The sequence below is a fragment of the Ornithodoros turicata genome, chromosome 1 (genome assembly GCF_037126465.1).
Source record: "Ornithodoros turicata isolate Travis chromosome 1, ASM3712646v1, whole genome shotgun sequence".
Classification (NCBI taxonomy): Eukaryota; Metazoa; Arthropoda; class Arachnida; order Ixodida; family Argasidae; genus Ornithodoros; species Ornithodoros turicata.
Window position 1 is genome coordinate 128,936,235 of NC_088201.1, and position 72,089 is coordinate 129,008,323.

At 47.5% G+C, this 72,089-nt stretch overlaps 1 protein-coding gene and 1 long non-coding RNA gene across 2 annotated transcripts; both read right to left on the reverse strand.

Moving 5' to 3' along the window:
* Positions 1–18,985: 18,985 nt before the first annotated feature.
* On the reverse strand, positions 18,986–58,766 carry LOC135385297 (venom metalloproteinase antarease-like TserMP_B). Its single transcript, XM_064614528.1, has 6 exons — positions 58,643–58,766; positions 52,622–52,674; positions 42,689–42,800; positions 31,625–31,765; positions 21,673–21,805; positions 18,986–19,069 (listed from the first exon to the last, which is right to left on the reverse strand). The coding sequence occupies exons 2-6, from the start codon at positions 52,665–52,667 to the stop codon at positions 18,986–18,988; spliced, it is 516 nt and encodes a 171-aa protein (XP_064470598.1). The 5' UTR covers positions 52,668–52,674; positions 58,643–58,766.
* LOC135368887 (uncharacterized) lies at positions 47,993–48,532 on the reverse strand. The gene is made up of 3 exons (XR_010414890.1): positions 48,325–48,532; positions 48,213–48,263; positions 47,993–48,126 (listed from the first exon to the last, which is right to left on the reverse strand). It is a non-coding gene; the product is annotated as an uncharacterized LOC135368887 (long non-coding RNA).
* Positions 58,767–72,089: the final 13,323 nt, after the last annotated feature.

Sequence of the window (72,089 nt, forward strand, 5' to 3'; positions counted from 1 at the left end):
CCACTCCGTCGGCTCTGTTACAGGTGCAATTACATTGCGTTGCACCAAATCATCTAAGTGACTCTTGAGTTCGTCCCGTAATGCCGCTGGGACTGTGCGTGGCTGTTGTATTACCCCATGAGCACCTGGCTTGAGCTTCATGTGATACTTTACACCTTTGATTTCTCCTAGTCCATAAAAGGTATCTTTGAACTCTATCCATGCAGTGGACAGCTTTTGAGAAGTCGCCACGCGTTTGATGAGATCCAGTCTTTCTGCTGTTGTGCCGCTTATGGTGGTAGGTACTTCCTTTTTCACGACGTAGAATGGTATGTACTTCTGTCCTGTTTCCATCATGTACAACAGGTAGCCGGATTTTACAAGGCCAAAGAACGATCCTATTTTTGTGTTATGTAGTTCCGGCTTCCGGGTCGTGGTGCTTGCAAGTTGTTTTGCACATATGACGGAACAGTTCGCTCCTGTGTGGACCCTGCATTCCACGGTACGTCCTGAAACATTGACCTGCGCTGTCCAGAATTCTTCATCAGTGCCGCAACTGCGGCTGCTGCAAACCAACTTGTCGTCGTCGGTATCGCAATCTGATGTATTTCTTTCTATCTCATGAACATACTTCCGTGACTTGTGTATGCCGTTCTTTTGTTTAAGAGAAACACGGCATGCACGAGCAAAATGTCTTCTTTTGCCGCAGTTTTTGCACTTAGAACCTCTTGCAGGACATTGACCGCTCGTGTGCTGCGCATATCCACGCTACTGATGGCATGCGTCTGACTGTAGGCCACGAACAACAGCTGGTGCTGCTCCAGCAAGGATTTCCTTGAACTGTCGCTCCCCGCGTTCCTTTGTGCGGCACTTTTGAATTACTTGTTCAGGGGTTGGGTCCCCGTTAATGTGCCGCTGCTGTAGACGCTTATTATTCATTCCAAGAATGATCCGACTGCGTAACATGCGGTTATGCAAGCTGTCGAAGTCTCACTGATTTGCAAGTGTACGCAAGCCCGTAAGCAGTCGTCGAAGCGTTCGCCTTCCCTTCTGTAGCTGACGTTGATGGCAGGCTTACAATGTTTGTCGAACTGTTCAGCTATCTTTTCTAAGCGTAACTTGTCTGTCGGGCTGTCGAAGTTGAAAGTCTTGTAGACACGTCTTGCGTCTTCACCAATCGTAACAAGAAAGGTGGCTGATTCAACCTCAGTGTCTTGCGTCCTCAGACTCATTGCCGTTGAAAACAACTTGAATTATTCGCAACATGTTTTCCAAGAGAGCTCCAAGTCACCAGACATATCAAGCGGTTTAGGCGGTGGGAGAGGACTTGCGAGGACTCCTCCTGGTATGGGAGCTGCCACGTTCGATCGTTGCGTCGTGTCCACTGGCTGCGCCATGTTGATCTGTAGGCCTACCTTCTGATGGCGGCTTTACTTGTGTGCTTTACTGGAGAATGCTTTCAGTCGCAGTCCTGGAACCTTGTTGGCCTCGATACCGTTTCTGACACCATGTAGACTACGACGACTTGGGACCTTGAAGTGTGAGGACCTATATTAAGAACAACCCGTACAACGTCTTGTAGCAAGCTGTCCAACAACCAGAATGCCCGACACGCAGCACGTGATCTCGCGCCCTCTGTCACCTTCCTCGTTGTTACGACAACCAGGTTACAGATTGATGTTTGCTGGATTCAGTCAACTGTTTCACAATACTTCCCCGTAGTTAACGCATTGTGGGTTACCACCAGACCTGTCAAAATTACTTTTCCAAGCTAATTGAATTACGATTACAATTACATGTTCATAAAAGTAATTAAATTACAGTTACAATTACTCACTTTCTATTGTAACTCAATTACGATTACAATTACTGAGAAAAGTAATTGCATTACACTGAATTAGATTCACAAAGTTGACTGCAACGGGCAGACGACGTGCAAACTGCAAGGTTTGATGTACACATTTAGTGCACATGTCCTGAAAGATGGTGGTTGTTGTGCTTGTGGTAGAAAAACAAGTTAGAGAAGTCTTACACAAGGACAAATCTCTTGCCATGTTATAGAAACACCGAACATCACAGTCAAAAGGCTTTCTTTCTTCAGGTATGTGAACAAAGTGCAGATCATGAGTGCAGCTTGTAACGTCCATTGCCTTTCAAGAGTAAGGTATTCTCAAAGTTCTTGTCTCTAACGCTCGCCACGTGTCCTTGTCATAACGAAACCACCAACCGAAAACAGACGCTCCACTGGTGCACTGCTGGGCAGCCCAACATTGTACTTCATGAACACCTCGAGCGCACAAGGAAGATCTTTCAAGCACTCTAACGACTCTGAGGTGCGGGTCGATACCCACAATTCGTACTCCTTTTCCCATGGCGCAAGAGTTTTTCTCCTTCCACATTCAAATATAAAAAAAAAATCTGTACCGAAAAATGTACCAATCTGAATCGAGTCTTTCGGTAATCACTGTGAAAAAAAAAACGGTGTGGAACTGACCCAAACTTTAAACATTGGGCCTTCCCAGATAGCGTTCAAAGTAACTCCGAAAGTAATTCGAAATGCGTTACGCGTTACTTGTAAAAGTAACAATTACAATTACATAAAACTTAATGTAATTTCGGAAGTAACTAATTACTAGGAAAGTAATTAATTAATTACAGTAATTCAATTACTTGTAATTAATTACTTTACACGTCTGGTTACCACTGATGCTTGTAAATCCCAAGTACTACATAGGCTGTAGAGGCGATCCGAAGTTTCTCCGAAGTAGCTCTGACTCCTCAAATTATTGTAAACCTTTCGAAACACAAGAGAAAAGCGAAAGCGTGTCGTGAAACGCTCAGGTTCAGTTACGGGATGAGCCCACCGATGAAAACCACAACTGCTGACTTTACTGTTCGTAATGACCGTCAGCCGCGACAACCTGGCCCTGTGAACTCGGTGTCAATTCCAATGCCAACGATGAAATGTCGAGCGCTGTCCGATAACAAGACTGTCTGAGAGCGAGCCTTGCTCAGGTTACACTCGCGGGTGCTGAACAGAATCCTGTTCGCGGAACCTCAGGACAAGGTTCGCCGAATCCCTGGGTTCCGCGGAACACCGGCTCAGAAACACTGATTTAGAGGGTCAGTTTTGATCAACTTTTATTATTTTATTTTATTGTATTAAGTCTTGGTAAACTGTTAACTGATACATAATAGTTCCATATAGCTAATGGTGAAATATTCATGCGCTGTACTTCGAAGCTCCATGGGACACATCTCTCCTACGAGGTTAAGACGTCTTGCAGTTTTCGCCTACAAGTTCGTCCAAAGCTCCTCCAGGATGTTTAGGCTTGACTAGATCATCCTCTTTGCCGCATATGCCATTAATGCAAACCTGGAGACAACACAAAATTCAAGTTCCGGGTTATCTTTTCTGGGATCAATGAAGATGAACTAAAATCTGGGTCGGCATAGCACACCCAAGCAGCACAATGTACTGAAAGTCGAGTGCAATAGGTGTGGGAGAGTAGGTAGAAGGCCTTGAACAGACTCGTGAAACTAAAGAGCATTGATAAGACACATACCGTCGACCTCTATCGCACTCGACTTTCAGTACATTGTGCTGCTTGGGATTCGACCACTTCAGTCGTGTGCTTACAAGAACATGACAGCCTAGCAATATTTTGATGCGCGCAGAATGCGCGCAGCTTCCAAAATACATTTGTAAACAGAACACACTATTTCCTGCTTTCGCTCATCCTGCCGTAGTACGCTCGCACATTCTTGAGAGAGAGATGGTTAGTTGATATCAAATCGCAGGCGTGGACCTTCGATACAAATGTACTCTCCCATACTCATTAACAGGCAGGCACACGGACGTACTAAACACCATGAGCGACGACATCCAGAATACTTTCTTGTACACAACCGTCGCTCAATGAAGACACCTTAGACGCCGCTAACACTTAGACGCCCGCACTTAGTAATCAGTAGAGCACGAATAAATATGCACTAAAACTCGTGAAATATGCATGTAAGTATGCACGAAAATGTTCAAAATGTGTACTATAAACAATGTGAATTGAATATATGCGACATTGTTCTTTGTTGTAAGTATGAAAACAATAAAAATAATACATACTTGAGAAAAAAGCATTCTATAAAGGATAGCACGATAGAATAAAGCTGCCTTGTTCCAGTTCAACAAAAGCAGAAAAAAGACCTACAACATGAGGCAAGAAGTATCTAAGTGAGCACTTCGATTTCGGCAGTGCCCCACAGCGCAAAATAAAATCAGACGTCGCAGAAGAAAGTGACGAAAGCGAAGTGCGCGTGCATCGAACAGAATCCGCCGCTGTAACAAAAGATCTCGAATTTTTCTGGGTATGGCGTGCTTGGCACTGCCTTGATTCTGAATCTTCGTATCTTGCGCCGTGGAGCATCCCGGTTTTTAGCTGAAGGCCCTGCCCCTCCGATATATAAAAACATTAAATTCTGACCGAGATTGACGTGAAAGAGGACCAAGTGCTCCACTCAAAGCAGCAAAACCTTACAGGAATGAAAAAGGACGACGCTCTGGCACGCGACCATCCGAGAATACAGCAAAAGATGCACCATGCACGCATTTTGAATCTATATATGTCACACTGTGCAAAACATGCATTTCTATGCACCATATATAACCTTTCTAACCTGTCCCAAATCAAGACCAAAAGCGTTTATTCATCGTATACGAAACAATATCGAGAAAAAGAAAGAAGAAATGGTATGAAGATCTGCGCTCTAATAATCAGGTTAGCCAGCAATCACTGCTGGACGCTGCCTAGAGAGAGTCTTACCTTACCCGGACACCAATAACGTCAGAATACGAGTCCCAGTTCTGATCTGTGCAACGTAGTAAACGTGAAATACCGTACGAGTGGCCGCGTGTCCACTTATACTACATGGCTGCAATTCGAAATATTTGTTTGATAAAAAACAAGTGTGCCTTTACGGAAGAAATCCTCTCTTATAACATTTACAAAGTCTACATGTACATTTTTTCCTTAAAGGAGAAAAAAAAATCGTGAGCGCATTTACATCCCGTCTGTAAGGTACCATATCACCTTTTGAAGGAAATTCGCCTTCTACTGTTAGTTCTGCCGCGAGTACTCACACCCGCCCACGTGCACCCGCCTCTTGGAAGCAGCTTCGTCGTCGTTACTGATTGCCTGACTCCTGGCACTGAACAAGGAGCACAATCAGGCATGCTCCATCCAGGACACAAAGAGGTATTATTGCTTAGGGCCTGTATCTCATATTCAGGTACATGCAGTAAAAACGTCTATTAATCCAGTGAAAAAAAGACTTTGTGTGTACAGCTATGCTTTTTTATTTTTTACTTTCTGTTGCGAGAGAAATGCGCGCGAGATCGTAACAAATGGTTTCTAATGACTTTTGGTGATGGTGGTACTGCTGAATGAGCTTGCCGTTGTCGACCGCACAGAGGTGCGCTATGTCACGTCTAACACGTAGGGGGAACGTACGTCCCGGGGCCGACTTCTAAGGGAACTGTGCCGACATATGTCTAACAGCGTCTGATGAAAACCCAGCAAATTCCAGGGACTGTTACGTCGCGTTCGGATGTGCTCTGAGCCAATAGCTATGGGCAGCTGGGCAGTAGGATCCATAGCAAACAGTGGGAGAACAATGATGATTATGGCACCGCACAAGCGGATGCTAAAATGCGTTGATGATGAGTTTTTTCGTTTAAAAATAAATACGCCACCGGTTTTGTAACATGTTATAGTAGATGATCTCTTCGTGAAATAGTGCGATTTTCCACACCCTAGGCGACTTCAGGTATGTTAAAACAACCAGAAATGACAACAAATCTGTTACGAAGCAGCAACTGTGAGTGTTAAGTTGGTACAACTTCGCAGAACAGCAGAACACGAAATCCGTCCAAAGGGTGATAATGGTACCTTACAGACGGGATGCAAGTGTGCTGACGAACCTTTTCTCTCGTGTATGAACAAATCCATCTACAGATTTTCGAAATGGTAAAGGAGAGGGTCTCTTTTCAAAGGAGGGACACATAGATGTCACTTTTTATTTCCTAGACGACCTCACCTAACGAATGAGCTGCAAGCGCTGTATAATAAAGAAAAATACACCTGTACATTTTCAATGTGTTATAGGGAGGGTCTGTCCTCCAAATGGCACGACTTCCTTGACTTCCCAGACGACCTCAGGTATGTGAAAATGCTATCTGAAAAGTGTCATTTTTGACGAATGATCGATATTCTCGATTGCTTAGTTTAGCAATGAACACAGGTCAGCTTCGAATTTTTACGTAGAGCGAACCTCGGTACAGTAGTTTATGAGTGTAAATAATCTCGGGCTCCTGCGAGAAGGCTAACTTTTCAAAAAAATTATCGTAAAGCTGGCCCAAAATGCGCTCCGTTCTTGAGCTCTTATGACGTCACCAGATTTCTTCTCGTTCCATATGCTCTTTGGGAAGCTAGATGGACCCTTCCTCTCTAACAGCAGGCAAAGAAAGCGCAGACATGCTGTCTGTGTGTGTCAGAGGGGACAAAGGGGAGCGGACAACACTTTTTCATGTTTGTGCCAAGTTCGAGGCACCCCTAATCAAGAAAACAAAATCTTGAGAAAAAAAATATGTCCTACATACATACCCCTAAGGAAACGCACACATTTTCTCTTTTTTTTTTAGCGAAATCTAAGAGGGTCGAGCTACACCTCTAGCTGGTTTTGGCTGGGATGGCCTTGCTACGTCAAAATTGCACGGACACTTGTGGCGCTATTTGTTGAAATTTATATTGTGAAGCATCTCTGGTTCCATGCTTAGTCGTGCAACGACAGGCGTGACACAATGTTAATATATATGTTGAGAAGGACCGGCAGATGAAGCGAGACAACTTTTAGTGACGATAAATTCACTTATAATGTCACATCAAACACACACAAAAAGAACAAAAGATCCTCGCGCGGCATTGCTGTTGTGTTGTGAGGACCATCGGCGCCTAAGAAAGTCACTCCCGCCACCCCGCGAGTGCTCCATTTGGCTGCATGGAAAGTGTTTGGAAGTCCGCGCTAAAGAGCTGCATTACGAAGCGGTTCTCTACAAGCGACAACAAACGCTCTGCGTCCGGCTATTCGAGTCCCCTCGGAGTCGACGCCGCCTCAAAAAAAAAAAAAAAAAAAAAAAAAAACCTTATGTGTGAGTTTACCTTACGACCCGCTGCAGAAACTACAGCAGTAACATCAGTAACAGCCCAGCAATTCGACAAGTGCTTGTACTTTTGGGGACACGGTTAGCTAAAATCTCCTGTCAGCGCCTCGTCCTCCCATGTTACCTTTGTTGAGCTTGAAAGTGTTTTGCCAATAGTGCATTTGAAGGAGGACTATGTGCTGCACGTGTTTATTACTCGAAAGAAATAGTCTTGCAACACCTGGAGATTTGAGGTACGATAAACCGCGGAGTGCTGATTTTAGACAGCCGTGTCCCCTACAGTCACTTGACAGTACCATGCGTCCTCAAGGCGCGAACCTCACGGATATAGTGTGCCGCCTCTCACTAATTATGACCGGTGATTCAATACCGTACCCACAAGAAAACATTGGCAGCATATGGCCACCGTGCACTAACTGGAGGGCGCTGCGCTCGTTTGATCGACAGCGACACCCGTGGTGATTTCGTGCGTAACTGTCTGGTGCTGACGCAGTATCGGCGCCTTCGCGTATGTAGCTTTGGCGCGTAGGGGTGGTGTCCCGAATTTTATATGTCGGCTTTGGGGCTTTGGCCTCACTAACCCGTGATACTGCTTGTGTGGAAGTGGTTTGTAGAAAGGGCATCTGCTCTGGAATACAAAACACGTAAAATGTATGCGAAGGGGAAGCTTTTTGCACGTGGAACATTATGCACAATGTGTGTAGCACAGACAAGCGTGTAGTATTTACGTTAAGTTAAGTGCATATTTATTTGGAAGGGACTACCAATTATTGACTACAAATCGGGGGTCAGCTATGTCCAGCATCTGCGCTATGAGGATGGAAATCTCGCACTGTAGAATTCACATGAATAATACAGTCAACAACAAATTGGAATATACATTATGAAGACTGCGGAAAAAAAAGTTTTTTCGTTTCTTTCTCATGCATAATTCGTTAACGTGACGATGCACTCTGAAGTTTTCTTAGTCAACTTGTTCCCAATCTTGCATCATTCTACACATATCTCACACAGATGTTGCTCAAGGCGGGGGCGCCCTTTTGGCCCTTTGTGCCTGCATTTGAGACACGGTAATCTTAATAAAAATCAATCAGTCAATCAATATTGTTTCAGAATAAAGATAAGTGATGTTTTGTTTGAAAACCGATATGTATTGATAAAAATAACGTTTTATTAGTGCCAAAGAATGGCCGTAGCGGCCTTCGTATAGGCGTATACAGCATGAGACACATTGTCGCAAACTGCAACATAGAAGCAGCCAGCAATATCATGCAAAAGAAAAGCACGACATAAACTATGATCAAAAGTAAAACAAAAATCGAAAATAATTAAGAAGAAACAGATATTTGCTGATTACTTTTCTTTCTTTTTATTGTGGACGAATAAGAGGGAGCAGAGAACCAAAGAACCACTTGTAAACCGAGATCGCAAGATTTGGCAAAGATAATAAGATCATAGGGACAGAATGCACCTGCATAAAATGATGACGGGTTGCGAAACGCAGCTCGGAGGGGACAAATACTTCCCATAATATTATATTTCCCATAAACATTTCCCTGTGGTCGCATGCACGCCGTATATTAAAGGGAGATCAGGCTTCCAAAAGCCAGCCTGTGCCGACACGCCGCAGAATTAGGGTCCCAGTAAAAGGGATAAATACTGTCTGATACATAGCAGACCTTGTGTTAAGGCAAGCTCCACTATATTCATTGGTCATTCATTTGTATATTTCGCAGTTGTTTCACGCAATGTGCTGTGCTATAAATCCGCATCGTGATGCTCAACTGGTCACTGACAAATAGAGGGTGTCCCAGAATTATTGAATTATAAAATTCAAGTTTTTTTATTATACCGGGTGTTTCACAAAAATCCCCCGGCTGAATAATTCGTGAACAGGTGGCGCCATCGAAGAAGTTTCTTTTTGGTAAAGATCCTTGCGACATCGGGATATGGGACATGTGAGATAGCGTGCTCTTATCATGAATGATGACGAATGCGCCGCGAGCGCTGTGAAGTAGTGGGTACACGCTTAACAATTAATTACACTACATAGCACGCTCCTAGCCAACCATCATCTCGAATGACAACGTTCTCGCCCAATTTGTTGAAAACGGGTTGCGGAGCCTGTAGAGAAGGAGAAGGAACACAAAAGCGTCTCCTGCGGTCTTGCGGCTGCTCCTTATCTTCCGTCACTCCCGTGTGTCAACTAGGCGGATGAACACGAAATTGACAGCCGGGTTGCTGATCCAAAGAGCACATTGGTGCACTGCTCCGCGCAAAAAATATGTAAACCACTAAACCGGAAAAATCACTAAGTGTCGACGCCGTTCTTTTCTTGCAATATGTTTTGCTGAAGGTCCCGATGCCTACAACACAGGTTCGGTAAGCGTGCGAAGTAAAATTTAAAGGTTAGGATGTTTATTTAATTAGTGAGCGTATGCAAATGAGCCGCTCACTACTCTGTTTATGGGCGATGTCCAAAGGACTTTTACTAAAAAGTAATTTCTTTGATGGCGCCACCTGTTCAAGAATTATTCAGCCGCGGGACTTTGGTGAAACACTCTGTATAATAATAAAAACTACCCCACTTGGAGTCATGCGATCAACGGCATGTGTTCTTTCTAGGTCTTTACCACCTCCTGATGTGATTGTCGTGTAACGTAAGTTTAATTATGTAAATTTTTGCGAACTGAAGTAGGAAATTTGCCAAGTAAAGGTCCCCTTTTTACCCCAACAATGTGAAGGGCGTGTCTAATTTACTCAAATTAATGATAATTGACAGGAATATTCAGGAGCTATCCCGTCAGAAAAAATAGCCGGACATCATGCTGTACGGAGCTGGCGCGCGACAAATTTTTCAGGGCAGTCGTTGTCAGTCTGACAAAAGGAGGGTGGAAACCCAGCCCACCCTGACATCGCGGAAAGAGATAACACAGTCAAGGCTTATCCCGTCCGACTTTCGCTGGGAACACTTTCCCTCTCCCAATTTCAGGGAACAATAGGAACTGTTACTTTTTCAACTATCACTCCGTGGGCTGGGTTTCGAACCTCCTTTCGTCGGACTCAGAGCGATTGCGCTCTAAAAGTCATCGCGCGTTATGGTTCTGTACTCCGAAAAGCATGATGTTCGGCTACTTTTTCCGATGGGATAGCTCTTGAATATCACCGTCAATTATCATGACTTAGAGTAAATTCGGCACGCTCTTCACGTTGGTGGGGTAATAAAGTAACCTGTACTTGGCAAATTTCCGAGTTCAGTTCGCAAATATTTACATAATTAAACTTACGATACATGACATTCACATCAGGAGATGGCAAAAAACTAATAAGAACAAATGCTGACCGCATGTTTCTAGGTGGCGTAGTTTTTATTATAATTCAATTACATGTTTTCTGGGACACCCTGTATACTAAATGAACGAAATTAGTTAGAAACAACGGATTGAGCAGGAAGTTGGATCGATTGCCGTGAAAGCGCTCTCTCAAATACGTGACCGGCGGGTCGATACAGCGAGAAGACGAAAACTTTACGGCAAGTTGCCTCTCTTTCACACTAACTTAGTTGTCATGGCAGATTACCACATAGAATGACCTCACTCCTTTTCTCTAGAACATCACTCCCCCAACATAGAATTAGTTTTCATTTCATTTCATCTGCTCCTTTGACTTTTTATGCAGGTAACTTCAAATAAACCACTCTTTTCGAACGGCGAAACTAGCACAGCACTGCTAGACGCTGCTGGCTGGTACCAGGGCATTATGCCGCGTTTCCCCTCGAGGTGCCGCTGCCGTCGACAGAAAACTCTAGCGCACGGTGCCCATACGTGGAATTCCGCTGACATTTTTCATGCGTAGACTGGCATGACGCTGCTTGGTCGTCTTTCCATGATAACCTCTGGCTATAATAATAATAATAATAATGAAATTTCATGAGCTGCGTTAGTTGCTTATTTCCCTTGAAAGCCCGTTATTTCCTTCGTATCTGTTTCACCCATCCCTCCCCTCCGTAATTCGGAATGACAACTGTCGCAACTTATCTCGCGAGCTTTCCCAGTCAGAAAAAAGGGGACTTGAAGAATGAATCTTTGGACTTGAATGGCAATCCAGAAGAGGAATGTCAACGGTTGAACGGCAATGTCAACGGTCAATGTGGAACGGCAATCCAGGAATGTCAAAAGAAGTTGGATAAGTCTGGTAAGTTTAAATGGGTGATCTAAATAGTGAAGCTCATAATGTTCTTTCGTCTCTTCAGAAGTTGTGCAGGAAGAGAATTAATGCTTCTGTCACATACTGTTCTCTTGTGCGGCTTGCCTCTGGTCCGTGGACGGAGAAGGACGAATGACTGGCTGATCGGCATGGTTCTTATGCAAAAAACGCCATGGATGCGAGCGGAAATGTCCAGTGTGCCTGGAAGTGTCCTAAGCAGAACAACAATATCTCCGAGACAGTCATGACGTACTCAATAAACGTTAAAAACTATATCCCGTGTTTTTGTGTCCCAACTATTGCCGAGAGTCATCCAGGCCCAAAGCGAAAGCATCCTGGATGAATAAGCAAATTGGTGGGTTGAGAACTAGCCCACAAATTAGCTAAATTGACCGACGAATCATTGTATATGAACTAGCAGGAATTACGAACCAATAAGCAGTTCAACGCGTGTGACTGAGTAATCAATGAGTAGGAATCACCAATGAGTGTATCAGCATGTATGAGAGGTTGCCAATAGGATCCTGAGCCAATCACTAAGCTTAGAAATGAATAGAAGTGACCACCCCCCCGCACCAATAGACAGGTGAGCAATTTGGGAGCCCATGAGCAAACTTAGAAATGAATAGAAAATACCATTTTGGTGTCTATGAGTGAGTGACCTGACGTAGTAGCAATGAAGGGTAGCCAATCGCATAGAAATTGGATGGATCACTATGAAAGAGTGGAGCCTGGATCGATCAATCAGCGTGAAGAGGCTGGAGCTGTGAGCAACCAAGCAGAGGACTTCGAAGTGGCTTGACCCGGATGGCAATTGGCTGGTTAGAAATTAGAACTGGATTAGAAAAAGGATGTCGTTGTGCGCAACGGCACTATACTGCTCCCACGCAAACTTTGTTCTGCGTGTATTTTGTATAGCGGCCTCCTCACAGTTACATTCACTTATTACAAGAGGTGCCACTGGCACAGAAGCCCAAATGGATTCCCCGTAGATGCTCACTTTCGTTATTTCGACTTCAGCACGTATCGGTTCGACTGGCCTCGGTGACTCAGTTGGTACCCTGTTCGCATACGAGCTCCACGTTGACGGGTTCAAACCTGGCCGAGGACGCCAGTAAATTGGAGGAAGGTACAAGTTCCTTTGACAGGCCGTCTTCCGAACAATCCCGTCGGCTGCATGTTGAGAATTTAGCGTACGCTAAAGAACCCCAGGTACTCAAATCAATCCACAGACTGACCACCGTGGCGTCGCTCTGATCGCAGTTGCCTGGTGACGTATAGCATTATTATGGTTATTATATTGGTTCGTTCGCTACGCAGCAATGACGCTTCATCAGGAAGACGATTGAATTATTCTCATTCAGAAGCTCATACACGCGTCTTGTATAGGGACGTGTTTCTTGAGCACTTAGTACCAGGTGAGTTGTTTTCGATTCTATGGAAGCGTGTCGGAAAGGAGGGCATAACACCAGGACGACGAAAGACAAACAACCATGGTTCTGGACGACAGCGGTTGCCTTTGGACTTCATCCTGTGTCATCTTTTTCACAGGACTTTATTCTTTGTGGCTCTAGCCGTGACGATGTACTGTGGACAACAACGACGAGATAATATCTATATCGCCTTGCCGTGTGTTATAAATATAGTATTTTGACACACCACCTCCCGTGGCGTAGTGGTTAGGATGATCGCCTTCCACGCCGAGGCTGGGGGCGACACTGTTTCAAATCCTGTCACCGGCTGTGCTGACTGAGGTTTTCCCTGGGTTTTCTGAAGACTTTCCAGGATAATGTCGGCACAGTTCCCCATGAAGTCGGCCCAGGACGAATACTAATCCTGCTGTCTTCTCTCAATGCGTCCACGTATATACGCCGCTCATAGCCATAGCTGCTTCGCGGCGCTAACACGGAATCTTAAAAAAGTATTTTAACCGGGAACAGCATCACCTACCCTATGCCAATGTGTATAGTTTAAAAGAAAATACGGTTGTTTACGTAAGACATGACACATGACATGAGAGATAATGCGAGGAATGGAACGTTACATGTCCTTTGGCAGCATCGCATATGGATCCATCTAGAGCACTTGTAGCGAAACATTCCAATAGAAGGCCGTTCCAAAGAGTTCTGCAGCACCTCATGTTGCAGCGTGATCCCTCGCCGACAGTCTGCAATGAATGTTTCAGTGGTTAATATTTACCCTATAAAAGCATACGCGCATGTGGTCCCCTTGAACGGACGCTCGTATAGGGAAACCTACCTATAAAACAGATATCACTATATTCGGCAACGCATACGACATACTTGGCTATTTTTTGTGTGTCCCAAAAATGCTTAGATATTAAATGATCGACTTTTAAAAATGAGCCGTGCCACCGCAGCTACAGATGCTCCGGCAGCGTGATGTCACCCTGTAAGCGGAAGAGCGAGAGGGCAACGCTCAGGGGAGAAAAAAACCGTCCGGGCGCCCCGTGAGTAGTTGTGCAATATATCGATATATACAAGGTGTCCCTGCTAAATGCGAACACATTTTTAGAAAATCTGTATATTTCACTTTTTCTGATATGAAATCAATTGCAGTATAGCATATGCTGTAGGGCACTCTTTAGGAGGGCATTAGCAAACTCGGAAGGCAATGTCTTACTTAACTTTCAATAATTACGTTTTTAACTATATAAGGAGGGGGGATATGTTTATTAAAGATAAAGTTGTCCAAATGAGAACATCTGGACCCTTTGGTCACCTGATACCGGAGCCATTTTTATAACAAAAATCCGTTCAACAACCCATCCGCAAAAAAAAAAAGAAAAAGAAAAAAAAAATCGAAGGAACACCATTTTTCTTTATTTTGTTCATTCCGCATCTTTGAAGACGCATCTTTTCTAGACCCCCAATGTGACAGGGTGAAAGCGCACACTATCGCCTCTTGCGTCCAGGAAAAAGGTTAAAAGAAAACAGATAGCGCAACTCAAGTTAAGGGATGTTCGGATAGAGTCACCCGATACATTTGTTTTTGTTTTGTTCCCGCACCCAATCAGCACAATGTACTGACACTCAAGTGCAATAGGTGGTCGTTATGTGTCTTATCAATGTTCTTTAGCTTCATAATTCTCTTCAAGGTCTTTCACCTACCCGTCCACCCCTATTGCACTCGACTTTCAGTACATTGTGCTGCTTGGGCAAGTTAGTTTGTTTGTTTACTAAAAGAAAATTACTGTATACAAAGCTTAGGGATGGAATTATGGGTGTCAGTAGCACATGGTAGTTAAAGTTAAAGCTCATCTTTGACGCATAAAGCGGCATTTGCTCCTTCACCCTCTCACATTAGGGTGAAAAACGGGCGCGTCTCAGAAGACGCGCAATAAAAAAAAAATAAAGAAAAATGGTGTTCCTTCACGAATTTTGTGCGGACGATCCACGGAACGGATTTTTGTTCTGAAAACGGTTGCGATAGTAGGTGACCGAAAGGAACAGATGTTCTCTTTCGGTGTAGCTTTGTAGCTCTTGTAACAGATGTAGCTTTTATAATTAAAAAGTTAATTATGGAAAGTTAACTAAGACATTGTCTTATGTGTTTGCTAATACCCTCCTAAGGAGTGCCCTTCAGCATATGCTACATTGCAATTGATTTCATATCAGAAAAAGTGATATAAATTAGGGTACAGGATCTAACACGTTTTTTTTTTTCGATTTTCGTTTAAAACGTTTCCGTATAAACGCTTTATACGCCGTTTAGATTCACGTATAGTCTGGAAAACGTTTCGTTATGAAACGTTTAAACGTTTTGTTAATGCGAAACGTTTAAGCGTTTTGTCAAGGAGAAGCGTTTAAACGTCTTGTTAATACGAAACGCAACACCTTTCGAAACGGATAGCTATTTAACCAACTTCTTATGTTTATTAATGGGAAAGATGGACGCGCCGGTTCAGAGACAGAAGTTGTCCCCGTTATGCCTGGCGCGTCCATGGTTCCCATCAGCTATTACCAACTACGCCACTGTCTTATAAGTAGCCTATTACTTCAGTTCATATTCGACTTTTAAGCAACACTATTTGTGATCATTTTCGTCGTACGTTTCATTATGAACCGACTTGTTTCACTACAGTTTGAAACATATCGAGCTCGAAATGGCGGTGGTGACGTTTGAATCTTTTGGGTACTTTATACTAAGAATTCCGTATTTATCTTCTTTGAGTGAGTAGTATTTTGGTGAAAAGACCAACGCGGAAGATTGTGACTTTGAGCAACTACTTTAGCCTGAAGCATGTAACCTGCTCTTTCCTACTGGTTCCCACTATTGCACTCTAAAACCAGAACATTTGCAAATTATGCGTTAAGAACCAATCACTGTCCCCAATAATATCATTCTTGAACCAGAGTGGGAAAAAAGGGATGACTATGACTTTTGTGGCATCGTGCACTGACGCGAATTCCCACAAAGAGCCGTACACCTCCCGTTTTGTACAAATTGGGATGCACAAAAGAATAACACCCAGAATTGTAATTCTGCCGGACGATGTCGATGAGATAAAGCTCGGTTTTTGAAGTGTCAGCGATGAGTGAGCCATGAGTGCAAGCGGAGCGTTGTTCGGTGTACAGTGCTGGACAAAAGTTTACGGAACACGCTCCGGCGCATTCCTTCCTCAGAGTGACACGCTAGCAGCGAATGGTACCGTGCCGACTTACAAACAGGTGACTGGCTTACCTAGGCACATGTCTGTAAGTCCGTGCGGTCCCATTCCCAGCTAGCGTATCAGTCTGAGAAAGGAATGCACCGGCGCTTGTTCCGTAAACTTTTGTCCAGCACTGTACACTGCGAACGGGATCGTGGCAACGCTTTATTAACCACAAAGAAAGGGAATAAAATGTGTCCTCCACTGTGACTGTTGTTTATTAAACATAAGACGATGGCAATTGAGCGGAACAAAGTAAAATGCCACTTTAACGATACCGTGCACTGTCATTCAAGGAAAGTAAGCTGTATTGTTTAGAGGAGGAATTAAAAATAAATAAAAAAATTGCAGTTCACTTCTTCCTTATAATAATATCACCCTTGTGGTCATCGTAACATATACAAATAACCATAACGGACCGTGTTTAACGCACATGTGATCTATCGCTTATAGTAACGAAACAAGAAGAGAAAGGGAACATTTACGTATGTATTCGTACCGTGAGAACTTTTATGTAAAAGAAAAACGATTAAACGTTTCATATGAAAACGTTTATATACGTATACGTGCCGCTGCACGTTTATACAAAGGAAAACGTTTAAACGTATCCTGGGAAAACGTTTACATACGTATACGTGCTTTTGGACGCATATCTAACAGAACACGTTTAAGAAAACGTTTAATTTGTGAAACGTGTTACAAAACGCGTTTCTTCAGAAAACGTTTAAACGTTTAATAAAGAGCTGTAATGTAAATATATATAAAAATATGCTCAGACTTTGCTTGGACACCCTGTATATATAAACACACGTAGACCTGACGAAGGTCCGCCTTCGTCGTCTCGCCTGCAATGTCGTTCGCACGGCTGAAGAACCATTTTATCCGAAAGAACATTTTATGGCGCATTACACGTAATTCTAAGTTAAAAATGGCACAAATTGCAGAAACAATCATAGAGCACACATTTTTATAGAAAGGAAGGGTTGTTTTTCCGTTCTCTAGACGCGGTAATTGATCTGGAGAACGAAAAAAACAACTTACTTTGGCCTTGGTGGGAATGGATGGTCGAGTTAGGCCCATGATGTCTGTAAATGCATGCTTTGCACGTCATGGCATGTTTTTAACAGAAGTGCATGCTCGCTGTACTTGCGGAAATTGTAGTTTTCGAAGAACTGAACTTAAGGTACAGTTCTCTTCCCCACATGTCGATCCTGTTTTCACTACCTGGGTCAAGGTGGTGTTTTGTTGCCAAACTGGCTTCTCCACTTCATGGGGTACGTTTACCGTCAAGCCATGGCAAGTGCTGACGATTCCAATTTAGGGACCATTACGGATGTTCAGTTTGCGGTTGCGCATCTTCCTTCATGCGAGGAAGCCCGGGTGGGCAGTAATAGTAATGATTTCTACCATAATAATTATCACTGTAATACTTGGAAGGTCTTGTATAACATTCATTTCGTAAATGTGTTTGCCTGCATACTACAGTGGAACTGCATGTGTTTGTGTTGTGTGTCAGAAAGATGAAAGTATTAAACACATAATAATATAACTTCGCCACTCTAGCACTTTATCGGACGCATACAGCCACCACTGATGCACCTTATGGATACTTTTCTCGCTTCTGAAATGCGTCGCCTTGGCCTTACAACGACGCCTTCTGTGGAACGACTTCAAAGCACTACCATTGCTCATGTTAGCATCATATGTTGCTTAGCTCTTTCCTTACCACCGCCAGATATCGCCATTTTTCTGTGGATTGACAAATATATTTTTGTAGCTTACAGTATTCGTTCGAAATATGTTGCTATATAGCAAATAGTAGCTGAATGAACGACCTATCAAATGACGTAAGTTTTATAAACAATACTATCTATGTATTTCCAAAATCAATTTCAGGATGCAAAAAAAAATCGCTGCAAGCAGACGATACTTGTGTGTCTTGAATAAAAATATCTTATTCAAGATATTTTTATTCAAGACACACACAAAGATCTTGAATAAGAAACGCGGTGCCGCGAAAAAAAAAGTAAAATATCCTCACTTCCTCTTTCGCGTAGAACCAACCTCATAAGCAGAGCGTCGAACCGAACCGGAACGAAAACCGGAATTAACCACAGTTTTAGCTGGAACTGAACCGTAATTACTAGCGCCATCTTGGAGCTGAGCCCAAACGGAACCCAGATAAAAACTTCGGTTCCGGTTTGGGATACCGGTTCGATGGGGTTGGTGTGTGTTCGGGGTGACGTGGGGGTTGAGCGGTCTACCTGCCTAGAGTGGCGGCACGCGGAGAAGGGACGCAAGGAGGTCCTGTTGGTCGAAGAACAGAAATAAATGCATAACAACGTAACTAATTGATCTCGTATCACTTTTGATGACCTCTCGCCCCTTCTCCCAATCGAAATTGCTTGGTCCCTGGCCCAAACTAGTCGAGCAACGATCAGCGCTCAAAGCTATTTTGACATTTCTGGACACCATCGGACTTCGATCGTTATTGCGAAGTAATTTTATTCCCCACATCCCCACCAGCACTCAGGTAGAGTATATGGCGATGAACCTCAAAATAAAGTTGTTGTTTTCAGCATATTAGGACCTCGAACCGGTTCCGAACCGATTTGCAGCCTCTGAACCGGTTAATCTAACCGATATATGAACTCCGGAACTCCGACCTCCGCAGCTCCGAAGCTGCACCGGAACCGAACTTATATGGCCGAACCCGAACCCGAAACAGCCCCCTACCTGTTTCCCCTGTTGCTCCCTGAAAGGTCCCATTTGACATAATTGCCTCCGTGTGGGGCACTCTGAAGGACGAAATGGACAATTTCATAAACTTCGGCTCTAGATATCACTTGATGCAAAAAGGACATTAAAAATGTCCTAAGCCGATTTTGAAGTATGTAGGCCTGAAATTAGAATCACTCAGTTTGAGCCCCCTGCCTCTTTTCCCTGTTGCTCCCTGAGAGGGTGCGTTTGATAAAATCGCCTCCGAGTGGGGCACTCTGAAGGACCAAATGGAGAATTTCATAAACATCGGCACTTGATATCACTTGACAGAAAAAGGATATGAAAAATGTACTAGGCCGGTGTTGTAATATCTGTATCTGAAATAAAGATCACTGAATTTGAGCCCCGTGTTTTTTTCCCCTGTTGCTCCGTGAGAGGGCGCGTTTGATAAAATCGCCTACAAGTGGGGCACTCTGAAGGATCCATTCGACAATTTCATGAACCTCGGGCCTTGATATCGTTTGATACAAAAAGGATATGAACAATGTCCTAAGCCGATTTTGAAATATGTGTATCTGATGTAAAGACCACTCAGTTTCAGCGCCGTGCCTCTTTGCCCTGTTGCTACCTCAGAGGGCGCGTTTGATAAAATCACCTCCGAGTGGGGCACTCTGAAGGACCAAACGGACAGTTTCATAAACTTCGGCGCTTGATATCATTTGATACAAAAACGATATAAAATGTCCTAAGCCGATTTTGTAATATCTGTATGTGAAATAAAGATCACTCAGTTTGAACCCCCTGCCGCTTTCCCCTGTTGCTTCCGAGAGGTCGCATTTGTCAAAACCGCCTCCGAGTGGGGCACTCTGAAGGACCAAATATACAATTTCATAAACTTCGGCGCTTGATATCAGTTGATGTCAAAACGATATTAAAAATCTCCTAAGCCGATTTTGTAATATGTATGTCCGAAATTAGAATCACTCAGTTTGAGTCCCGTATCTCCTTCTCTTGTAGCACCTTGAGAGGTCGCGTTTGACAAAATCGCCTGCGAGACACACACTCTGTTTAGCAAGATGGACAATTTAATCAAATAGAAATTTGAAACGGTACCATTCTGATATCAAGCATTCAATGTGAGGAAATTATCTATTGTGCGGACCTTTCGGGGGTCCGGAAAAAGAATTGTACATCGCTCTTTCGGACTCCCCCATAACAAGTGTAGCGTCTCTGCGGGTGCGTATTAAGGTAAGACTGGGACTTTGAACGTGGAGCGCCTAGGAGAGGTGTGGTACTCAGGTCTCATCATTGGGGGCCCTGAGTACATCACTGTTAACACTCACAAAGCGTGATGCTGTTGGTATGTGGTGTGGAGGGAGGTTGACTCATAAGATAAGATTTGAGTTCCATTGTCGAAAAATCACAGTCTAAACAGCGGCCCTGTGCAGAAATCGACGAAATCCCTTTAGGCGCAATGCATTAAAATTCTTATGCAATAGATTTATATCCTGTTAACGCCTTTCATGCTTCCAACGGCTCTTATACATGGTGTTCTTCCGTGCTATACGATGCCATCTTAAAATTTTTAGTCTGTTTCGCTGTTAACCGCTATAAACGCAAGTTGCCATTCTTTTCACAGCCTTCAAGGCCGCTTTCTCGCATAGCACCTCAGCGTAGCAGTGGAGCGCGGCAGCGGGCGATGACCGCAAGTACTGTGACCGCCGTTGCTAATGTCATTCCTTTCATCAAGTAAAGTCGTTACTGTGACATTACATTGTCCCACAAGTATTGTTGAAGCCGTGCATTATAGGCATCAGTCAACCGAATATATGCGTCAAATCCGTGCACGCGAATTTAAACACATAGGGCTAAAGTGTCTACAGACTTATTGCAGTGCGGAAGCAGTTGTTCAGTACAAGTGAAAAACCGCCAACTACTTGTAATAGCGTATAGGCTCTTTTTTATTGTTGTTCACTCTCCTTTGATCGAAAAGCGCAAAAGGAGAAAAATGGTGATGACATCATCATGACATCATCAGGGCACATGTTGGCCTGTTCCGAAGTATACCCCGGGCTTGCTGGAAAAAAAATTCGTTTTTTTTTGTTAACTGTTGGCTTTAGACAGTGTAAGAAGATTAAATCTAAATAATCAGAAAATTCGTCCATCCCTCTGTCAAAATGTAATGACAATGCATTACTCATTACATGTTTCCAAAATGTAACGCGCTACCGATACACATTACCTAGATGTAATGCATAATGTTGGAATGCGTTACATCTTTGCTGTATAGCATATGAGGAATGCTTACAGATAAGTTATTTTATGTGTTCCGAAATACATAACACTATGTCGGCAAATAATGAGGCACTGACTGCAGAGCAAGTGAAATTGCAGTTTAGCCGCAATGAACGCTCCACAGCCACAATTTGCAGTGAGCATACTGCTACAACGAAAAAATATGAAAGTGATCACAGCGCATGCGTTCAAACGGGTGACTAATAAACCAAGCAACACAATGTACTGAAAGTCGAGTGCTATAGGGGTGGATGGCATGTGTGTTATCAGTGTTCCGTAGTTTCAAGAGTTTGTTCAAGGTCTTCCACCTACCCGTCCACCCCTATTGCACTCGACTTTCAGTACATTGTGCTGCTTTGGGAGGACTAGAAATCCAGTCATTTTTATTTCGGCGCTGCTCTTTCGCCCGCGTTCTCAGTGACTGAGGTGTTGTACCCTTGGTGTGCTATCTTGTAGTCTGATCTATTCATTTGATATGGATTATGTAGAACGATTGCACTTCATTGTTTACCCCGTTGCGGAAGTCTGTTCAAGTATTTGGTTACAGATGCTACAAGGTATAGTGTACGCACGTAATGCTCACCAAGCGGGCGAATGTCATTTTCTTATTGACCATGTTGCAGTACTTGTCCAAATTGATATTTTTACCGGGAAGTCCTTCCGGAGTCTTGTATACAGGGGTGGCCATCGCTGCCACACAACTTTTATCTGCAGATCTGCAATATGCAAGACATAGTGTACAGGTGCTGGAAATCAAAAGAGGGCTTTTGTGAGCGGAATACAACTATAGTCAAATCAAATCGAATCAAATTCAAGGAACTGTATGCGGTTCCTTGAATTTCATTTGATGTTTGAACGCAGGAACAAAGATGGAACGAAATGAACAACAGAGTCTGATTCTTCTCTACTTCGTTATCGATGTTTACCTCTGAAACTACACAAATGCATATTTTAGAACAAGTACACGCATTGTAGGCGAGCTGTATTAGGTCAGTTCTTGGTTATTTCTCTGAGTCTGGAGAGATAGGCAAAAGGGGAAGACACGAAGGGTCGAGGATAGAGTTTGAACGGCATAATGGATGACACATATAAATTGATGGTTATGAAATGGACGATTCACCGCTGCTCTGACGCTAAACTGCCCGGTTGCTATTGGGGAAGGATGTCGGCATGATGATGGAGAGTGTCCCCTAAAAGTCTATCACTATGCTCGCAAATGTACAGAAACTCTGCAAGGCTTGCAATGGTCGAGGGGCTGGTGGGAGGGATTTGGCCACGGTCCAAGAATCTTGGCAAGATCAGGCGTTGGTACGTGCCGCGTAAACGACGCTTCATAAAGGGCGTTGTTGATGATGTAACCTGCTCTCAAGTATCATGGTGTTGATGTCACCGCGCACACAATAGGTGGAGGTGCAGGTCAGATAAGGCATAACCGATGTGAAATTTGAAGTCAGGTAGAAAAGTCACGTTCAGAATTATGCGGTAGAAGGTTGTAAACGGACAGGGCATTCGACGAGGAAGGACGAGAGACAATGTATAGTCGATAGTTGAGAGCACGGAATGGGACCAGCTCGCGCGGCTCAGCGGTTATTGTGCTCCCCATGTCAAGTCGAGACTGGGAGGCAACCTGGTCCAAATCCCTGTGCCGGCTGTGCGGTCTGAGGATTTTCTTCAGACACTTTCAAACATATGTCGCCACAGGTCCCTTAGAAATCTGCCCAGGACGCACGTTCCCCAAGGCGACAGTCGTTACGTTGCCCACCTCCGTGAGGCCGACAACAGCGAGCCTTTCCACCATCACCACCACCACCACCGCAGGGAATCGGAGACACTGTGTGTCCATTGGGCTTGCATTCTTGGGACAAGGAGGGCGGAAATAAAACAGGTGCAGCTACCTGAAACGAATATTATTGGGGCAAAAGTTAGGAGTTATAAAAGTTAGGAGGAGAGGAACAGCTAATTCAAGATTTATCCTCTAGAAATGCAATCCAGTAGAAGTTTATAGCTGAGCGGGCACCCTGGTGGGGAGGTTTTTACGAACGCCTCATAACATCCGTTAAGTCTGCACTTTGCAAGACCTTGTCAAGGAAAATACTTCAATTCGGAGAAATACAAACTTTACTGGCCGAAGTTGAGGCAATGATAAATTCCAGACCTCTCACATTCGTTTACAACGAAGGCAGGGAACCCATACCACTGACTCCTTCTTCTATGATAATGGGACGACGATTAACGGCCCCTTTGTCATCTCACATGGTCGTGCCCTCCACAGACCTATTAGAAGATGCTGAACAGTCCATCAATCTGCTGAATACCACATGGAGGAAGCAAAACGAACATCTTGCGGAAGTCTGGCAGAGGTGGCACAAAGAGTACCTCACCGAGCTAAGATCAGCATACCACTCTAAGGGCTTGCAAGCTTCCGACGTAAACGTCGGGGACGCCGTGCTCATCAAGGATCCCGACAGAACTAGACTGCAGTGGCAGATGGGGGTCGTAGAGGAAACATTTCCTAGTTCAGACGGTAAAGTTTGAGTCTGTGTTTTGCGCACTGCCAATCGTACAACAATACGCAGACCAGTACAGCACCTGTGCAAGATCGAGTCTGCTGAAGTTCAGCAGTCATACGATCAACCAACTCCTGGGCGGCAACTTGTTGAATCTATACATGAAGAGGACAACGATCTTCACCTGCCTCCCACGCACGCGCTTTAACCTCATTTGTTCCTTTTGCACTCGTTCCAATAAACCCATCGTCGACCCGTCTCTCTGTCTAGTCTTCCACAAGTGTCTGAGCGAAGGCAGTACCTACATAGGTAGTTCTGATTTTCGCAACGCACATAAGGGGCAGGAAAATGCGGCAGGGTTCAACGTGGCTATGAACATATACTGGGATTCTCTTCTTTCGGCAATAATCATGCAGGTCTGAGATGCTCGAGGGACTCGAAGACACGCGCGGAGGCCTCGCGCCATGATGCATTCCAGCTCATAGTGTGATGATGGAGGGAGGCCGTTCAGCACCGGCAGGCCGTAAACAATTCACCCACGCACCAACTTGCGATGTTTGGCCAATAACAGAATCTAATCGGTGCCTCAGGTCATGCCTGCGAAGCAACGAGTCAGTGCGATGCAACGGTTGGTTCCTGATTTCCAAGCTGGCAATATGTATCTATCAGTTTTGCCTGGCACTCAGAGTAACTCAGAGAAACTAGTGGTGAAATACATCGGGTAGCGGTATGTGCCAGCAACACTGTGTGGAAAAAGAGCACGTTATGTCGCATAAAGGGCAGTACCGCCACCTTCTCTATCCAGTTGTTATGTCGCACTTTTGCTAGGCGTTCCTAGGTAGTTCTCAACACTGTCCAGGGCGAGTTGGCGTCATCACTGGATGGCAAGCAAAATTCGCCGCTGGTCGAGAAACAAACATCTCAGCATTGATGGAATTGGCAACTTTCTTGCAGACGCATCTCTGGAGACCACTCACAACCACATTAACAATACCGGGCTGCGTCATGAACCATGGGTCAGCAAAACAAGCTCTGTGCCTCCATGGCCCGTGTCGACAAGTAGTTCCCGTCTATGCAGGAGCTCTGTCAGCCACACGAGTACACTGGAGGATAAAGCGGCATGGAGGTCAAAACCGTCGTACGCACGTTTAACATCACTAAAGACTCTAAGAACAGTGTTCTCGCGCACCTTCGCTTGCTCCACGAAGGTAACTTGGTAAAGGACTGAATTTATTGAGGACCAGTTGCGAAGGAAACTCGACATTTCTTGCCAACACAGCTACTCAAGGTAACTGACGTGAAGGGCTAAAGCTACGAGGGCGATTTCCTTGGCATCGCTAAATATCCCAGGCAGCACAGAATATTGGGCCCATATTGACTGGGTGTTGGCGATAGGGGTCCAATATGGGATCCGTTTTCCCAGAATTTCCACATATCCATTCAAACCTCGAAACATGGCACCGATATTGCCAAGTTTCAGCAAGCAATGGGGAAAATGTCGGCAATATGGGCCTCATACTGCCAAATTTAATCGAATATGTGGCAAATGTCGGCAATATAGGCCCCATATTACGCGTGCGCACCGTGCACCCCATATTGGCTGAAAATGCGGAAAATGGGACATAGTCGTATTGGTACTTGTACCAAATGCCCAAGCAGCGCGGCAAGATTGGACGTTGAAGCGTGCGAAATGCCCAACTCAATACGTGGTTACATCCAACAATTTCCCGCAGATGATACACATTGTTCCAGTCAACATATCTGGCAATCCCACTGTAACATGCACTGTAACACTGTAACTCCACTAGCACACTTGCTGCCACGAAGAAGAAGTAAGGAGACCGATCTAGCCCCGGCGCCGCTCGGAGAAACTATGATCCCTAATTCCTGGAACCTTTTGCGGCCGCGCCGTGGCGCTCGCGTGCCGTGGGAGGCTAGATTCCGCAGGCTCTTACCTTTGTAATGCACTTTTTAAATTCAACTCGTGCGGTACATACGCACACAGGAAAATAATTTCACAAGTAAACTCAATCTTCGCATGTCCAGCAAAGTTGCTTTCGCTTTCCAGCAAAGTTCGCTTTCTTTTCTTTTCTTTTTTTCTGCTTCACGTTTTCGTTGAAAACTACACGCTCCTTGAGCACAGCCTGAGTAGAGTGGGTAAGCTTCAACACAGGCGATTACCTTTCAGCGCCGGTTAATTAATAGACGGTTACGCAATTGTTTTGCGATGTCAGCAGTGTGTGAATCAACGTTTAAAGGCTCTTATAATGCAATTGTTGAAATGGTTCATTTTTTATACGGTATCTGTCAGTCAATCTGGTCGTGCCTTTGTAAGTGACGCTGTAAAATGACACCCGCGTTCAGTTTTCGAACGATAGATCCCGCGTCAATTGAGGTTGGACCGTAAAATTTCAAAACATGTAACGGGAAAAAGTTTTCTATCTTTTGTCGTGACGGTCACGTTTGTGGGCCGCCTGACGGCCAAAAATTCATGGTCTTACATAACACGCCGTGCTGTTCACAATAAGCGTAGCACGTCAATTGCCGTCGAGGGCACAGCAAGGTGTACTTTTCGAATCTCCGTACCAAGCTTCATCAACCTGATCCGATTAACCTACCCATCAACCTACAGCAAGAATCGAGCGAGAAATGGCACTTCAGTGTATCGGGAATTTTCCTTGAGAACGCTTGCAGTACGCTCTGCGGGGGTCACGTGACGCGCGTTTTCTGCGCCCGACCGCGACATTGCTGGCTTGCATTTTACTTCTATGTTAATAGCTGTCTCGGGTGCGTTTGCCCTGTTCCGCACTTAACAGCTGCCGACGTGAAACGCTATTTAATGGCATAACACGCGAAGTGGACGTTTCTTGTTCAAACTGACTCTGTACGGTCACCTTCACAGAGTATTTGGGCTGCATGCAAACCACTGCCAACGCGTGTATCTTTGTTAGCCAGCCTACCACCAGAGCCGTATATTAAAAGGGAGTCTGGCCATTAATGGGTCGTGCCTATACCTCAAGCTCCACCCACGTTTTCAGCTTTCCGACCAATGAAGTCCTGAAATATGGGGCGCTATCAATCAGCCCATCCTCACTATTTTCCCCCCTATCCAACATGGGCAGCGCCATTTTGGGTGGCAAGTGGATTGGATGGGATTGAAATGGATACCACTCGCAATCTGCAAAAGTAGTGGATTGTTGGTGCAAATTTGATAAGCGCCACCTAGGGAGCGTAAGGCACGTCGGGTGCTGCCGGCAGAACCACCTGCTGGGACACGTTCTGTTCTCGGTATGATTTTTAAACAAATCTACATGAATAGTTGGAATATAAGAGGCAATATTGTTTATATCCATGAAATCCAGCTGTTAAATATAAGATTGTACAGCACAGCGCCGTTTTCGTTATGATTTCGTTGTGATCGCCGTGTTCACTAGGCCTAACACCGGCGACAAAACGTATTATTTTCAGTTAGATATCGATGGATGAGCATAAGTTGAAACTGATTTCCGAGAAATTTATATTATGATGTACATTTGCAGCGTAAAATCAGGTTAGTCTGTGAAAATTTTTTGTCACGAAATCTCCGCTTCACTGTGTTTGTTTTCGTCGCCATTTTGGGTGGCAGTATGGTGTCATGGCGACCCCCTTGGTAAAAAGAAAATCAATCAGAGGAGCGAAACTGTGATTGACAGGTCGAGCCTCTTTTTGTGACTCCTCCCAATGACCAGACTCCCTTTTAATATACGGCTCTGCCTACCACACAACGCGGGCGCCGCCCGGCGGCGGCAAAGGGTTCGAGGAATTAGGTTGTCACATTCGGTGGGGAAGTTCGGTCTCCTTACTTCCCCTCTGTGCTTGCTGCAAACCTGCAAACAGCCGCCATCTAGCTTCGCGATGCCAGTCGGTTGAAACGACTAAGAGCCTGGTAGTTTGAGCGAAATCATGCGTCCTGCAGCAAATGCGCATGCGCGACACTCGGATCGGACGTTTCGTTCGGGCGGAAACGTCGTTGCTTTCTCTAATGACAACGGGAGCGCAGGTCAAGTAAAAAACACAATGTTTGATAGGAAGTGGTGTGTTTTCTATAACGCTATGTGCTTTCAATTTACTACAGAGGCATTGCGAGTCGTTGAGGAGTATGTCCGTCACCGTCACGAAAGTGTTTCTCTCCGTTGTACTGTACGGGCGGGTTGGAAGTTTTTGGGTGATATAAGGTGACGCAATCCCAATGAAGGTTTCGGAGGGTTAGTTCTTGGGAGTGCCCCCATCCTTGGGCAAGACGTGCACGGCACCTGTTCATTGTGTGGCGGTGTGCATTGATAACGCCGACCAGGACAAATAGTGCAAAAATAGCTTGAAAGTGTATCCGAGGTGGCAGCAGTGTGGCGGCAAGGAAAAGAAGCTGAAGGAGAAGCCAAAGCTCACGCCTGAGGGCTAACAAAAACGGATTGGTAGCTGTTCTGCGGTAGGTTCGTCATCGCTCTACAGCTAGTCGGTCATCGCTGTGCAGGGCTAGTATAACGGAGGACCCTAGACTTTCTGTGTAGTTTTTGGGGAATTCACTTGAAACGTAATAAACACTTAGTATAGGTTTGCAATTATTCTTGTCTGGCCATTCTCTCGGTCTGTCGGCAGAGGGCTTGGAACCCCTGCATGGGAAGAGATTCCCACAATCTATAGTAGCCGAAGTCAGGAAGGCAGCCCACGGTGGAATGTACATGCTCACAATACATGGAACAGTGGCCCATAAGCAATTTGCACTCTCTGTAGTCTTGAAGGTAAGCGTAAGTTCATGAAGAGTTCAGGGCATTCCGGAAAGACAGAATGGTTTCAGACGGGAATATAAGCCGCTAATATGAGTAAGGTATTCGGTGCGACGAAGACCCTAAGTGTCGAGATGCTTGACGGTGATTCCGAGCAGCAGCGGCATAGGAACGCTTAGATGGAGAACAAACCGTCGTGAGCACAGATGACCCACCTGGGTTCGTGCCCGCAGGAGGAATTAGTCAAAACTGAACAATGTCCATCATGACCATGAGTGGGAAGTGTGATGTAGGACTGGAGGCTGCTTCAGAAGTTCGGCCCGCCTCGAAACAGGTTTAGTAGGTGTGTTACGAGCACACGTAAGGATATGTCTATCCGAGCTATCAGACCACAGCATAACAGTTGTCGGGCAGACCGTACCGCGGGGTCCTCCAAATGGGACGCAATCACTTTTTCCGTATAAGACAAAGGGACGTCGCTGATGTTCCCCTTGTTTGCCACATACGGCTTTGGGACGCGGACGTGACCACCAACGCCCACGACGGCTTGCAGACGAACATAAAAACACTATACTGCCATCCATATTGAAACAGTGTGTTCTAATAGGCACCTGGGCCATAGAGGGAGGAAACACGGGAGCGGCCTCTCCGACGGGAGAGGCCGCTATCGCTTTCTATCGGGACGAGCTTAGCGCCATCGCATTGCAGTCTGGGATGCTCCTGTCTAGCACTTGACCGCACACGTCACCCTCGAGACAGCACGACGCCACCAAAGCAGACGACGCGAGCTCTAGTTCAGATGGCAGTATTACGTTGAAAGCGTCATTACACTTTTATTTCTCTAGGTTCGGTTGTTTACTCTTCTATTAGAAGACGAGAAACAGTGTGCAGAACGCAAAAGGAGTACGCGGGTCCGGAAACATCACCTGTGGCAACGGTGACTTCCAACGTATGTACCCAGAACACCATTAATCAGATTTGTACAACAAGAGAGGATATCAAATCAACCTCCGGCACGGTGCAAGTTCCGAAACGAACGATTCGATATGACTGAAACACACATAGGCGACTAACACAACCGATCCTAGGAATAAAACGTGTTCCCGTGGCAGAGCTGCTTTCCGTACAACGAGAGCCGTAGCCGGGACAGTAATACATTACCATACGTTGTTTCTACGATGGCGTTCACCTTTTCACAATAAATGATTCTCGAAAAGCTAAAGCACACGGAGAGCAGCACGAGAAACAAAGCATTGCAAAACTGAAACTTTGAAAGGAACTTTGAAGAGAGGAAGGAGGTGGACAAGACGTAATGGTGATTTTTGCTCAAGCGACCGCTAGAGGGTGGCTACGATAGTCTGCAGGGAAGAACCGCTTCTTGTGTTTCCTTCTTCCATGACCTGCGCGGCTGCAAAAGGTCCCATACGCAACTACATTTGGATTCACACGCCAGAAGGAGAACTCAGGGTGTGCGGGTGTAATAACGACCGGGATACTTTCTGTCCGATCGTTCTTATATGTCACCAAAGTGGAGCGGTTTGCGTCGTTGTTGCCCCTGTCCACGACTTTCATGTAATCATGGAGTGGGTACGTTACTGATGCTCATCCTACCGGAGGGCAGGCGCACTTGTGCTGCGGAGCAGCAAGGTCGCAATTCACTTAGTGGCGTCGGTCCATCGGTGATCTACTGCGGTCATTCCGCCGTGCTCCCCCCATACTTGAAGGCGGATGAGGGTCCCGGGTCAGTACCATACGGGAAAAATGTCCCGGCACAAATGCGCTGTGGATGTCGATGATAAAGCCGAACACACGACAGCATCGCGCGACGCTGGATGACAAGGTTGACGAGTGCTGCTTCCAAAATGTCGATGTGCACTTGTTATCATGTCATCATTCGTAAGGTTTTCCTCATACGCTTGAATGCAAATGTCCGCTCAGTTCCCTGTGAAGTTGGCCCTGGACGCACCATCCACCCAAGTAAGAGATGCCGCAGGCCAGACAGGCAGATGAATCTCTCTCTCTCTCTCTCGGAAACAGCACGGTACCACCATGATCAATCGTTCACTCCACTGCCAACTATTCGCTCCGTATTCAGTTAGGTTTTATAACTATTAGGTGCGTATTTCATTCCACTGCATTTTAATACCTTCAGGGAGAAAAGGCAGTACGTAAAGGGGAGAAATGCACATGTGGATAACATAAAATAGTACAAATAACTACGTGAGGTACAAGCAGAAACTACGTGAAATACAAGCAATTCAGCGTGAACATAACGCGAACATGATATAGTACAAATGACTACGTGAAGTACAGGCAAAGGCTGAAAACACACACAAAAAAACGCAAATGACTGCGTGAAATACGAACAATTCAACACGTGCAACAAAACAAGAATAAGTAGAGTTCATTACACATTCCCCTAAAAGAATTTAGGTTATCGAAAAAACAAAACAAAATTAGCTGGCAACGAGTTACAGTAATTAATACATGATGATAAAGGATAAATTTTAAAAAATACTCATTATGACTACTCCAACTCCCTTCGCAACTCTCTTCGTACTTCTCTACCGGTTCGCTGGATTTCTACCCATCTATATAACCTGGAAGGGTGATGAGATCGTTGAGAGACGGAATACGGTGCACGCAGGTATCAACTATGTTGTGTATAAAGTTTGTGCATTAATTGCAACCGGTGCATCTTACGTCTTGCTTCTAACAAGGGAATACCATACTCTACTTAGAATTTTGTTATGCTAGAATCCCTACCATATTTATTGAAAATAGTGCGCACAGCCCTGGTTTGCACGTATCGTTATTTCTGAACGAGAGCCCTTTGCAGGGGTTTCATATGAATGAAGCGTATTCTAATTTTGAGCGGATAAATGTGTTAAAGGCAAGTAATTTCACTTCTGAGGATGCTAAGAAAATGTACGACGAAGAAATCCCAAGGTTTGTTGAGCAGAGTTGCATTCCAATGCTTTGGTTATGTATTTATTCTCTCCGAATTTGCTTCGATGTTAAAGGAACAATTCGTACAAGCCCAGTTACGTGCTTTGGAGGCGTCCCTCTCATTTATTTATTTATATTTATTTAGTTTTTATATACCATCTGGGCCTATAGGCGGCACTGACATTATTGTGCAGCAGTTTCAGCTTTTTGTGGAATCAAGTGTAATTATGAGTTTACGCACAATAAAAAAAAAATAGAACTAACATTCGAATAATATTCTTTAAGTCAATGTCAAATGCAGTAAGCAGCAACTCACTTGAGGTGTGCCCTTATTGTGTCTTGACTGCACACAGAAAATGTGTAATGGTTGACGCTTTTGTTGTTGTAGCCCATCATGTAGCCATCGGAGAAGTCACAGGTGCTGGCAGTCGGATCTCCGTCATGTGGTGCGCCCAGTCTGGATTTGGTTTTTGAATCCAGCAAATAGAAATGAATGCTGTTATGAATGTGACACAACGGAAGCCCATGTTCTCTTTAACAGAAAACGGTTATGACAGACGAAAAAATAAATAAATAAATAAAGACAAACGCAAAACGCATGACCTAACCGGGTTGTCCTACTATGAGTTGTCCCGAATTCCAGATTGCGCCCGGAGGTGTGCGCGGGTGCTGTAATGTCTGCGGAACCGTGCTATATCCCTGATTGGAGATCGAAATATAAGGTTCCGAAAGCAGCGGGTACAGAAGGGCGTACCGCTGCGGTACGAGCAGATATTCGCATTATCCTCGCAAATTAATCGTCTCACGTGGTTTAGCGGCTACGGTTTTGGCATTTCACGCAGAGACTGCGAGGCTGTTCTACCTGGGTGTTCTCCGTCGAGTTTCCTCAGACTCTTTGAAACAAACATTGGGACAGTTCCCCGTGAAGTTGGCCCAAGAGGCACAATCCCGACCGGAGAAACATGCCACCAAGCAGGCAGGTAGGTGGGCAGATCGCTCGGAAATAGCACGCTACGACCACATTCCCGCAGATAAGCATTAGATAATGCAACGTACGTTATCACCTTTGCCCACGTGAAGGATAGCGTGGTGCTTCTGCGCACCGTGCGGAGCTCTCTTTCTTTTTTTGCGCGTGGGCAGAACCACTAACGACGATGACACTTACGTACGCAAAGGTGATGCTGTAAGATCCATTAAATCTCACTAATGTCTGTGCCAGTGTACGCTAGGGGGAGACATAGCAGAGGGTTCCCAGTGAGTCCAAAATGGCGTCGTTGTGTGTCGTCATCTGCATTGATGTGCCTTTATGACTGCATTTTATTGGAGAATTCTGGGTGAGCTCCTAAGCAGCTTCTATGCTGAAAAGTAAACACTTTATAACGTAACATTTTCATCATGCGGAATTTTCCAGCAGACGCAATGATCATGAATGTGTGGATGTATCTGCGTGAATGCGCATACAATTATTTGACCAAGTCCGATCGAGGATCATGTATGCGCGAGTAGCGTGCGGATGTAGTTTTAGCACATCTTGGGCAAAGGTGATACCGTAAGTAACAGATAGCGTTGGTGGTTCTGCGCACAGCGCGAAGCTCTCTTTCTGTTATGAACGTGCGCAGAACCATCAACGTTATCCCTTACGTACGCAAAGGCGGTAGCGTACGATGTACTAACGCTCTCTATTGTCAATGTTACCGCGAATCCCTCTAACTATGTATGGCTATGGTGAGCAAAGGCTTAGTTATCAATGAGGAGTATGACAGATAGACTTCGGGATGAACAAGTCCTTTCAGTAGTCGACGCGTTTTCACGCTTCCAGCTGCATCTGGTAACATCTGATCCGGCATTTTTATTGAAATTCATCTAATATTTTCCCATGTATTTCATATCCTTGCAGTTTCTCATAGCTTTATCTCCTTGCAAACTTTCCTGAGTGTACAAATTCACGGGTACTATCCGCACTCTGCGTACTGGCATCTCCGCAATCTCATTTAGTTCGTACAGAATGGGGAGTCGAAGGCACACGAGACAAACATATCAACCGCTTGCCAGCGACCAGCTATACCATAATATCCCGTGAGCAGAATTCCGGGAACACATAACACACCCGGGACCTTGTGCGTAAGTGAAATATTAAGACGTGTTGTATTACTGTGAGAACAAGCAGGATACTTTACAGATATCGAGAGATTACATTCGCAGTTTGGCGCCTGTGATTGCCTTCTGGAGGACAAATTGACCAAATGTGAGTTCTAAGGCTGCAGCAAGGGAAGCAGCTACGGTCCGCGAACGATATAACGACTACGGTAAGTAATCACATGATGTTATCGTCAATCTCAAGTAGATATCAAGAGTTATTACGAGCTCAAATAGAGGACATTGACAGATCACGCTGTTGTAAGATGATTGCAGCAACAACAACAATAACAGCACCAAGAGCAAAAGAACAACAGCAACAACAACGACAACATCCACACAATCAACAGCAGCAGCAACAAGAACAACAGCAGCAACAACAAAACCAGCGGCGGCGAAAGCGGCAACAGCAGCAGGAGCAGGAACAGCAGCAACGGCAGCGGCATCAACGGCAGCAGCAACGTAAATATAAATGGTAGCGAAGGCGGGAAAAAATACGAAATCTGTGTTAGCAACCCTGCGCCCTTTATGATACACATGCGAGCGTGGTTGTTGAGGGGCAAACTACGAAGGTAAACAAAAATAATTTAATCGGAGGCGCGAATAAAGCGTGTACTAATGCAATATGCATGTTTTTAATACAGCAATTCGAGCGATCTGCCAGTATTACGTAAGATTATGGACTGAGCCGACTGAGCCGGTTCCTGTCACTCTCCATGTTGTTAACTACGAGTTTGCCGTACCTTGACTGCGCACTTTGTGATTCTTCATAGCCGTTTTTCTTCTTCAACGTCGTATTTTCAGTTTGAAACCACCAAGTCAAACATGGGACATTCCTCGGAGGAATGCCACATTTTAGGACAGTAGCCAGCTATTGCTTTATATGCTATGCTACCTGCTGTAGTACGTCTTGAGTCGAACGACGTGAACTATTTCAGTCCTCGGGGGTCGTCGAGAGGGAACGCTGCCCTCTGGTACCACTTCGTAATCCAAGTCTCCAATGCGTCGAAGTACTTTGTAGGGACCGAAGTACCGCTTTAGTAGCTTCTCGCTCAGGCCTCGTCGTCGAATCGGCGTCCAAACCCATACCAAGTCGCCTGGACTGAAGCGTACGTCTCGTCGGCAAAAATTGTATCTTCTTTCATCGACGCGTTGTTGTTGACCAATACGTAGTCTGGCCAGCTAGCGGGCTTCTTCTGCTCGCTGTGTGAAGTCCAGAGCGTCGTTTTCCACATCACTGGGTTCGTGGGGCAGCATCACGTCCAGCATAGTCGATGCGTCATGGCCGTGTGCAAGGCGCAACGGTGTGAATCCCGTTGTTTCCTGGACAGCCGTGTTATAGGCGAACGTGACGTAAGGCAGTATTTCGTCCCATGTCTTGTGCTCGACGTCGACGTACATCGAAATCATGTCGGCAAGGGTTTTGTTTAGGCGTTCGGTGAGCCCGTTCGTCTGCTGATGGTACGCCGTTGTCCTCCGGTGAGCGGTGTGGCTGAGTCGAAGGATTTCTTCTGTTAGCCTGTTTGTAAATGCCTTTCCGCTATCGGTGATTAAGGCGGTCGGAGCTCCGTGCCGTAGTTCGATGTTCTCGATGAAGAACTTCGCCACTTCTGTTGCTGTGTCCTGTGGAAGTGCCTTAGTCTCAGCATAGCGTGTCAGGTAGTCGGTGGCGACGATTATCCAACGATTTCCGGAAGACGAACGTGGGAAGGTCCCGAGTAGATCAATCCCAACCTGCTCGAACGGCGCCGACGGCGGTGCGATTGGCTGAAGGTACCCAGAAGGTCGTACCGGCGGCGTTTTTCGTCGTTGGCATTCCCGGCACGTCCTTACGTAGTGATGTACGGTCTTGGCCAGTTTTGGCCAGTAGTACTTTTCCCTTATACAGGCCAGTGTCCGGCTGTATCCCAAATGACCTGATGACGGTTCGTCGTGGCAGGGTTCAAGAATCTCGATGCGCATGTCCCCAGGCACAACGAGAAGCCACGTAGCGCCTTGTGGTGCGTGGTTTTCTTTGTGGAGGACACCATTACGTAGGGAAAAACTTGGTAGTGATCTTCTGAAGATGGGAGGAACATTGTCGGCGCAGCCCTGCAGATAGTCGACGAGTGTCTTCAATTCGGGGTCATTGTACTGCTTGGTAGACATGGTGGTCGCGCTCATTAGACCGAGGAAGGCGTCGTCGTCCTCGAGGCTGTTGTCCTGTCACTGGAGTGGTGCTCGGGACAGGCAGTCGGCGTCGTTGCGTTTTCTTCCTGACTTGTAAGTGACGGTTACGTCATACTCCTGTAATCGGAGGCTCCATCTCGCTAGGCGTCCTGAGGGGTCCCTTAAATCAGCCAGCCAGCACAGAGAATGGTGGTCTGTTACCACCTTGAACGGCCGTCCGAACTGGTAGGGACGCAACTTTGTTATGGCCCATATGAGTGCAAGGCACTCTTTTTCGGTCGTCGAATAGTTCTTCTCTGCCTTGGTTAGCGTTCTGCTTGCGTAAGCGATGACACGTTCGACGCCGTCGTGAAATTGAACGAGCACGGCTCCTAGACCATCGTTGCTTGCGTCGGTGTGTATTTCTGTTTCGGCGTTTGGATCGAAGTGGGCAAGCACGGGTGCGGTCTGTAGACGCGTCTTGAATTCATGAAACGCCTGTTGCTGGGCTTCACTCCAGATAAACGTGGATCCGTCCTTCGTGAGGGCATTCAGGGCTGACGCAATTCTTGAAAAGTTCGGAATGAACCGTCGGTAGTAGGCGCAAAGGCCAAGAAAGCTTCGAACGTCTTTCACGTTAGAAGGAACAGGGTAATTTACGATGGCCGCCTTCTGCTCGGGGTCGGGGCGTACGCCGTCGCTGCTCACGAGATGGCCGAGAAATCTGAGTTCGTCGTAGCCGAATCGACACTTCTGAGGCTTCAACGTCAGCCCTGCGGTTCTGATAGCCTCGAGGACTTGCGTTAGCCGTTCAACATGTTCTTCGAATGTTCTTGCGAAGACGACAACATCGTCTAGGTACACCAGGCAGGTTTGCCACTTCAACCCGGCGAGCACTGTATCCCTAACACGCTGGAACGTCGCTGGTGCTGTGCAAAGGTCGAAAGGCATAACCTTGAATTCGAAAAGTCCATCCGGAGTGACGAAGGCAGTCTTCTCACGGTCCCGTTCGTCGACTTCAATTTGCCAGTACCCCATCTTGAGGTCCATGGAAGAGAAAAAAATTGCGTTTTGAAGGCGATCGAGCGTGTCGTCGATGCGCGGTAACGGGTAGACGTCGTTCTTCGTTATCTCATTGAGTTTGCGGTAGTCGACGCAGAACCTGAGTGTTCCGTCCTTCTTGTTCACTAGTACCACCGGCGATGCCCACGGACTGGTCGACGGCTGGATAACGTCCTCTCTTAGCATCTCTTCTACTTGCGTTCCGATCGTTTCTCGCTCTTTGCAGGAGACCCGGTACGGCATGCGGTGAATTGGACGGGCCTTTTCGTCGACGATGATGCGGTGCTTCGCAATGGGCGTTTGTCTTACTTTCGACGATGCAGCGAAGCAGTCACTGAAATCGTTGAGCATCTGGAGAAGGGTTTGCTTTTGAGTTGTATTGAGTTGAGGGTTTACGTCGAAATGTCCGGCCTCGTGTTCCGTGGTGACCGCGATGCGAGCAGTGTCCATCAGGCAAACATCCGTGGTGGAGTATTGGTCTACGATGACGGCTATCTTCGTGCCGTTCGCCAGGTGTTGTGGCTCCGGGCGAAAATTTCTGACCAGCAGTTCCAATATTCCGTTTCTTACGGGCACAATTCCTCTTGCTATCCCAATTCCTCGTTCGAGGAGAAGTTGCGTGTTGCCTTCAGCCAACAAACAGCCAGTCGGTGCTCTGTCGCACGTAGCGGTCACAAGGACTGACGACAAGGGAGGCAGGTTGACGTGCTGAGTCGTCACGGCGGTTACGACTGTGTTTGCGCGTTTCTCCGGGGTTATTCGTGCCCACCACTTGTCTTCTGATGTTTCCGGCGTTTTAAAAGAGAACTCAATTTGTGAAGTCGATGATTGCTTCCTTTTCGACTACAAAGTCCATTCCGAGTATTACATCCCGTGGGCAGTTCGGCAAGACGGCAAAGTTGACGACGTACTGGATGTCACGCACTTGTATGACTGCCGTGCATCGGCCAGTCGGTGTTACGACGTGTCCACCAGCAGTGCCGATGTCAGGCTCATCCCACTTCGTTTGCACCTTGCGAAGCTACTTAGCCAACCTACCACTTATAACAGAGTCGTCGGCTCCGGTATCGATTAACGCAATCATCTCATGGCCGTCGATGACTATTTTCAGGTTATTGGTAATTTTTCGAGCGTCGTGTTGGTGCTGCGTTGCTGTTCGTCGAGTTGGAGGAATTGTAACTTGTCGTCGGTCCGCAGCTTCACCTTCCGGAGCTGCAGTCTTCAGTTTTCCCGGTTAGGGCTGCGCCACACAGGTCGTCTTGCCGGTGACGGTGAACGTGCTCTTCCTGGCGACCTGCTGCGGTGGGGGACGCTCGGGGACAGGTCGCGTCGCGAGCCGGCAGAAGCATTCTGCTGCCGTAGATAGTCTTCAATTGCGGCGGGGCGGCTACCGCGCTGGGGGCGGGGGGCGTCGGGTGAAAAACCGGGAAGGCCAAGGCGTCGGTAGGGACATCGGCGATAGACGTGGTTGGCCTCTCCGCAGTGGTAGCAGAGCGGTCTGAAGTCGGGAGTCCGCCAAACGTCCGTTTTGCGAAACGGCTGAGAGTGTGGCGCGACGCTCGGAGTAGGTTGGACAGGCCGAGGAGGCGTCCAACGGTTTCTGTAGTACGACGGACGAGTAGGTGGCACCTGTCTCAGAGCTTCGGCGTAGGTTGGTCTCGGTACTTCGGCGTCGGGGTTGGCGGTTGACGATGTCTGGATTGCCTGCTGAACCTCGTCCTTGATGATCGCACCGATCGAAGACAAAGGGTCTTGAGCCTTCTCAGGACAGAGGAGAGCTCGTACTTCTTCGCGTACCACCTCTCGAATCAGCTGTCTGAGCGATCCGACGTCTAGGCCAGCGGTCGTGGAGAAAGACTCGTAGCCCTGGTGTCGTTGGTCGACGGCAGCGAGAGAGAGCAGGGTCCTCTCAATGCGGACGGCTTCGTCCAGAAAAGCGTCGGTCGTGGCGGGTGGATCCCGGGACAGGGCGCGAAATTTTTTTTTCTTTTACGCCCCTCATGAGTCGCTGAACCTTCTTCTCCTCGGATGCTTTGGGGTCAGCTCGCCGGAAGAGCCGCAACACATCTTCGACGAAGCCTGTAACACTTTCGTTTGGCAGCTGGATCCGTCTGTGGAGCAGACATTCAGTGCGTTCAGCTCGTTGTTGAAAAGCGAACGCCTCACGGAGTTTGCTTTTGAAGACGGCCCAGGACGTGAGCGAAGTCTCCCGGTTCTCGAACCATGTCTTCGCGATGCCTTCCAGGGAGAAATAGACGTTGACGAGCTTCTGGTCGTCACTCCAGTTGTTGAACTTGGCCATCCTTGGCCGCTCCTAGTTGTCGACCCAATCGTCCACGTCGTCGGAATACTCCCCGCTGAATGTCTTCGGCGACCGTGCAGGGGCTATGGGCGTGGCAACAGGTTGCGCCACTTGGGTACTGGTCTCCGCAGTCATCTTCTTCTTGCGTTTAGGGGGTTCTAATGGACCGAATTCTGCAGGCAGACCAAGCTGTCTTCTGCTTTGTCGCAGTTGGTCTTCCAGGCCGTTGGACAAGGGATGCCCCGCACCTCCACCAGAAATATCACGAAGCGAAATGGGCCGGCGAGTCGTCGAATAAACAGCGAACGGTTTATTAGACTACTTGGTAGCAAAACACAAGAGTGATAGCTCTCTGAACACAACTGAGTCCAAAGAATGGATGCTCCAGCTTGGAGCGCACAAGCATTTAAGCGTCGCGCCGAAAAGTCTAGAAACAGCACGTGCGTTTGCCAGAGAGCAGGGGATGTGTCTGGAAGCTTCTTGCTTCTTCTTCAGCATGCGCCGGGATGAGATGTACCGTTTCGTGCCTGCCGTGGAAGTTTCGCGATGATGATTCGTGGCAATATTATCGTGGCTGTTTTGCAAGATATAGTATCACAGACTTCTAAATTGAGCTAATGGACTTCTGCGTTCTTATTCCCCCATAGCATTCGTTACAATGTCAATGTCAAAAACTGAGGGCAGACATAGCACCACACAGTATGCAAATATCATAATGTGATCTTAAAGTGCAAATATGTTCACTTCCACCTTCTTTGAACGAGAGATATGTGGAAAGTTTGAGATGTGCCTGAGGACAGCTATAGCAGTATGCATTAGACATTAAGGTCCTGGGCCCCACCTGTGTTTGCTGGAATTTGTACATTATCCCTTCGTGCTTATTCAGTACATGGACTGTCGTACTGGTTATTTTGCACATTATTCTGTCGTGGGTATTTATGATGAAGGATGGAAGTCACTGAAAAGTCAGTGTGTTCCAGCCTCAGAACATCAATTGTCTCATGTGGGTATTGATGATTTACCTGTGATAAAAGAAAGCGAGCCCCCGCCTGGTCTCCTGTGTCCTTTGTTGCACGCATGTCGCTAGTGTTGATTCTTCTCTGTTTACAAATGGTATATGTGTTTTTGCTTTTGGATTTGCTTTCAACAGCGATTGTAATATTCCGCAGCTCGACATTGCGATGGAAAGAACGCACGGCGCGAGCGCACGGCCCGCGCTATACGTATTGGTGACGTACGAGGTGACGTCATTATGACGGAATTTGTAGTTTGCCCCGCAACGGATGGATGGCGGTGACGCTCTTTATCATGGCCGCCCTTGAAGACGTGGTGGCCAATGCAAGCTTCGCTACCATTTATATTTACCTTGGCAGCAGCAGCAACAGCAGCAGAAACAACAACAAGAGCAGCAGCAGAAACGGCAGCAAGAACAACAGCAACAAGAGCAACAAGAACAGCAGCAACAACAACAACAATAATAACAACAACAGCAGCAGCAGCAGCAGCAACAACAACAACAAAGACACGAACAACAACAACATCAACAACAACCACAACAGCAGCAGCAACAATAGCACCAACAACACCAACACCGCCACCAACACCTGCGGCAACAACAACAGCAACAGGAGCAACGGCAGCGGCAACAACAGCAGCAGCAGCAACAACAACAACAACAACACCAGCAGCAGCAGCAACGGCAGCAACAGCAGCAACAACAACAGCAGCAACGACAATAACTGCAGCAATAACAACAATAACAACACCAACAACAACACACACAACACCAACACCAGCGGCAGCGGCGGCGGCAACAGCAACAAAAGCAACGGCAGCAGCAACAGCAGTAGCAGCAGCAACAACAGCAACAACAAGAACAATAATTCGGGCTTTACGTCGCGAGACAACTGCGATCACAAGCGGCGCCACACTGGTCGGGACTGTGGATTAATTTGTATTACCTCAGGGTTAACGTGCGACGAAATATCGACGCTCGGCACACCACATTTAACGTCCCTTGCTGAAGACGGCGTGTCTGAGCAACTTGTACCGTTCCACCAAATCGCCACCGTCCGCGGTCGGCTTTCTGTGCCCATATGTCATGAATGTCATAAACGATGCCACTCCGGCATTCCACAAACTGTTTCCTGCGGCTGATCGTGGCACGAGGGTGCTGCCGGCAGTAGACTGTTCAACCAAGGGCACAGCCCGCCGAGTTCGCCTGCACATTCGGGCATCAACACGTTCTACGGGCTTTTTTATTTCGTGAGACACTCCATGCACATATGGAGCCATCGCTGTCCTTGAGTGCTCTTCCTTTTCCCGCTGCCTCGAAGACCCCCGCCTCACCTTCCGCAGGAGAACCTCAGCAATGCCACTCAGCGTGACCGTAGGATAATCGGCCATTTCTGGTCATTAAACTGGGACATCAGACCGGTACGGAGCTGGTGAGCGGACCACTCATCAGGGAATCAGGAACAGAAAGCCATCTCGCGCTCCACTGCGCAGCCTATGGCTGCGGGCCTGTGTTAGGGAGCGGTCTGGTTATAGTCCGATACAGGGATCAACAGAGAGATATACGAGGCTCTCACGACCCATAACAGACAAGAAAGCTGTGTTAGTGCACCATCCATTGAACTTCAGGGGCGGGAGATGGCTTATCTAAACGCTTGAAGTGTGCAGCGTCTGTGCCTTGCATTCCCTTGTTCCCCTCTCATTTACGTCCCTTTCCCTTTTGGTTCCCTGGGTTCGCAGAATAAACCGCACACTCTAAGAAATAAAGGGAGTAGCGAGGCGTCAAAGGCGCGCCAGACCCCCCTTTCACCGTTTATCCGGCAATGACTCCCCTCTTCCTTCTCGCACTCCTTCGAGCGGAATCTGTCGCGTGGGAGAACGGGGGAGTGGAGCGGTTGGAGCCCAGCCAGCAGTACCCTCAAAACGTGAGACTACATGAAACGGCTGCTCGCATGCTGTAAAACGAGTAGATGAAAAGTTTGCTCTGCTAATGTGCCATGTACAAACAACGATTGTGCACCGCTTAGGCAATTAAAAAGGAAAACGAAAAACTCAAAACATACACAGACACGCATAATACGCCTCCCAACTCATATTCCAGGCTCCAGAATCCGGGATTTGCCGCTTCACCTCTTCGGTCCGTCAACGGATTTGAAACACGCAGAAACACTGGCCAGCTTGTGGCGGCGGGACAGTGTTAGGGAGCGCTCTGGTTATAGTCCGAGACAGGGATCACCAGAGACACATGCGAGGCTTTCACGACCCATATCAGACAAGAAAGCTGTGTTAGTGCACCATCCACTGAACTTCAGAGGCGGGTGATCGCTTATCCAAACTACGACCTGTACAGCCTCTGTGACTTGCATTCCCTTGTTCCCTTCCCATTTACGTCCCTTTCCTTTTCGTTTTCCTGCGGTTCGCAGAATAAACCGTAGTTGTTAGTCGGCCCTTGTGTTGTCTGGTTCCAAGTTGTCCTGGTTGTTGCGCTGCGTTGAGTTCAGTATGTAACAACTTGGAAAACTTTCCGCGTGAACTGAAATACTCCACTACCTCCAATGCAAAGACCCCGTAGAACCCCTTATATTTTTCTGACCGCGCCACGGGCATATAGTATTTTGACTACACGATCCGACAGCACCATTCCTCTGCAATTTCCCCACGCACGACTTGGCGTGACGCTGAGCCGTATTTCCCCTGTAACAATGGTGTAAGACTTACAAGTGGCCCAGCTCGTGTGCAACATGGTGAACTTTGCTGTAGGTGAGTGCCGTGTCTTCTGCGAGGGCGGCGTTGTATCCTGGAGTGCAAAGTCCTCCCAAGTAGGCAAGTCCTTTGTAACGAAACGAAACAGAGAGGGTAGATGCACCACAAGGCCAGTACAATAGTACGTGCAATTTGAAAACTGCAAGTGAAAACTGCACTTCTGTCAAACTGTGAGCGCAAATGGTTCTCTGCTTGCCATTGCTTCGTGGTTTATTTGAAACATTGTTCCTCTGTTCAAGTATAATTTAGTAGCATTTTGTCATCAATTAAGGCATCACAGTGCGACGTCTTCGTTTTTCGTTCTGGTATTCTCTTCAGCTGATAGAACACTCAGTAACCATTAAGGGCTCTCCAGGCGTATCGAATTGAGTCAAAGCCCGAAAGAAGACGACGGGCCACCGTTCACATGGATGCGCATCGAGTACAGGGCGGATAATGTGTCACGCTGCGTCATTATAGAAAATCACAAGACAACTTCCGCAAATACTGTCCTTTCTACACTCTAAATCCGGCACCCGATATGTAACGCATGAAAGAGGACCCGTATCTGGGCCAAGCGGCACACATGAGGTACAGTCCTCAACCAGCAGGTACAGTTCGCAACCACTGCGAAATTCAAGCGGTACAAGGGCTCCGAGACCCATCCGTACCGGCTAGGTACCTTTTAAGCGCGGTCTAGCAGAGCTGTACCTCATGTGTACCGCGTGTTTCCGGCGCCTGAGTACGAACGCCTCCTCACGATCTCCATGCGCTGCAAACATATTGCGCGTGATTCCGAATACCAGTCAATAAATCCCCTTATGCAGCAGTGCCGTAATGGATCAGCACTATCATTCTATCAAAGAAGTGCAATAACTAGAACCCGTGACCGTGAGGGATCGCATGTTTGGGAAGAATGCGTTTCTTGCAACCGCTGGCAAATCAGTTTGTTTTGAAACGTCGGGGAGCGAGGACGAGTCTGCTCGGTCTTTGAAGAAACTCGTTCGACGCTTTCAAGATTGGAGTCATTTAAGGTGGGTATTATATCTATGAAGTAATTATTCGTCCGCACGACGCATTTTCGTTCGTCTTCGCTCTGATTCCCACACTCTCAGAAAGAAACCGGATACCAAGGGTTAAAAAACGATGCGTTTTTCAACGCATATTTTATGTGTCAGGCGCTTACCCATAGAAGCACTGACGGATAAAAAGGGCAAAAAAAAAAAAAATGAAGCGTCCTTGACCGTGCTTTAAGAGGTGTAGCGTGACGGATACCCCATCTGTCACCGCATAACCTTGACTTTTCGCTTTTTCACCCCCCCCCCTTTACACACTCTCTCCCGTACGTTCTAGGTATAAAAACGGTTCTCGTCCAGAACGGGGCGGTCGTCGGGTCCCGCGAAATTTAAATAATTTGCAGCGAAAAGTCCGTTTTTTGCAAAGGAAAAAGACGCGTCTTTAGTCACAAATTATCTAAATTTCGTGGGACTTGACGGACGCGACCTTTCGGACGATCATCGTTTTTGCTCATAACTCGAGACACGAACGAGTCCGACGCAGTTGTGTTGGACCCGTCAGGTGGACCGCCGCGGGAACGTAAGATTCCTGCGAGCGTGTGCTCTGTAGACTTTTAACAAGCACTATATAACATCGGAGGCTGAACAATAACGATAAACAAGGCAAGGTTATCACAAAACGTTTTTAATGCAGGCAGATGTACAATTTGGCATAATTTTTTTCCTAAAATAGTTGAAAGCATCTGGCATGAGCTTTCTACACTGAGTGACGAAATACTTGATCACAGACTGAATGACTCACTGCAAGTGAATACACAGAAAAATAACTGCAATCGTGCAGTGTTGCAGATAGGAACTTTCATGGCTCATGTATCACAGAGTAACGCATAATACAGGGTAATGCACAGGTAAAGTACTTGTGTGTCCCAAACAGAGAGCTTTGATATTTTTTACTGCACGCTAACACAAACAACTAGTAACGAGAAAAATAAAACAAAGCTGATAGAACGCGAGGGCCTGGGTGATAGATGGAAACACATCGGCTGTACAGTATCATAGTTACTTGCTTGTATGTAAATAAGCATCACAAAGTAACCTTCAGAGATTAAACAAAAAGCAAAAAGCCATTAGAATGCCAGGTTTTGGGTGATAGATGAGAACACACGGGCTGTGCAGTATCACAGTTACTTGCTTGCATACAAATAAATGTAACAGACTAACCTTCAGAAATGAGACAAAAAACAAAATGCTGTTAGAATGCCAGGTTCTGGGTGACAGATGAGAACACATGGGCTGCGCAGTATCACGTTTACTATAGTGGGGTGCAGACTTACCTTAAACAATTAGGCTTACCGAGTCTTGTTCTCAAGCAAGATCAGAGCCACCCTTGCCCGTTTGGTAAATGTGCATTGAACAAAACCCTGAAATCGGTCACCGAGAAAGGTATCGTTCAATGAACATTTACCAATGGTGTCTAGGATAGCTCTGATCTGGCTCAAGAACGAGACTAATTTTCCGTGCATGATTAAGATAGGTCTGTGCCCCACTGTAGCTTGCGTGTAAATAAATACGGAGCGCACGAGATTCAGAGCAAACAGCTTTTGAGCAACAAACAAAAAATTGTGTCAGTAGACAGGCACATGTATGGAAGACATCATATCACAGGGTACTGCCTGCTAAAAGACTACTTGCATGGCCCAGTAGGAGGGGTCCATAAATAAAAAGGCAATTAAATGACTGCAACAGAACGTTGTGTGTTGAGAAATAAAATCACTAAACATTAAACACGAACTAAACGTCACTAAACACAATGTTGCTTTCAAGGAGATACTAAATGGAACATGAGTTAAGACATGAGTTGACAGCTGTGGGTGTATTGGGGGGGGGGGGGTAGAGCATGCCCACATTAGTAGCACTGGACTACGATAGCCATCCTTCATTTTAAGACTCTCCAACCCTTAACAACAATAAATATGACACTGACCAGACCCTCGTGAGCACTGCTGCTAGATGCATCCCCCTTTTCTTTTTTCGTCTTTACTTTGTGTCGGAGCATGCATCAATTAAATTTTGAAGCCGCTTACTACGGTAGCATTTTTCAAATGCTGGACCTCTCTTCACGACAAAGACCTGAAGGAATCCAAGTAGCTGTCCATATGCAGATGGGTACGTAATGCCCCTGATGTAGTAATGACTAGCAACAAAATCAGAGCTTCACCCTGATATGTGAAATCCGGCAGAGTGACTTTCTGGATTCCGTCCGTCGTTGGCGAAGTGACTACCTTGTCTGTTTCACCCAGAAAGATGTTTGGCCCCGGGAGTTTCGGAGTTTCGTCTGGCACATCAGCCTGGAAATGACAGATGTAGACAAATTATTAAATACTCCATACCAAGGCAACCTAATTTGTCTTACAAGTGTCCGCGCGAACTGCTTGACAGCTCTTGGCTCGAGATACGCATCAATGCCAGCAAATGTTGCAGACGTCTTGTTGCTGGGGCGTTCAAACTTGCGGAGAAGGCCTGCCAGGATGCACTTCATCTCATAGCGTTGTCGTCCAAACCATAGTTCAGCCTCATGCATGAGCTAGTCCAAATGAAAATTTGAGCAAGTCATTAATATTTTATCACGAGCTGTTAACTCTCTCAAGGTTCAGCACTGACCCAAGAATAATGTACAACAATAATGTACAACTCCTCTCGGAGTTAATAATAACGCGGGGTTTCGTCCCCAAGCAGGGTCAGGGACAGCCCGGCAGAAATTCGGGAATGTGTTCAACAGAACCCTCTGGCGAGACAATTCCTAATGTTCTGCTCAACTAACATTGGCCTTGGGGGCCAATAAAGTGTCCCTGATCTTGCTTGGGGACGAAACCTCGTGTTATTATTAATTCCGGGAGGAGTGCTACACTGCATTTAAGTGGGGCAACCAATGTGACAAGCTGCCTTATTATCCAAACCGTGATAGGCTGATGCAGCCACCCTATATAGTTAACCATTGAAGAAACAGTGATGGAAAGATGCTCACACATTCCTCGTGCAGGACGTAAACTGGCAAACGTTCAATAGGACCATCTTCACGTTGGCCTAGTGTGGCTGTTGGAAGTTGTTTGGTTCTTGCAACATTGAGTAGCCTGATGTCCTGTACAGGATCAGCATCAAAACATCATCAGCAACAACATCAGCATCAGAACAGAATCACATTTTTTCACAGGCATTTCGTGAAATGCCTGCTCGTGTCGGGCATTTTGGAAAATGCCCGAATGCAACAGTGGTCAGGCTTTTTTTTTTCCTTGTACGAAACGGAACGGTGGACGCGGTTGGTTACAGTATGGTTGGTCTTTATAGAACAACAGCACTCACGGCCGTGGCCGGGGTAGATGTTACAGGCGAACTTCCCCCCCCCCCCCCCCCGAAAAAGCCTAACCTACCCTTACAAAAGTTGGCTTCCTCTCTGTCTAGTATGTATTCACTGCTACTTTCTACCTACAAGCTACGATTTTTCTACCTAGTGCTGCTTTCTTCTTTCTATACACGAGATGTATAAGCATTTTATACATGCATTCTACAGCCACATGAATGTACACAACTTTTCGAGGAGTTGTGTATATACATGGATCATTTATGGCGAGTGAGAGAGGGAAACGCGCGATTCCTGTCTGTTGTCGCATATCTGTAACCGGTCTGGAGCAAAGACTTCATTCACATAACCTCCTTCACCTTCTAACAAAGCGGTCATTCATTTCGGTTGTAACAGACTGAACGGAACCTTTCTTCCCCCCGCGCAGTTGACCCACAAATCGCATGAACCTTTGACACCTGACCCTTTAAATACCATGCCAATGATGAGTTTGCGCTCATCATTGGTTGGAAAGAAACATAAAATTGGAAAATTGGAAGAGACATAAAATTTCCACGCTTTTGTTTGTGACACTTTAGGTGCAACTGGTACCGCGTCCACATTTTGGTGGCAAAGCTACACTGTGGACAATGTAAACGCCTTACTGAGGCACTGGGTCTGGGCACAGGAGGCTCATCTTGTGCAGGGGCCCCGGCATTTGCGTCTTGCTCGTGGCAGCTCTCTGCAAGAATTACAAATGTGAGAAGTACGATATTAGAATTCAGAGAACAGACAAGGGCAACATACCAACATCATCAACAGCTGAGACTACATCTGGTTCCTTCGCAGCTGACATACTGCCTGTACAGTAAAGCAAGTATTGGCAAGAAGAAACCACACTGCAGGGAGCAACTTACACACAGGCTGCACCGATTGGGTGTGAGGACCAAGTGAGGAATAACATAAGTCTGGGAGATAAGTTGGGGGAGGCCCAAGCACTGCGGCAGGTACAAAGATAGGTGGGTGCGGAAATGCCTGCAAGATGATGTCCTCTCCAGCTCCTGAGGACGGACAAGACAGAAGACTTCTTTTTCATTATCACAAACTACGTACAGAAAGCTGTGATGTCAACAGGAATGGTACTTACTGCTCCAAGCTTGCTGGCCTGAGACAGCATGAAGGTCTTTAGCTGGGCTACCTGCGAGAGAGAATTGGTTTAATATATTTACACTGCAAGCAACGCGTACGTGACTACTTACCTTGACTACTCTCTTTCTGGAAGGCCGTAGGAAATGGACCAAAACGACGGCTTTCTGGTACACACAGAGAGACATGTTAATACATTTGCATAGCCTGCGTACCTGTGTACTGCGAATCTCCTCATTTCATTAGCAAAGACAGAGATGTTTATTCAACTGCTGTAATTTTGCAAACAGGCAGCTGAAAAATGCTATGGCAGAGGAAGAATTGACTAAAAAAAAAAAAAAAACTTACCAGCGTGCTGCTTTTTTACGTGGGCTTGCGACGTGCCTGTACCGCTAGCGTCTCGAAGACGCCCTGTTGCATAGTGGAAACAGAATTTCACATATGTCACTGATGATGACTGGCAGTATGAAATAAACGCACGAAACCGCCAAAAGTCTGGCAGCAGCGAGAGCCACGCGGTAAGTAAAATGCAACAAAACAGGCGACGTACCCATAGCGCCGTGAGCCGCTGGTGGATGGCCGCACATAATGAACCAACCAGGAGGGCATTGCGAATAAGAAAAAGCATCTGAAGGCCGCAAGTAACCAGGACAATCGCAGGCGTTCTGACAGCCCGGGGTCTTACGAACCCGGGAGCGTCATATTGCATCGTTTGTGAACTACGGCTTGGGATATGGTCGTCTGCGATCTCGATTTCATGATTCAACGACGTCCTTTGGTCCCTCACGCAAGATGCTGCTTAAAACGAGTAGTAAACGGGAACAATGACGATTGATTTGATACACCAGTCCAATACTCGTTTCGCGCGTTATTCCAGGGTCTAGACTAGAGCCCTGCACCATCTGCAGATGGAAGCGGATATCCGCGGTATCCGCAAGATACTTGCGGATTCGGATGAAAATTCAGAACTTTCTGCGGTGTGCGGATCGGATGCGGATGGCGCGAGGTCGGATGCGAATCGGATGCGGATACGAAGGCAGCGGATCGGTAGCGGATCGGATGCGGATATACCGCCTGCTGTAATTTTTCCACCAGCAATTTATTTGTATTGCGCTGCGACAGCGAGCGCATGCTCGGGTTCACCTTTGACCTTGCACGGCCAAGACGGGAGAGAAGGCATTCTGGCGTCTCGAACCGCGCGAGCACCGACGAGGTAGCGTTCCACGCGTTCCAGAAGTCTCTCCATAACGCGTTTGTTGAAAGGTTTACCTTTAGTTGTCGTCGTGAGTCGTTCCGTGACAGCATGGAGGCATCCGAAATTATACCAATATATGCTTCCGGCGGTCTTTACGCGTCCTTCGAAACGTGCGGATTTTGCGGATCGGATGCGGATGGTGCGTTTTGGTCAGCGGCTCGGATGCGAATGTAAACTGTTGTGTGTGCTGCGGATGCGGATAACGGTTGCGCGGATGTGGGTCGGATGCGGATGCCAAAAATCTCATCCGCGCAGGGCTCTAGTCTAGACCCCGTGTGCATGATGTGGAAAATAGAATGAAGGTTTGAGACAGCGGTGTCGAAAGCATATACGTGTTTGGCGACCTGTTCTGTTCAAAATCGAGATTACTGCACTGGAAGTCATTACAACCACTAAATAAATAATTAATTTGGGGTTCACGTCGCGAGACAACTACGATTATGAGCGACGCCACAGTAGTCGGTCTGTCGATTAACTTTGCCAACCTGAGGGTTCTTTAACGTGCGTGAAATCTCCCACACGGCTTCACGACCCATCTGGGGTCGGCGTGCGTAAGCAATTCTTACCCGCCACCGAATTGCGAGCCTCCTCAGCCGGGATCGAACCCGCGACTTTGAGATTGGAAGACCAACACGCTACCAATCAAGTCACCGAGGCGGTTATTACAAATAACCACTGACGTCTGCGGATGAACGCTCCTGCCGAAATTTTTCAGTCGTTTCCACAGTTCTCTGCTGGGAATTTCCGATGCACGACAGCGCTCAGCTCATCGTTTGCAACAGTTAACCTGGCGATGAAATAGTCCATCAAGTCTGAGCTAAGCGTCGCCTGTCAGCAACCACGTCGCTGTTTATTTTATTTTTGCTTCTTCTCCTGCTTCCTTAGCCCAGGATCCGTTTTGTAAACCGGCGGAGCTAGACGGGCGTTTATTCTTGGTGAAACACGCTCATCTTGATCTTCCGTCAGCGTCTCCGATTTGCTCAAATTTAAACACGCGAAAAACCACGATGCGTTCAAATGACATTAGATTATTTCTGTGACGACTGTGTGCGAAAAGACAAAGTGACATTTTTATTTTATGAGACGCAGATCGGTAAACATAAAAGGGTGAGCGCGTCGAGACACGGCCTTGCTTTATCAGTCATCAGGAAAAGATTAACCATCAAAATAAGAGTAAAGGAACGGGGCTTCGCAATTTACTCTTAAAACACAAGCCTTCGGGTCAAGGTCGAGCCCAATGACGGATAGTACACGTTAAACGAAGCATTACTGATACACCGTCCTGGCGCCGCACTGGAACATGCCCTTATTATGCGTAAAACAGCGCGTAAGCGTAAATTTATGAGTTGTCTTTCTGAGAGTGCAGTGGTCCTGATCACCGGCAGGCTGGACACGACTGAGGGACGGAGACAACGAACTTTGAGCTTCATGCACGAACGTTGATGCGTGAATTAGAGATTGCCTAGATTGCACTTTACACCTAGCAGACTAGACTTGCAAGCCTAGATTGCACTTTATACCTGGATTACACAAGCAAGTAGGCATGTTTTTCAGGCAAGCCAATTTCGGTTGTTGGATTTTTTTTTTACATTGTATTTTCTCTTAGGTTACGTCCAGGCAATGTCGTAAATGGGTGAGTCAATCATCTTCTGTGGTTGGTGTTACATTCTGCGAAAGAAACGGAAGTTGGGGAAGAACAGCAATCCAAAGGTGTGGAAAAGATAAGGAAGCGTGACCACACAGCAGCTGCAATGGTGAAGGAGAGATGCAGTGGTCAGGGTTCATCCATATACGTTGTGTGCCCCGTGTGTTCGGCGTTTGTGCATCATGACAATGCACGCTCGCGATGGACAAGCATCACCCGTGAAATGGATGTAATTTTCGCATAAAGGTATTTGTTTGTGATATTTATCGTACAGCGTAGCTTCCTGGGGCTGTTAATATATCGTAGAGGAGGGGAACAACCCCGACGGGTAGGCCTAAATCGCTGCGCGTTATCCGTTTCATGTACCGCATGTGAGGGTGCGTGTACCTCTTAAATTTAAGAGGTACATTTTTTTTTAAATGGCCTCTTGGCCAAGCGGTACTTAACCGTTACATATGCGTCACCTGGTTTAGAGTGTGGTGTTTGCGACATTAGCACCGAATACGAAAACACCGAGAAGGTAACATCTACGCACCGTGCACACGTGTACCTGATTATGATGATTGATGATGATTCGGAGTTTAATGGCGCAAAGGCATGTACCTCACAATGTATCTTGCGCTACGGCTGCAAGTCCTGTTGCTGCTGTCAGTGGTGACTATTTCCTCTATCCAAAGCAAAGCGTGGCTTAGAATTCTTCCAATTCGCCACTTGGTCAACCCTACTGGCAGTAGCATACGGCGTAACTGATCCACAGCAAGCGGCATTAATTCTGTAACTTCTCTTTCTTCTAATTCTCTTTTATTAGAGAGTTCTTGTATATTTCATGTTATAGCCTTCGCGTACGTAAGGGATAGCGTTGTTTGTTACGCGCACGCGCGAAACAGAAAGAGAGCTTCGCGCAGCGCGTATAACAACCACGATATCCATTAAGTACAAGAAGCTGACAGAGTACGATATACTAAAACTATTTTCCCTCTATGGGCACGTTCTCTTTACATGCAATGCGCATCGATCGTCTCCATCCACCTCTGTTTAGTGGATTGAATCCGGATTCGATGCGACAACCATAGTTCGGTGTTTCGAGCCTTCGAAACTCACGATCACCATCATCTACTCTTGGGTGAGTTCCGACCCGGCTACGAACTCACGTGAGGGTCGACATGGCGTATCGGTGAGCCCGATCATGCCGCATTATTAGTGCACTCACCGGATTACATCACACTTGTAAACAAAGGAGGTGTGACATTATCTGGTGAGCGCGTTCTAATCCTGCATGACCGAGCTCACCGATACGCCATGTCGATCTTCACGTGAGTTCGTAGCAGAGCCCGAACTCACGCCTTATCAGATGATTGTGATCGTGAGTTTCGAAGGCCCGAAACGCCGAGCTATGTCGACAACTGAACGCCTCTGTCGTACACACGATGGTAACCACTATAGCGTTTCTCACTCCTCTAAGTTGCGTGCCCTCTTTGTTCCTTTCTGTTGCCTTAAAGCTTCCACTTACCGGCTACGCTCGTACTCCATTCGCCGTTCCTTGGAAAAGAGGCCATATCCAATCTGCTCAAGGACAAAGCAGACGAGGGTTTCGTATTTCAAAGCGTAGTTTTGATGATTCACTTCATATAAACTACAATTCAGTTTTTCTAACACTATGCCACCGTGTCGAGTTCTTACCCCGTTGATATCGCTGGTTGTCGGAGTTACGTGCTCGAGGCCATTGCAATGGCGTGTAAAGTATCGCTATTAGAACTCGATTTGCATAAAATTGTGTCGCTAGGGGTGCTGGCTTAAAGACGGTGAACGGCCTACAATATGGGGGATCTACTATGTAGTAATAATAGAGAGCAGCCAATGAGGAAAGAAATACTCATTATCCTAGAGATGAGCCACAGCCAGTGCTGCCATTTTAGCGATTTTGCCGCTAGATCTAGCTCCGTTTGCTTTTTGCTCGATTTAGGGACTTGTTTCATATACCTGGTTTAGGGACTTTTTTTAGCGACTTGCTTCAGCAGATCATGAGATTTTTAGTGACAATGAAAATGTGAAACCGTCGATAAAAATTGGTTCATGCAGTATTGAAACTGACGTGATGTACTTATAAACAGTGGGAAGGACAGGGTCATCCGTTGTTTCCTTCCGCATCTCCCGCCACGTAATGGGTTGAAGACGCCGCTCGGTCATACAGATCGCGGTCGTGTCACTGCCATCGCTGCCTTGACTGGCCTTTGTTGCCGGCAGTCGTACACGGGAAGTGTAGCAGTTTCTTAGTTGTGAAACCCTTTTCACGGCGGTACCTTTTAACTGGAAGGTCTCGAGAAATCGCCGTGACTGTATCACAAAGCCTCTACTTCGGTTCCAGTTTCGGTGATTCAAAACAATTTTAAATAATGTAAAGCTAATGAAATCAGTTCTGACGTACTTAGGCATGGATACGTTGTGCCGGAAAGTGTCCTCAATTTTCTGCGTGTCCCGTCCGGCTTTTGTGTCTATTTTAGTAATATTTTTGTCCCGGTAATCCCAGCTCTACACATCGCCACTCACTTCACTGATCACAAGGCAGCACATGTCATTCTAAAGCAGTTGTACACGTATCAGCGATAAAACTGTCGGCATCCACAAACAACCGCTGCCGCTGAAATTCGCGTTACTCAACCGTACCCCTGCTGTAATTTATTGTGCGCACATAAACGCAAGCACAAACACACAACAGTCTCACGGGAACCATTTGTTAAGACGATTTCGTAATACGCCTTATGCATAAGTGCGCGTCATCTATGTGCGGAGATGGAGACTACGTTTACGCGCCATGCTTGAGTATAGCTGCCTGTGGTTTCGGTTTTCGCCACATCGCCTATCGCCAACAACGCGACATCCCGGGATGTTGACCGGCAACTCCCGATTACTTCTCGTGCCACTGTGCACCTAAAAGGGCAATATTGGCCCGAATACAGAGAAGGTAAATCCTCAGTTCGCTATTATTGCCTCTAAAATAAATAAAAGGCACATGACACGTTCACGGTCGGAACATCCTTAGATTGAGGTTGTTTGGCGTGTCACGGGACGGCTGTTTCTTTCAGAAATAGGTCTATACTAAACGCGAGCTACAGAGGGCTTCATTTATGTGCAGGAGTGCTGAATTTCCAGCGGAAGCGTGCTGCCAAACCAGCATTTAGAATATGATTAGGAAAATGAGCTTTGTGCACTGTCTCTATTTGTGGTACATGTCCGTTTGGGACATTGTTGCTATAATTGCTCTTAAAAAGGAGCTGTGTACCAAGCAGATAACCAAGTACGACACATCAGATTTCAGAGCAAATGTGCTCCTTCTGGTATGCTGTTGCCTTTGCATCACAAAGGAAACGGCATGACATGCGAGGAAATCGCCAAATCATCACAGAAAGTCTGGTTTTCTGTGTCTCCAAGAAAGGGGCTCTTTCTCTTTCTTTGTGGGAACAGTCAGCCCCACATGACTTCCATCTCAAAAAGTATGTATCCGTTCACCTTTTGTTGGCTTTCTGGTACCAAACAGCTATATCTGCGAGTATGAAAGTACATCTGATATTTTACTGAAGTTACACAAAAAGTGTCTAGCCACAGGTGCTCAAATTCTTTTTTATTCAGTTACTGAACAGGACCAGCAGCTAAGCAAAGAGTCCTGTAGTAAGATCATCCATCGCCACCCCATGTTGCACAAAGGCGCATTTAGGGACCCGCTACGTAGCTGCGTAACACACCGCATCAGAACACTCTGCTGTAAACTTCGGGCAAGTATTTGAGTATTCATATGTACAAAAGCGACAGAGTCCTAAAAGTGCGCAATTCGACTTGAGATCCAATCACGGAATTGCAGCTACGCCGAGCGTGCTTATGCGATGCTGTTTGCTCGTTGGAGAAGACGACAACGAAGTTGTCTGAAAGAAATGTTAGTATAACGTTAGCTTCGTGAGCTTGGCTGTGCATTCTCCCTGCTCGTCTGCCATCCTAAAAACCTTGAATCGCAAGTTTCCCGACTCCCAGCTGGTCCCGTTCCAGGAAATCGCACATAACACGACCGCCCGAATACTCAGACATGGCGCCGCCGCCAGCCGCCACCACGAGATGGCAGTACTTATGAATAAGGCGTATTGAGCCACCGTGCATTGCGCATGGGGTGATAGCCATAGCCTTGGGTGGAGACAAGAATAGTTAGGGCTTGATGATCAGTACGAAGAGTGAACAGTAAAAGTATAAACTTCAAGTACTACGAAGTGCAGACCGAAGAAGGACCTAGTGTAGTAAAGTGAGGTGGACCAATGTAGTGAAATGTTTCGGACGTAGAGCTTCCATAATAGCCTTCGTTGTTCACCTGGACGAATGTCCTCGTCGGAAACGCAGTGGCCGGTTGGCAAAGTGGTGTTACGGAAAGCTGGTTCCATTCGTGGCGTTTATATACATAGTATAGCCAACATTGAGAAACACAACTATACGTCCGTCCGGTATGAAGGTGAGAAGCACACTCTGTGACATTATACGAGACAGAACCCGAAACTCTCACAAGGAGAGAGAGAGAGAGAGAGAGGAGAGAACGGAGCGCCCGACTACACAAAACACGAAGCAGAGATCATTTTCGACATCGTTCCGAGTTCACCCCGGCGTGATGGGTATTGGGATCATGTACACAAACTCGGTGCGTAATGTATAGTTTTTCGTACGCAGTCCCCGAAGGGGCCTCACAAAACATCCTCCCGGCGCGAAATGATCGCTTGATTAGTGTCGATCATTTAGAAGTTCTAGTGGGCACATCAGTTGCATAGGTCGGCGGATAACCACACTTGGGCCAGCTTCGCAGTACATGACCGCACGTGTCCGTCTGGTAAGGTGTGCACTTTTAGCATTCTCGCGATCTTCCACATCTGCCGTGGAATCTTCTCGTCATACAGAACGACTAGGTCGCCCTCTTGTATCTTCGAAGTGGGCCTATTCGGTGCCAAATGCGCAGACCATGTTTGTAATATATATTTTCCCTGCCGATCCAGTGTCTGTGCGTGGTGTTTCCATCTCCGTGTGAGTTCCTGTCTGCCAAATGTTGGCACGTGAGGTACACTCGCTTCTGGTGCTGCTGCGAGTCGTCTTCCAATTAAGAACTGGCCAGGGGTTAAAGGTTCCGGTTCGTTGGTTTTGGAAGAGATGAAGGTCAGTGGGCGTGAATTTACGATCTCTTCGACTTCGCGTAGAACTGTCGTGATCCCCTCGAAGGAGAGAAGTGCTCTTCTAAGAACTTTCCGGAGACATTCTTTTGCAGAACGTACCATGCGCTCCCAAAATCCTGCCCACCATGCTGCCCTTTCCACTGTGTGCTTCCACTTTATGTTTTCTGTTGCGTAGAAGTCTTAAATTTCCGGGGCTCTAGGGCCTCTCACACCTTTTAGAGATCCCGAGAAACTTGTTTAAAGGAACCATGAAAGGATATTTGACAAGCCCACGATCATTTTTAATTTTTGTTCCCCTGTAGTAAAGCATTCACTCTGTGAACTATGAAGTTGTAAGTGGTTCAAATAGCGAAGATATTCTATATTAACAACGGGCGTGAACGGCATCTGCTATGGCACGCCTCCGAGGTGAACTGGTCGTGACATCATAGACAGAACATGTTGCCGATTCGTGGATGGGCTTTTGCGTGCAAACTGCAGAATTTGCAAACAAGCTTGCATGCTTCGCCATGAAATATGTTTTAATTTGACCTGGAGAGAAGATTTTATGTAAACGTTGACACAGAGTCCTACGACAAATGTAATATAGCCGTTGAGTGTCAGCATGGTTACCGGAGAACGTTTTCCTCTTTGTACTTCTTCGTCAGAACATACCTCCGTCGAGCTGGTGAGCACCGAACGATCCTTAGACGCTGTGTGTGTCGCATAACCTCTTCCTCCATTGCTCACAATTTGCCTTTCGCTATATTTTAAGTGATTTACGATTTAGATACACGACGTCGTTTTTGTCCAAACCGAAACCATGCGCCCACATGGTCCTGCCGGGTGTGTCGTCCTCGTCGTTCACAGTTGGCTGAGAGAATTGGATGGCGATGACGTAAGGCCGCTTCGAAGGCACGCCCACGCCCAGCCGTCACGCCCTGCTATTTTTGTTGCCCTGTTATTTTGAACCGTTTAAACCTTACATGTTTTCCTCTTTCACTTTGGCGTTCGCCGTTCCCAGCAGTTGTGGTTGTAAGTTATAACTGTGTCAGAGACGTTGCAGCTCGAATATGTGAAATTCGGTGTGGAAATAATTCATACTTTTAGGAAGGCTCTTCGGACTGAACGCATTTGGTAGTAGGCCCACCCACACGAACGCAAGAGATGCTTCTGGATACGGTAAGGCTTGACGTAAAGGCTGCATCACCGATAGTACATGGTACTTAGAGTGGTTGGTTGGGAATGACAGCGGCGAACGGGCTTGGTTGCGAGAAGATGTAGAACCTCAACGGAACATAGCCGAAAAACCGACCAAAGCTGTTGAACGGGAGCAATAGCCACCTTCTGTGCAAGTGCAACAAGAAGACCGCGAAGATGTGCTTGGGACGCGCAGAGGCCGGCGACGGAGTGCGCGGTGTGACTGCACCTATGTCGCACGATGCGGGAAAACCAGGCATATCGAGACCCCGATCCGGCATCTTCAACAAGTCCTCGACGGCAGAGTGTGCGGCTGCTTGCAGGATCATTCGCATCTCACGGGGAAGGTACTGCAAGAGCTACACATTGAGAACGAAATCATTGATGGCGACAGGCCTCATAAGCTCGCGCAAACGTCGCAACACACTATAGGAGGAAGTGGTGGTGGTGGCGTGCTATTTCCGAGCGATCTACCTGCCTGCCGACAGGCCGACGGTCTCATCTCATGAAAGATGTTGCTGAGAATGACATTGCTCAGAGATAAACATCATAAGCTGTCCCAGAAAGCCATACGATATCTCGTGGTGGGGATGACTAAGATCGTTTACTTCCGCATCAGCCTCAGGTGACAAATAAATGAGAAAGCCTCAAAATAATGCAACGTCCTTCAGATTGTATGTCAGTTAGGGCGAACCATGACTGGGGATCCGACGGCGAGTAGCATGACAACAACGGGAAGGTTTTATTGTCAACTGTAGGATGGGATGTAGAGCGAAGCGATTATCGTTCTAGGGAAGATGGCGTCGGGCAGTGTTCCTCTCGAGCCATCAATCCCCAAATTGTAGAGCTGGTTTTAATGATAGACTAATGTGCGCGCACGAAAAACGAAACTTCGGGCATGAATGGCAGAGACTGCGTGCCATGAGAGATTATGATAGCTACGATGCGGCTGGGTATGCAGAAGGTTTGTACTTTATTATTAGGCAGTACATAACTTTGAAACTAATCCGGAATCTCCCGAACTATCGTCAGTGTCAGTTTGCCAACGGTAAAGCCACTTTTATCCCAAGGATGTGCGAACTGGTGATTCAAAGTTCGCGGTTTATCCGTGTGGTGGGGACATTTTACGTGTACGGAATGACAGACAAGATACGTACCCTGTCAATAAGATTGCAATGTCTTCTGTTCTTCCAGTTACTCTGTCTTGTTGCCGGAATCTGTCCAACGTCCTTGAATCGTCCAGGTAGGTCTGACCGGCTCTAACGGTTTCTGACACAAGATCCGAATTCCCTTTCTATTACAAAATGGAAAATGATTGTAATCAGCAAAAACATAATGCAAAAAGTGTCATGCAAAAATTGTCATGCTCAGTGTCATATCGCCATTAATTAACAAACAATTAATGTGCAGTAATGCGTGAAACCCCACGATATGATTTCGGAAGAAGTGTATCGCTGATAAGCTATACCGGTTGTGTTGGGAAGTGGCCCTTATTTCATTTCGATCTATTTACTATACAGGAAAATCCTGGGAGACGGAACGTCATGGGGGGAGTGGGGAGAGTATGCACAAAAACTCAAGTTCGCATACAATAACAAAGTCAATGTTATTAAGAGTATTCGCGTTTTTCGCCAGATCGACGACACAACTCGGCACTAGCCGATCCAGGTTCCCACGGCCAACCCCGCGTTCACCTGCGGAGTACTTGCTGCTTTTCGCGTGGGTCACTGAGCTGCACCTGTATTTTGCTGCTGAAATCATGGATGAAGGAACCAGTTCAGACAATGGCCATCAAAACAAACCAAACGACTTGTGTTCTGTCCCACAATGCGACTCTGCGCGCCGAGGGAACCAGGAGTTTGTCCTTCCGCGATTTCTTCTTTCCACACAACGAATACCGCCTACTTTGACACATCCTCGGAAGAGATGGATTGAGCGATCCAAAAGAAGCAATCCTGTTACATCGGCAATGATTGTGTGTGTGTGTGTGTGTGTGTGGCAGAGGTCGGTACTGCCTACATATGTGATGAACGTTCTTTCTTTCCTTTCTTTTTTCTGAAGCACTCTTCTGTGCAGCTGACGTCAGGAAGAGAAGCAAACCCTTGTCTAGGCAAAACAACACAAGTTTGTTTCAAAGTTCAGTAGCCATTATGTGTAAGAAAGCGCAAGGGAAAGCGCGAAAACGTAGACCCAGTCAGTTTTGGAACTGTGCATATGAATCAGCGCGTCAAATCACTTGGGAAAGAATGCAGAAATAATGTGACGTTTCGTTAAGGGCTCCGCAAAACATGCTAACCAGCAGCACACTGACGTCGCAACACCCTGTAAATTCCAAACTACATTCCTATCTGCGCTACAGACTTAGAAGATGTCATCTGTAAGACAGCATCACGAGAGCTGTCGTGTGCTTGCATGTCTCTGACATTCTTGCAGAGCATGGCACTTGCTGTTTGCTATTTCGGCGTGGTAAGAAGTAAACGTGAAATTCGCCTTTACGGAGTGTGTTTGATCAAACACGACGGAACTTCGGAAATAATACGCGAACTATGGTCTTCTCGTTGGAAACTTCGGTTACGCCGGCGAGAAATAAAACAGCAATATTTAATGCTCGTAAGCATTCAATGATTCGAGAATCAACATTGCAGTTCAGAAATCTGAAAATCGAAACTAAGCTACAACCTGTATACGTCCACCATATTGCAGTTTAGATGCGCCACCTACAGGTCATGCAAAGCGCGAGTAGGCGATATTGTGCGGCTCCGATAAGGCACTGAAGGAATGAGTGGAAGAAATATCCATTTTGAACGGAATACAGGTTGCAGCTTAGGTTGCCGTTTTACGTCGCGAGACAGCTGTGATGAATTGAAGAAATTGTGAGAACGAGACATGAACAGTGGAAGATAAAGATAAGAAGATAAAAAGAAGATAAAATAACCCGTCTGTTCTCAAAGAGAGGGGTCGCGTTGTGCTCTTTTATGACAATTTATAACCATTCTGTGCCCTTGACTCACAATCCATCCAGACTACAGCATGTACAAATAACTTCACACAATGGTGCTCTCCAGATTCCCTCTAGAGGACACCCCTCGAAGGACTGACAAAACCCACGAACAATAGAACGCTAAACGGGGTGTGAAGATCACTCAGCTGAGTAGTTTGGAAACATGTGGGTTTCTTTTTAGTCATCACCCCGGAGACAACGGCTAAGAACTGAGCAGTGAGTGGCTGATTTAGAGTAATTTTTAGAGCAATTAATTTCGGTTTACATATCTCATGCTTGGTGCAGAGTAACAACGTGCTCGTTCGCTCATCTATCCCACTGTAAATTACATGTATATCAGCCTGGTTCACGCACGGCGGTGGCGGAAGATAAGGAACAGACAAACGAGAAGCTTCGGTGTATTCGCCGTCATCACTATAAAGGTGCGCTTCGCGGCGGGTCCTTATCTTCTGTCACCCCTGTCGGCGTGTCGTAGTTATCAGATGCAGAAGACCGCGGAGCCAAGTCCAGCCAAAGACAAGCACGATTCTCGCGGATAAGTTAGAGGCTCGGACAGAACTGCTTTGGACACCGAAGGGACAGAACCTTGGAGCTGCTTGGAAAACATGACAGATCCTCTCTGTTATGTGCCATTAAAACATATTTTGGTTTGCTAAACCCCGGTTCTGCATTCATCTCCGCTTTTACTACTGCCGTGTGTGAACCAGGCGGACGAACACATAATTGGAAGGCGGATAGCTGAGCGCAAGAGGGTATCGGTATGGTGCTCCGCGCAACAAATACGTAAATCGAAACAAATTAATTGTGCTCTACGAATCATTAAGTATACAGGATGTCCCAGAAAACGTGTCATTGAATTATAATAAAAAAACTATACGACCTAGAATCATGCGGTCAACGGCATTTGTTCTTTCTAGGTTTTTGCCACCTGGTGATGTGAAGGTCGTGCAACATAAGTTTAATTATGTGAATTTTTGTGAACTGAAGTTGGAAATTTGCCAAGTAAAGGTTACTTTTTTTACCGCACTAATGTGAAGAGCGTGTCTAATTTATTCAACTTAATAATAATTGACATAATCAGGGGCTATCCCATCAGAAAAAATAGCCGAAGATCATGCTCTACGGAGCTAGCGCGCGACAAATTTTTCGGCGCAATCCTTGTCAGTCCGACGAAAGGCGGTTGGAAACCCAACCCACACCTGCAACGCAGAAGGAGATAACACAGGTATGGCTTATAGCGCCCGACTTTCGCTGGGATTGCACTTTCCCTCTCCTAATTTCAGGAACTGTCACTTTTTCTACTATCACTCTGTGGGCCGGGTTTGGGCCGGGTTTGGGCCGGGGCCTTTCGTCGGACTGAGAGCGATTGCGCTCAAAAAGTCGTCGCGCGTTATGGTTCGGTGTTACGAAAAGCATGATGTTCGGCTATTTTTTCCGATGGGATTGCTCGTGGATATCACTGTTAATTATCATGAATTTGAGTGAATTCGGCACGCTGTTCATATTGGTGGGGTAAAAAAGTGACCCTTACTTGGAAAATTTCCGAGTTCAGTTCGCAAATATTTACATAATTACACTTACGATACATGACATTCACATCAGGAGTTGGCAGAAACCTAGTAAGAACAAATGCCGTTGACCGCATGATTCTAGGTGGCGTAGTTTTTTTATTGTAATTCAATGACACGTTTTCTGGGACACCCTGTAGATACGTCTATGTTTTCGGTAACCTCTTTTTGTAGAAAGTTCCGGTCAGTAAAACACAGGTTCCGGAAGCGCAAAGTAAACTTTAAAAATTGGGAGCGTATGCATAGGAGCCACTCGCTGCTTAGTTCGTGGCCAATGTGTCAGGAATGCTCACTGTAAAGAAAGCATTTCCATAGCGCCACCTGTTTACAAACTGTTCAGCCGAACTGTTCAACCTTCGTGAATCACCCGGCAGGCATAAGCAACTACATGATTAATGAATACGAGAAAAAATATTGCCCAGTATTGGCAGTATTCAACAGCCCTGGTTAGCCACTGGTTCAGTAAAGCCTGGTTCAAGTTGATCACGTCAGACTTTCGTCCGCCAATCACAAACCACCGCCCTTTTCTACTAACCCCGCTGCCGTGATTCACATGGCGGCCTCCATGGGGCTTGTGTTTACAGCGCATGCGTATTTGAACGCACATTACTCGGAGCTATTTGCGACCGGTAGGCCTAATCTACGGCACGCCGAAAATTTTTCGGCGAATTGGAAGCAAGTTTTGACTCGTAAAGCTACTATAGAAGCGTTCGTAAGGCGGATGCTGTCGCACTCAAAATCAAGGCTCGGAACCGTTATTTTTTGGGTTTCGGTTCAAGTTCCGGCTCAAGTTTATCGGCTGGGTTCGGGTTCGGGTTCAGCGCAATGAAAATAACGGTTTCAACCGGTTTACGCGTGCTGTACAAATCAGTGTACCATATGTGAGAGGTAATATCGGGTTCCGGCGACGGCTTGCTCCTCGTTCCTATCTCTTACTACGTCGCCTCTACACGTCGTAGGTACAAAGTACCATGCAGTTCACAGCAGATCATCCTTTACTGTGCTGAAAAGTGTCAAGAAATGGCGTACAGCGTACCATTGAACTCCACTACGAAGGACTATCGCCAATTTCTAAAGAAAAAAAAAGAAGGAAGAAAGCGGTCACGTAGTAGCTAGGAGTATCTCAGAATCGCATGCGCAGGCCGGCACGCTGATCCCCGTCGAAAAGAGGGCGAGTGGCCGCTCCTGTGTTCCCTTCCTCCATACTCTGGACCACACGCCAACCTCTTTCCCGTGGTCGCTAGAGGTCTGCGTTGCCTGTGGGTGTCGCTGTGAACTATGAAAATCTACATCGCCTTCACACCGCGACGCTGAATGAATGGAAGCAGCCGAGGCAACAACGTAAAGTGTAGTTGTCGTATAGCACGATTCTTTTTTTTTTTTAATATCTCGAGTCACAAGGATATACCGGGATGTCGTAAACGTTTTTGGAGGTGAGGCTGTAGGAGGTGCATAGACTCATCACTTCTTGGTTTATCAATTTGTCGGCTCTATGAATGCGGCAAAATTCGGAGTTATGCAGGGAACTGGTGCACGGCAGTCGAGTGGGAAAGCACAGGCGTTTTTACAGCCTCTCGGACCGGATACCGCTTCATACGCCAGTGTTACAATCTGAATTGAAGGTCACGTCACGATAGCCACTGACATTATGCGTTATATAGCGCGGATAGATTAATGCAGAATAATCTATTCACTAACGAAATTGTTGTTCTTTGTAACTTTACTATACTTCGCATAACCACGGAAACTTGTCTCCACCTGAGGTTATCTAGGCTGCTAGTTTTGTAGGCACCCAGGTGTTGGAAGCGCAGCTGCATCAGGGAGTCAACCTGAAGAAATTGTCACATTTCGTCTCAAGTCAACTAAACGTGTCTTGCCCATCGCAAAGAGGAAGGGGGTATGTTTTTTACAAAAAGAGGCAAAAAGCAAAGGTCAGCCAGGCAGAAGCCGACTTGCTATTCCTTGTACAAAGGAGGAAGAAAAAACAGAAACAGTAAAGGAGAAAGACGCAAGCGGCACATGTGCAGCAGGGGGGCATGAGTACAAGATCGCTAAGAGGCAGTCCAGGAGCCCAGAGTCACTCAGGAAGCATATTAGCGCTCTGGTAACAGCCCATTGCTTCTGCCCTACAGGGCCCAGTAGGGTGGCCAAAGAGAGGTCTCTGTGCCCCAGGGCAGATAGGCGGTGCGTGAGTGCAGTCCGAGGAGCTGCATATCTTGGACAGGTCAAGAGTAAATGATGGGTGTCGGCGTCGGTGGAGCAGGAGGGGCACGCCGAAGAAGGACACTGCTTGATCTTGAACAGGAACGATGGAGTACGGGCAACATTCACGCGAAGACGATGGAGAGCTGACTCTTCTTTTCGAGACAGCTGCAGCGACACAGTGAAGGCCATCTTCGGGTCAATGCGGTGGAGGAGGGTGTTGGCTGCGACAGTATATTTTCCATGAAAAGGCAGGTGTCGAAGGAAAAGCGCCGGCGGATGTGTATGCGGCAGACGGATGGTGATAACAGGATGACAGTGTTGCACTCAGCTGCGCCATGAGCGCGCCTCGCTGCTGTGTCGGCACGTGTGTTTCCCGGCAAGCCGATGTGGCTTGGCACCCACTGAAACCACACGTAGTGGCGGGAGGTGACGAGGAGGTTGTGCACAATCAGGATCAGTGAGCGGATGTCAGAAACAACTTGCGAGTGAGGCGAAGACAGTGCCTCCAGCGCCGACTTGCTGTGTCCAGCTTCCAGGTGGACGAGAGGATACAAGCTTCAGTGCTTCGTGAATGGCTACAAGTCCGCTTCGGTGGACAACGTTTCGTGGGGAAGCTTGAAGGCTTGTTCGTTTCGGAAGGGAGGAACAGTGCTGCTGTGGAGACGCCCGCGAAGACGGAGCCGTCGGTATATATTTGCAGTCGCTGGCTGTGTAGGGCGTCCAGGTGCTCCACCACGAGGTACCGCAGGACAGGCGGGGGATGGTCGTTTTTTGCTCGTGATGGCAGGGATATGTGTGTACACAGTGGGTGTGACCATCGACCACATTGGTGGGGTGTAAGGCGAAGTAGACGCAGTTGATTGGACCAACACCTTCAGTCGCCGGGCAGCGGCACGAATGCCGACGCAGGCCAGTCATGGTCGATTTCCCACAAGTGGTGGGCGGGATGACGAGTAAGTTATCGTGAGTAGGCGCGAAGGGTTTCCACGTCGCGCAGAATGTGTGCTGGAGATTCCTTTCCCTCTGCTAGGACCAGGTATGTCTCTGTCGTTTTGGGAATACCCAGGCAGACGCGCAGGCTGCGGGCCTGGATGTTGAGGAGCTCGCGCTCATTGGCTTTGCTTACGGCGTGGAGGACTGGGAGGCTGTTCCTCAGGGTTCCGGTCACCAGGGAGGTGTGGACGAGCTTAAGGTCGGTTCAGGTATGGCCCCATGACGTTCCAGAGATCCGTCGCAGGACATTGACGAGGACAGACAGCTGGGAGGAGAGAGCTTTGATACGTTTGCACCAGGTGAGGCCCCAGTCGATTATAATGCCCAGATACTTGTGGTGTGGCACGAACTCCACCGGCAAACCTGCAACCCGTAGCGGGAACTGGCGGAATGGTTGGGGCGTAAACGCCATGGCGACCGTCTTGGATAATGAAACAGACAGTCCCCGGTCGGAAAGATACAGGACAACATCAAGGGCTCCTTGCAGGCGTCGCTGAATCGCGTCACGGCGCGTACCGGAGGTCCACAGGCATATGTCGTCGGCGTAGATGGTGATACTGACGTTGCCTCGGAGGTGAGCTGGTAGGGAGGCCATGACAACGTTGAACAGAAGAGGGCTGGGGAACTACCTTGCGGAACGCCGCGGCGGCAGGGAAGGATTGGGTGTCCCCTTCCGTAGTTCGCACAATTAAAGACCTGTCCGATAGGAAGTCCTGAATTCACGACAGCATCCGCCCCCCCCCCCCCCGCCAGCCTCTTGGAGTGTCGTCACAACAGTACTGTGGAGTACGCTGTTTGTAAGCCTTCAGAACGTCGAGGAAGACAGCGGCGGTATGTAGGCCTTCAGATCGGGCTTGCTGCGCGGAGGAGGTGACGGCGATGGCATTGTCAACGGCAGATCTACCTTGTCTGAATCCGGCCCTCACCTGCGGGAAGAAGCCCGTACTTTCAAGGTACCAGGCGAGGCGCTAATGGACCATTCTCTCGAAAGTCTTCCCGATGCAGCTGGTAAGGGCAATTGGCCTAAATGAATCGATGTTGTGTGGTGATTTGCCCGGCTTTAAGATTGGGATTACCATCGCACATTTCCATTCTGTCGGGATGTAACCGGCTACCCAGGACGCGTTTTTTCTGAGCGCCTTGTAAGACACATGGTCCACGCCTGGCGAGGTATGCATGCGTGTATTCTCCAGCGCAGATTCACGTTCAGCAAGGGAGAATGGAATGTCTAGGAGAGGTTCGCTCGACGACTCCAGAACTACGGGGATGTTCTTGGACGAGGCTAGTGAGTTGGTGGGGGCTGAGGCGAGACGGTCGCAGTACTCCTCCGCTAGTTCGAGTTCCTGACGCCCGGAGGCAAGCGAAAGCGATCGAAATGGGCGGCGCTGAGTGACGGGCACATGGAGCCCTTTGAGCACGGACCACAGCCGAGACAGCGGCCTGCGCGGCGACAGTGAAGTCCCAAAGTTCCGCCAGTGGGTACGTGCCAGTTTGACCAGGTGCCTGTGGACAGCCTTCTGTACACGTCGCGCCTCAGACGTGTGTTCCGGCAGACGAGTGCGACGGGCGCATCGTTCCGCGCGGCGGCGCAGCCTCTCGTACTCCGTATCGACGGCTGTGAACTTTTCCGGTATCCGCGCAACGCTGGTGGAGGACTGCGCGGCAGGAACGACTGTTTGAGAGAAGTACCTTTCATTCATCGACATGGAGTCTGCGAAGTCAGTCCCCAGAGCAGATCTGTAGGACGCCCAGTCAGTACGCTTGACGCACCCTGCGGAGCGCTGCTCCATTCTGGAGTGCCGAATGTTGACCACGGCAGGCAGGTGATCGCTGCCCATCGTGTCAGCGTCGACTTGCCACCTGGAGATCGCGCAATGGAGGCCGAGGCCACAGTCAGGTCCAAGCAGGACGAAAGGAGAGTCGACTGCACAAACGTTGGAGAGCCGTCGTTTAGGATATGGAGGTCGCGTTCTTCAAACAGGGCAGCCATGCGACCGCCACGTGTGTCTGTGCGCATACTTCCCCAGACGACATTTTGTGCGTTGAGATCACCACAGAGCAGGTAAGGGGGGAGGGACGCTCTCTAGTAGCGCCGCTGTCTCGCGCACATTGTAAGCAACAGCTGGCGGTACGCACAGTGAGATGGAGGTGAACACAACCTCACCCAAGCTAACGGTGCAGCAGGCGTATTCGCCCACTCCTGTGCAAGGAACAGCTCTCTTTACTGCCGGACCGGACGAAGAGTGCGGCACGGCTTGTCCTTTCTGGGGAGCGCGAGGTGAAGGTAATGTAGTTCGACACGCGGAAATGTCCATTGATGCCACACTCCGAGATACACATTAAATGAAACTTCTGCCGCCATGCGAACTGGCGAAAATCAGACGTTTTAGAACGAAAGCTTCTTGCGTTCCACTGGAAGACTATGGTCGTTCGGTGCTGCAGGGGAGGGGAGTGCGTTGCTCTTCTGTCCATGCAGGGTGCGTGCGTGCGATCAATGGAGAAGCCAACGGCTTAGGCTACTTAGAACCTTGAGCCGAAGGCAAACATGTTTGAGATGGCCCGTTCTAGTTCCAGGATCGATTGTGCCTTGGCAATGGCCGCAGATTCGGGGCAGGCTGCGACAATGGCTTTCAGCGCCGCAAAGAGCAACTGGATTCCCACTGCAGCTGCGTCGACGCCTCGTGTCCGGTCCAAAGGTGGTCGACGGGTACGGGCTGATGCAGAGGGACCGATTGGGGCAGCAGCGCTTGCGTCGGGTGGCGCGTCCGACACGCGGTCGGCCTGGGTCGGTCAAGGGGGAAGGGGGGAAGTGAGAATCACCCCACGACACTGGCTGGTCATCTTTGGGGCAGGTGTAGGGGGGAGACCAGCTTCAGCGATCTTCGCAAGCCGCTTGCGGCTACTTCTCCTCTTGCGCTCGGTCTTGCGGACCCTTTCCTTTGCCTCTTTGTATAGTTGCTGTTCGAGCGCGAGCGCACTCGTGCGATGCGCATTTGCTCTCTGAATCTGGGACAGTGCTTCGACGTAGCCGGGAGGTTACCCCTGCAGTTAATGTAGGTGAGGTCACTCGCCGGGCACGCTGAGCCTACATGGGACTTTCCACAGTTCGGGCAGGCCATCTCCCGGGTGCAGCATGCTGCGACGTGCCCATGCCTGAGGCATTTCTCACACTGTGGTACGCGCGGAAGGTAGCCTCGGACCGACATGGTCAGAAGGTGGAAGCTTACGTACAACGGGGGTTTCGGACCGAGGAAGGTCAACCTAGCAGCCCCAGCATCTTTCCGTATCCTCCTCGCCGCGAGGAGCGGGGGGTCGGACACCATAGCTTCTGTGATTTGCTGATCCAACAGGGACGTGTCAATTCCAAGGATGACACCATAGCTAGAGTTCGACGGGCGACGCTCGTAGGCACGGACTGGAACGTTGCAGACCCTGTCAAGTCGCAGGGGAGACGCTTTCGCAAATGCGGTAGCCACGTCGACTGCAATAATATTATTTGCGTAGTTGGGCCGGATTTCCTTTATCCTGCCTGGGGGTTCAGACGTCAGGAACTGAGAGAGCTTCAGGTGGTTAATCTTAGCGGGGTTCGAAGATCTGTCCAGGCGCTTGAGGAGCACAGTGCAGCCCTCCAGGGGTCTCACTCGCGCACCGCCGCGCAGATTGACCTCTCGGGCCCGCTTCACGACGTCCTGGAAAGGTCGTTCATCGTCGGAGGACGTTCGCGTTGAGTGGCTCGTTGACCTTTTACGAGAGATGACGGTGCCACGGCTCGCAGACGAGTCCGTGTCGCAGCCACTAGCCGTTTCCGTTGAGGACCCGCTGAGGGGGTCGTCTGCCCCCTCCATGGCCAGGAGGGCACTGGTGGGCCTCCCAGCAAGGTGATGCGAGGAGTCTGTGGATCCCAGACAAGGGGTTTCCCAAGGAAGACGAGAGATAAGAAAAATACAGGGTAAAGCTGAGAACAACCAAGGCCAGCGGAGCAGAAGAATTGTGCGCGCGCGCACAACAGAACTTCGTCGTTGCTCCAAGATCACAAAGGCTTGCATATCATGGACTCGATTTTTCTCCGTTTGTTTATAATCAGTGAATCAATCCAATTGATTATACATGCGCTTCCACACTGTATTGAACCAAATTTTCTTCAAAACACAACCCGTTATCCGAAAAGCAACGCAAAACGCATAATGGAGCACTAAAACCGAAACCCTGTCATGCTGCACTATTTTGTTTTTAGAGAAGCCTTCTAGAGCGCTATCGAACATGTTGATAAGCATCTACGTGTAACGTTTATCAATGCCTGAGGAGTGCTGTAGATCGAAATAGGACACCGTCGCGGGGGACAATCTTATGTCCGCTTGCACTCTACGTCCTGTTTTCCAGCACTACAGCGAACCAGTCGAGCAGTTTCACCCGTTCACAAGCCGACGCCGCTGTAGAAGGGATTGTCTTCCTCTACATGAGCCCCGACCAGCGATGATGGAAATTCCCAGCGGGCAGATGTGCGTAGCGAACCGTTTTGACGGTGCCGGTAGAACTGACCAGGTAGCGCAGTAGTGCGTGGCAGCAGGGGCACATTGTCCCCAGCCTCGGTGGCCACCACAGTACTCCCCTTGAGGGTTTTTAGCTGTTTTGAGGTATGTAGTCGAAGTGTAAGGCATTGACGTCCTTTGTACTCTTTTACCCCTGCAGGCAGAATGGCCGGTGATAGAAATATAGAAAGATGAAGTGCAGTGGTAGAGTGGTACTGTTACCAACCGCGCTGTGTGCAACAGTAGGTAATATATTTTGATGCGTATTGGCATGCTGTTATAGTCGCGTCTTTTGAAATGGTATTTCGTGCAGGTTGTACTCGTACGGTTTCAAGCGGTTGGACGCGCCCCCGACATGCGGAGCGGCAAGAGAGCCACCCTAGCGGCGCTTAGGAGAAACAAACGAAAGTAGTGTTTCGACTGTCCCACTTGTGCTGCGGGGTGTCCGCCTTGCCTCGGGCTGTTGACTCACCCTACTGTGGACTCACTCACTCAGCTGTGGTTGTAATCGCAACGTTTGTTTGGGTTTGCGGCGATTACGTAAACTGTATTCTCGCCGATATCACACGGATGCAATGCCGTCATCTTAATCATACACGCGAAGGTGGATACGTTCACTGAGTGGGGCATTTTCGGCATTGTAGTAAAACGAATGAGGGTGCACTCGACAAACGCGACCGCATTGGCTTGTGTAGCGGAAATAACGACATCGCATCCGTGCGATATCGGCCAGCATACACCTTTGCATTTTCGCCGCAATCCCTAACAATGTTGCGATGATAACCACTCCTGAAGGTGATGCTGAGTCAACAGCTCGTAGCAAGGCGGATATCCGCGGGACAAGTGGGACACTCAAAACACTCTTTCCATTTACTCCTCCTAACCGCCGCTAGGGTGTCTCTCTACCCGCACAGCAGGTCGGAGGCGCGTTCAAGTTCACTCTGCTTCACTCTGAAATACAAAAGACGCTGCTATAAGCCTAGCGGGACGTCCTCACTCCTGAGGACCCTCATGAAGACGCCTCACCCTCACGTCGTGAGGTGAGGTGAACGATGAGGTGTGGGTGAGTGAGGCTAGACCACTCTGAACGTTCCTCATGAGGACAGCCGTGAGGCATTGTCCCTCATGAGGCCCACCGTGAGGGCCCTCATGACGTCACTCGTCGTGAGGCCATCAATACGTGAAGGTACAACGTATTTTGTGAGGAGACTCACGGATGAGGCCATGAGGCCTTTCGTGAGGGACCTCACGGATGAGGTGACGGGTTCGTGTTCCTCTTTCTTGATGCGAAACACTAACATTAAACCTCACTGTGACAGCAACTGTTACGAAATTTATCCAACCATAGCACGAAACCCTATAAACAGTTTAATGCCGCGCAGTATAATTAGTACCAACTACCGACACAGTAGTTCAACGCCGACGTGTCACGTGAACATGACGGAAAGTTCTTTTGAGGCTCATGTGCCTCCTAGTGGCTTGAAGACACGTCAGGCCATGAGGGTATTCACGTGGCGAGAGCTCGTGAGCATGAGCGGTCGTGAGACCATGAGGGTCCTCATGAGAAGAAGGTACGCGAGGCCATGAGGGTCCTCATGGGGTGAGGGCACGTGAGGCCATGTGGGTCCTCATTAGGCGAAAGTACGTGAGGCGCCGTGAGGACATGAGGGCCCTCATGAGTTGAGGACACGTAAGGATGAGGCCCGTCATGAGGTGAAGATACGTGAGGTCATAACTGTTGTGACTAGCCTCATAATGTGAAGGCATTGAGGATGAGGATGGTTAGGCCTCTCGGGATCCCAATGCCCTGAGGTGAGGTTTTTGAGGGCAAAATATAAAATAGAATGTGAGGGTGAGGGCAACTGAGGTTTAGTTACTGGTGACGGTGAGTGAGGCCAATAAAGTCTGTGCTTCGTGAGGTGAGGATGAGTGAGGTCGCAGGAAAATGCCCACCTATGGCTATAAGACGCTGCATGTCAGTAAGCATCAAAAATATATTACCTACCACGAGCTACTCTATAAGAACACGACCTTGAATGACACTTGCGCCTTTCTCCAGCGCCGGTTAAAATGTTTCTCTTACTGGCCGCAGCAAGGTCGCGGCGCCACAAGTAACTCCCACAGCAGACGCCGCTCCACGTGTTGATACGGTACTTTTCGTTCCTGACTTGGGTGCCTGTTTCTACCGTGTGAATTTCTGGTTTGTCGCACGTCGTCCACTGAGTGGTTTGTGATGGTGTAGTACGCCGTCCCACGCTGCAAGTCGAAGCAAGGAGTGTCGGACCCGAGTATTTCGTACCGCGAAAGG

Excerpts from the sequence above, each read along its gene's own strand:
- LOC135385297 (XM_064614528.1), bottom strand. The coding sequence starts at position 52,667 with ATGGCCTCTTTTCCAAGGAACGGCGAATGGAGTACGAGCGTAGCCG. Across the intron at positions 31,766-42,688 it reads GCACACGAGCTGGGCCACTT|ACTGGGCGCACCACATGACG; the intron begins GTAAGTCTTACA and ends AACCAAATCCAG. Across the intron at positions 19,070-21,672 it reads AAATGACATTCGCCCGCTTG|AGTGCCCCACTCGGAGGCGA; the intron begins GTGAGCATTACG and ends TTGGTCCTTCAG.